We start from the raw sequence: 72,089 nt of genomic DNA, 5'->3' as shown, positions 1-72,089 counted from the left end.
GGGAAAGAATCCACCTGCCAACACAGGAGACACGCGTTCAACCCCTGGGTCAGAAAGATCCCACATGTCTCGGAGCAACTAAGCCCGTGCACCTCAACTATTGAGGCTGTGCTCTAGAGCCCTTGCTCTGCAACAAAAGAAGTCACCACAAAGAGAAGCTCGTATACTCTGATGAAGAGTAGCCCCTATTCGCTGCAACTACAGAAAAGCCCAGGCAGAAATGAAGACCCAGCATGGCCAAAAATAAATTACTAAAAATAAGAAAAACGATATAATGAATTTACAGTAGGTCCTTGTTGGTTATCCATTTAAAATATAACAGTGTGTACATGACAATCCCAAATTCCCTAACTATCCCTCCCCTCGCCCTTAGTTCAGTTTAGTTCAGTCGCTCAGTCGTGTCCGACTCTCTGCAACCCCATAAACCGCAACACGCCAGGCCTCCCTGTCCATCACCAGCTCCCGAAGTTCACTCAGACTCACGTCCATTGAGTCGGTGATGCCATCCAGCCATCTCATCCTCTGTCGTCCCCTTCTCCTCCTGCCCCCAATCCCTTCCAGCATCAGAGTCTTTTCCAATGAGTCAACTCTTCACATGAGGAGGCCAAAGTACTGGAGTTTCAGCTTTAGCATCATTCTTTCCAAAGAAATCCCAGGGCTGATCTCCTTCAGAATGGACTGGTTGGATTTCCTTGCAGTCCAAGGGACTCTCAAGAGTCTTCTCCAACACCACAGTTCAAAAGCATCAATTCTTTGGTGCTCAGCCTTCTCATCTGAGTTAAATTCACCCATTCCAGTCCATTTTAGTTGGCTGATTCCTAGAATGTCGACGTTCACTCTTGCCATCTCCTGTTTGACCACTTCCAATTTGCCTTGATTCAAGGACCTGACATTCCAGGTTCCTATGCAATATTGCTCTTTACAGCATCAGACCTTGTTTCTATCACCAGTCACATCCACAGCATAAATTTGTTTTCTAAGTATTTGAACCTCTTTCTGTTTTGTAAGTTAAGTTCATTTGTATCATTTCTTTTTAGATTTCACACCTAAGGGATGTCATAATATATTTCTCCTTCTCTCACTGTAAACTCTTTTTTTTTTTAGAAAGAAAATGATGGGGGAAATGTCACAGAGGCAAATGTTAACAGGTTTGACTATTTAAGCCTTTTAAAACATCCGTCAGAGGGATTTCGTGGGGAAGAGGCAGCTGTGACTGAAACAGGACATGTCTGTGATGGGAGGGAAAGAGGCCACTCAATCTTGACGCTTCCTTCTTCCTCAAACTCACCTGCCTCTGAGCATCACCAAGGCGTTTAGATTCGGCCTCGGTCTGTGGCCTCATCTCCCTCCCCGAAGCCTCATCTTACTCCCGCCACCATTATCTCTCACCTGAGCTGCCGCCTCCACCTCCTAACTGGTCTCCCCACTTCCACTCTGCACCCCACAATTCTTTCTTCTCACAGCAGTGAGACTGAGACTTTTAGTGTAAGTGAAGTCTCGCCCTTCTTAATACTCCTTATGTACAATCCAAACTCCTGGATGTGGCCTGGCCGCTGCCCACCTCCCGCCTCATCCTCAGGCGCTCCCCATTCTCCTCCCTGCACACTCCCCTCTCAACCCTGGCCTGTCCTCGGTTCCATCTGAACTCAGTATTCTTCCCTGTACTCCCTTCTCCCCTGGTTTCTCATCCCCCGTTCCTCAGCCTGGGTCACCTGCACCCAAACCCAAGCAGCTCCCTCTCTCACAGTGTGTTTTTCCCCCGAATGTATAAATATTTGCTATTTGTTTTCTCCTTTCTTTACTGCTCAACTCCCCTGAATAGTCTAAGCTCCTTGAGAGCAGGGACCACTCAGTCTTCTTGTCTACAGCAGCTTTGATACGCAGCACAGTGTCCAGCCTGTAGTAAATGGTCAATAAACAGTCACTGAGTGTAATGCATGCTAAGACAAGAGCAAGAGGGGCTCCAACTTTGGGCCTGCACTTTAGAGGCCCCTGCTGCGGCCCTCCCATGCTCTGCCCCTTCCTATAGGAAGCAGAGAATATGTGTCCACCAGGCTTCTCCCCTCAAGTCCATGTACCTGGGATCCTAGAGTTCCTTTTGCAATGCCCCTCACCCTCTTCCATAGCCTTCAAGGGCCTCTTTCCTGGGCCCATCATCCCAAGGACAGGTTGGCTCACCTATGTGTGCATCCCTAGGCCTGAAGTTTGGGTGTGTAGGGGAACCTAGATGCGCTTGCTGAGGCAGTCACAAGCATGCCCCCGAGACCCTGTGCGGGACGGGGTGGAGGTGCGGGGTTAGAAGAGGGGGAGGCCAGCCCTGCCTCCACTTCCGCATTCTGGAGAGAAGCTCTAAGGAGTCCAGGAATTCTAAATTAGAGCCAGGACCTCCTGGTTGTTCTGAAGGTCTACTTCTCAAGGTAGGAGGATAGTCTATATGTATGTACATAGATATTTAAATGTATTTTATTGAAGGATAGTTCATTTACAATGTTGTTTCTGCTATATAGCAAAGTGATCCACACATACACACACAGATATAAATATATATATATATACTTTCATTTATTTATTATTTATTTATAATCGAAGGATAATTGCTCTACAGTATTGTGTTGGTTTCTGCCAAACATCAGCATGAATCAGCCATAGGTATGTGTATTCTTTTTCACATGCTTTTCCATTCTGGTTTATCACGGGAGATTGAATATAGTTCCCTGTGCTATACACTAGGACCTTGTTGTTTATTCATTCTATATATAACAGTTTGCATCTGCTAACCTCAGGCTCCCAAACCGCCACTCCCCATGCCCCATCCCTTGGCAATCACGTTTATTCTCTTTGTCTGAGAGTCTGTTGCTGTTTCATAGATAAGTTCAACTTTGTCATATTTTAGATTCTACATGTAAGTGATACCATATGTTATTTGTCTTCCTCTTTCTGACTTTCTTCACTTAGTGTGACAATCTCTAGGCACAGAGGATAGACTATATTTTATCTAATAAGTCTCTTAGCTTGACTTATGACTTCTACTTATTTAATTTTCTTTTCAAATGATAATTTTACTTTTTAATTGAAGTATAGTTAATTTACAATGTTTTATTAGTTTCAAGTATACAGAAAAGTGATCCAGTTTTATATATATATGCATTCAGTTTTATATATATATTCAGTTTTATATATATAACTGAATCACTTTTCTGTACACTTGAAACTAATAAAATATTGGAAATTAACTATACTTCAATTAAAAATAAAAATAAAAATATAATTATCATAGGAATAATTTGAAATGAAAATTAAATTAATAAATAAAAGTGTATATATGTGTATATATATATATATATATATAACTGAAAAGTGAAAAGTGTTAGTCACTCAGTTGTGTCTGACTCTTTGCTACCCCATGGACTGTAGCCTGCCAGGCTCCTTTGTCCATGAGATTCTCCAGGAAAGTATACTGGAGTGTGTAGCCATTCCCTTCTCCAGGGCATCTTCCCAACCCAAGGGTCAAACCCAGGTCTCCCACATTGCAGGCAGATTCTTTGCTGTCTGAGCCACCAGGAAAGCCCCATATATAAAACTATATCTATATATATATATATAACCATACATATATAACTATATACATAAAAATATATGTTAAAAAAGAATATGTATTATTCTTTTTCAGATTCTTTTCCATTATAGGTTAATACACAATATTGAATACAGTTCATTTCCCTGTATTGACTGGTAATTCAGTTCCCTATATTGACTTATAACTTTTAAATGTTAGGTATATGGTCTATGGACGTCCATTTGCACTCCTGCCCTGGGCCTGGCTGGGTCAGGCACAGGCATGGCTGAATGAATGGACACTGGCTTCTTGGGGCTGAGCTCTCCTTCTGTGGTTAGGGAGTGGAGACACACACAGACTCAGAGTTGGAGCTCCATTGAAACTTGACTCTCAAATCTCTGATGCCTTGATAGGAGGGGAGGAAATGAAAAACTGTCTTTTCAAAGCTGACGTTAATCCATTTTCACTCTAGGGAAACTGCTTAAGGGGACTTTTAGTTATGCAAATACAGAGCAGAACTACCCCTCTGAAAGGGAGATGCCTCTGGCCCAGTGGCCCAGTGGTCTAATGGCCCAGGAGCACCACTTCTGGTCAGATAACATTGATGGTCTTTGTTGTAGGCAGAAAGGCATCTCTTCAGATTCTATTTCCAAAAAAAAAAATTTTTTTTTGATACAAAGTGTAATGTGTACAATAATATTAAATGAACAATCATGTGTCAGATATTATGATAAGCACTTTACATGAATTATCTCATTCATTTTTCATGATACCCAATATTATCATCTTCATTCTATAAATAGGGAAGCTGAGGTTCATAGAGTTTGAGTAATTAGTGCAGAGGTCATGTAATTAGCAAGTGCAAAGCTGGGATTTGAACCTTCATCTGACTCCAGAGACAGAACCACCTCTATCAACCTCTGGAATTGTTAATAATCCTCTACTGTGGAATGCCCAGACTAGAAGGGTGTCCTCAAGACTGACTCAGACAAGCAGAGCAAGAGAAGCCATCATTTTCTATGAGGTGAGTGCTAAATGGAGTCATCCTTCTCACTTCTAAACTTGTTTCTTGACCCGAGACGGAGAAGGTGGAACCACTTTACAAGGGCATAAAGATGCAACAGGCAGGAAGGACCCAAGGCCCTTTCCCACTCTGGGGCAGGCCAGGAAGAGCTGAGCCCCACCCAGGTGATCAAGCCAAGTTCAGAAGGGTGATGTTGAGGACAGCTTCAAGGTGATGCTGATAGATCTAGAGTGTCTCCCAGAAGCAGAGGGCCCACTGGACAGAGGGCAAGTGGCCAGAGTGACTGCTGGGGTCATCCATTTCAGCAAATCGAAGGAAATCTGAAAGCACCTCCCACAAGCAGCCTGAAGCCACCTCCTGGACAGAGCTGCCCTCTTGATGCAGACTGGGGCTGGGCACTGTATTGGAGACCTGCAGGTCCAAAATAGAGGGATGGATGTCCTTATCCTTTGGGTATGGAGGCCTGTAGGACTCAAGAGAACTTTTGTTTGTAGATTTGGCATTTTTTGCTTTAAGCTTTTCAAACCACACTGTTAGCGGAGCACAAATGCCGCCTGCTTCCTATCCACTCAATTTGCACTTTTGGGGAATCCAGGTTGGAGGTTGAGCAAAGAAACTGTAATAACTCCATCCTCTCCCACCCCTCCTCCAAGAAAAGAACCCTGCCTGTTTGTTGCAGCTCAATGGTTGCACTTTTATCGATACCGCTTAACATTATGTTGTAAGCTGTTGGTTCATATTTAGCTTGTGGTTGACCTAAACCACCAGATCTTTTTCATACAAACTGCTGTGAGGCCAGTGTTTCCCAGCCTAAGCTTCTAGTACATGTGCAACTGATCAAAAATAAAGTAAAATGTAAATGCAGGGCATTTCACTTTTTAATTTTATTTGATTCTGGTCTGCTGAACTACTGTAAATATTTTACTCTGTCACCTTTTATAATAATCCCTTTGCAGCTTTGTATCATCTGCAAAACTGGTGAGCATCAATCACTTTGTAGTTCAGTTCAGAAAATTAATTATAAAATATCATTAATAATTAATAAAAATGATAAATAGGGCAAAACAGAGCCTTGTGGCATAGCATGACATTGGGGGTTCTCATAGTGTGGTCCACAAATCCTGGAGTTCCCTGGGATCCTTTCAGAGGATCTGTGAGATCAAAACTATTTTCATAATGATGCTTAAATCTCTTTATCCCTCTCATCATGGACAAACCTTGAATTTTCCAGAGGTTCCATGATATATGATATTGCTCTAGACTACGCAGAAGTAGTTATGAGAATCCAGCTGTCTTTCATGATCCAGATGTTAAAGAGATTTGCAAAACTGTAGAACAAAACCACTCTTTTTTCACTATATTTTTTTCTTTTTGGAAGATGCAACCATTTTAAATTAAAAGTTTATATAATATAAAGTATAAAAACAAGGACCTACTGCATAGCACAGGGAACTATATTCAATATTTTGTAATAACCTGTAATGGAAAAGAATCTGAAAAATAATATGTATATATATATGTAAATATGTATAAAAAATAATATGTACTGTGGTTCATGGGGTCACAAAGAGTCCAACACGACTGAGTGACTGAACTGAAATGAACTGATGTGTATATATATGTTTGTGTTTATATGTGTGTGTATATATATATGTATATATATAAAACTGAGTCACTTTGCTGTACATCTGAAACTAACACAACATTGTAAATCAACTATGCTGCTAAGTTGCTTCAGTCGTGTCTGACTCTGTGCGACCCCAGAGACGACAGCCCACCAGGCTCCCCCATTCCTGGGATTCTCCAGGCAAGAACACTGGAGTGGGTTGCCATTTCCTTCTCCAATGCATGAAGTGAAAAGTGTAAGTGAAGTCACTCAGTAGTGTCCGACTCCTAGCAACCCCATGGACTGCAGCCTACCGGGCTTCTCTGTCCATGGGATTTTCCAGGCAAGAGTACTGGAGTGGGTTGCCATTACCTTCTCCGTAAATCAACTATACTTCAATAAAAAAAAAATCAAGTCTTGTAGAGCCTGTCCTCTGCAACGAGGGAAGCCACCACAAATGAGAAGCCCGCACACCACAACTAGAGAAAGTCTGTGTATAGCAATGAAGACCCAGCACAGCCAAAAAAAGTCTAAAAAAATTGTTTAAAGGTTACGTAACATACAATAGATTTATTATTTTTTAAAGCAATTAATAAAACATTTAATGTATTTTATTCATTTTAATTTCCAGTACAATAATTTTCTATTAAGAGATATAATCCACAAAATGAAAGTTCTGAGAGTCCTCAAAAATTTTAAGTGTCAAGGGATCCTAAGACTACAAAGCTCAAGAATCACAATGTTGGAGATATCCTTCCAGGCTGACAGCAAGCCCCTACTCTATGAGTTGTCATAAATAACGTGAAGATTTGCAGAATTTCCCTAGCACTTTTCTTCTAAGGCAGAGGCAGTGTAGTCAGGCAGACACTGAAGATTAAAGAGACTGGAGCTCTAATTCTGGCTGTGTCACTAACCAGCTGTGTGTTTCTGGGTGCTGTGCTTAGTCACTCAGTCATTTCCAACTCTTTGGAACCCCATGGACTGTAGCCCACCAGGTTTCTCTGCCCATGAGGAGTCTCTAGGCAAGAATACTGGAGTGGGTTGCCCTCCCCCAGGGGATCTTGGATCTTCCCAACCCAAGGATCAAACTCAGGTCTCCTGCATTGCAGGCGGATTCTTTACCATCTGAGCCACCAGGGAAGCCCATGATCCTGGGTAAATCTCCTCATTACTCTAGAGAACTGTTTCCACATTTGTAAAATGAGGAGCTTTATGGGATTGACCTTTAGGGTCAATTTTTCAAAAACTAAAGCGCTTCAGCGGGAAGGAGGAAGGGAAAGGTATTTATTCTTCATTTTACCAATAAGGAAGTTAAGGTCAAAGATGTTAATGAGAAAGAAATGCTCAAGGACATGTCTTGAGCTGGTATCAGATTCAGGATTGAAGTTGGCGTCCTTGTCTTCTGGGCTAAGACTTGATGCATTCAATTGGTAATATTAATAATAATAGTATTTGCATGTATATAGCATTAAAAATAAATTCATATTCTGAAACAACTCCAAATTTCTAAAAGTTGGACAGACAGAAAGAACTTTATAATTTTCGTGACTATGGGAGCCAGCCTCTAAGGTGGCCTGCAATAATCCTTTTGTCTGGTATTTGTGGGCTTGGGAGTCTCCACCCACATTCAATAGTGCTGACCCATGTAACCAACAGAATATTGGCCAGTAAACTGAAGCAATAGGGTGTGTCATAAAAGACATTACAGCTTCTATCTTGCTCTTTCTTAGATTGCTGTAGGGGTACCTAAGATTGCTCTAGGGAAAGCCAACCCCAGTGTTTTGAGGACACATAAGCATCCCTGTGGAGAGTCACATGTGATGAAGAACTGAGTCATCCTGCCAACAAGCAGCACCAACTTGCATTCAGGTGGTACTCAAAGGAGATCAGAGGTCTTTGCAGACTAGAAAATGACAAAGGCCGAGCCCTAGGATAGAGCAATGATGGTATACTGCTGGGCCTGCCAGCTAAAAGAAAATTGCGTTGGATGGTCTCTTCTAAAAGGTATGGAGTAAAAAGCACTAGTCAAATCAATAGCAAACTAAGTACCATGGGATATGTTGATTTGCTTTAGTGGAGAAATCATACCTAGAACAGCAGTTGTGATTGAGTCATCAAGTTTGGATAATCCATTGTCATTCTCTAAGTTCCATCAGTCTTCGGAGAGACAAATAGGTGATCTAAATGGTGCATATGGTAGGAATAACTACCTCTGTATCTGTCAAGACCTTGTTGGTGACACTGATCTCTTCACTCCTTCCAGGAATACAATACTGTTTTTGGTATCCTGTTTTAGGAAGTGGACACAGTTCTAGCGACTCCACTAAGCCTTTTCTTTTCTTTCTAAAAAATATGTATTTATTTGGCTGAGCTAGGTCTCAGTTGTGGCACATGGGATCTTTAGGTGCAGCATGTAGGATCTAGTTCCCTGACCAGGGATGGAACCTGGGCCCCTTGAATTGCAAGCAGGGAGTCTTAGCCACTGGACTACCAGGGAACCCCAGTTGACTTTTTCTGTCATGATAGCTTTTACTTCCTGGGTCAGGGGAATGTCTACCAGTTGCTGGTTTTATCTTCTCAGATACCTGCTGAGTATATCTAAGCTGCAGTATATATCCATCTATGTATTCTGGAACTGAGGAAAAATAATGGGATGGTTTCTGGGAACCACTGGGCTTGTTGTGATATGAAGCTAAGCCAAAACTCAAGATCATCTGACTTTCCTAAGCCCGTACATTGACAATGAATCACAGTGGCATTTTGAGTCTCCAGGGATTAGTATCAGTTCAGAGCCAATGTTCAGTAATCCCCTAAAAATCTGGTTATCTCCCCTTCCTAATGCACAGTTGCCATGGTAAATGGCTGCAGGTTCCTTCAGGAGAAAGGGTTGGTAGAAGATTTACAGTGTGACTTTTTGGCAATAGAGCAGGGTCCTTCCTCAAGTGGTCTCAGTCTTCCCTTCATTCCAAGAAGTTGGAACTGGCTGCAATCTAAGAACTGGTTGAAGGGCTCTTGCTCTATTGTTAGAAGTCAGATTTCTGATCATAACTAGAGTATTTCACTCACAGTAACCGAGTAAAACTTCTGCCCCAGGGACACTCTGATCAGTTAGCTGCTGCTAAAGCTCTGTAGGCCAAACCACTTTGATGCCTCTTTGGGCTCTCCTGCCCATTAAAATAACTACACTAACTTGTCTAGGTTACTAAATGCCTCCACTTTGCTTCTGACACCTGATAGCCTGTCATTCCCATTGAGTTAATTCAGGAAGTGCGTTCTGATGACTGTGTTCCCCACCACCATGCCTGCCTTTAGAGAAAAACCACTGTAGCCCTCTTCAAGGATGCTGGTGTTCTAACCAATGTCTGTCTCAAAACCCTGGTGAAGGGAGTATCTTCTGGATCCTACCCAGGAAGACTGCACATTGGTTTTATGTTATCAACCTACTCTAGCGTTCAGAATACTTTCCTCCTCAATACTGGAATTTCTGACATCTCAGCTTCCTTCAAGGAAAGCCCTTTTTGGATTTAATCAAACTATTAGAGCTATTCCCAGCCAGCATGAGCAAATACATTAAATCCAGAATCTCTGTTTAGTGTACTCCTGTAAACACATTCAGCCCAATCCACAATAAATATTCCTTCCATCCTGACCCGACACCTTTAGGGTCCATCCTTACATATTTTCTCTGGCTTTCTGTCCATATACATTGGCATCAGAGGGGGTCTGGATGAAAGGTAAAGCGTATCGTTTGTACTATTCTTGTAATTTTCAGTAAGGGTGAAATTCTGTCAAAACAAAAAGCGAAACAGTATATGAACTGACAGACTTTCGATATTCTTTTAGCGTGTTTGGTGCTCTCTCATGGGTCATGCTGGGGCCTGCTGGCACTTGAACCAGGTCACAGATCTAGTAGAGGTGGTGGGTTTAGGTTTCTAGGAGGATGAGTTGCCTGCGAGCAATGACTTCTGGGGAGATCATTACAGGTTCTTCAGGTAAATGAAGAGCACCTTCATTTTTACTGCCCAGGGAGGGTCAGCAGAACTTAGAGGTTAAGGACTTTTTAGTTTCATCAGAATCTGCCCCTGTGTCCCCATCCTAAGATTCAGGATCTCATTCCTTCCCAGTCAATGTCTTATTTTACATGAGATCCTGCTTGGTTATGAATTCAATTTGTATGGAAATTCAGTTCCCTGCCAAGTGAAAACTGAGGGTTTCGTTATCAGAAATCTTGACCCTGAGGCTACAAGAGATAAAAGTTTCCTCCATGGCAGTTAGAGAAAGTTTTTGGTCCCTTTCCCAGATTTTGGGCTGGGAATTTAAAGGCCTAGGTTCATTATTTTCTTTCTCTGAACTCTCCAGCACACTTAGAAGCAACCAGCAAAGCTCACCGTTTGTACTAAAATGTTCTAGGACTGCAAATATTTGGTTACTCTAAGGTTTGCCTTCCATAGTCATTTATCACAGTGAGCTTTATCTACAAGTGGGAATTAAGTGACTGCTTTGTCACTGAATGCCTTGGAACACTGATGGCCCCTTTCCCACTGGCAATAATCATTAATGTGTTTAAATTTCTTTAGAAAACCAATTCCAGACCCCCATCCTTAAGAATCTATTTCCCTGAGACCACAGTCAGAGCCAGTAATGTATCAGTCAGGAAAGCTTAACCACTGTGAATTATGAAGAAGTTTACTATGGGAGGGACTTCCCTGTTGAGTCAGTGGCTAAGATTCTGTGCTCCCAATACACGGGGTCCTGGGTTTGATCCCTGGTTGGAAACTAGATCCCACATGTTGCAACCACCTGAGTGCCACAAGTCAGAACCTGCATGCTGCAACAAAGGTCATAGATTCCATGTGCTGCAACTAAGACCCGGCATGGCCAAATATTAAATATTAAATAAACAAAAGGCACCTCAGCCAATCACAGCGCAAGACCGTTAATAAAAGTGTACTTTTCTATGGGAATTAGAGCTTACACAGTTTTGGAAAGAGCTGGAGAAGTGAAGGGCCAACAGAGAAGTCAGAGGATCAGGAAGGGAGTCACAAATATGGGAACCCCAGCACATCCGGCAGACACGGGACACTGATGGGGAAGCTCATGAAAACTGCCACCTCTGCTGGGCTACCAGCAAGTGTCTGGAGGTGGGCCCAGGGCCACTGTTGGTCAGGAGGGTCAACAATTGGGAAGCATTTCAGGACTCTAAGAAGTGCAGAAGGGGACAACAGAGGATGAGATGGTTGGATGGCATTACTGACTCAATGGACATGAGTTTGAGTGAACTCCAGGAGACGGTGAATGACGGGTAAGCCTGGCGTGCTGCCATCCATGGGGTTGCAAAGCATCAGAAGTGATGTAGCAATTGAACAACAACAAAGGAGAGCAAAGCAAGAACAGGCTTGAGCTCATTTTTAACACTTGTTTCTAACAGTCACCACATCTAACCACAATGACCTTCAGAGAATCATACTTGCTGCTTCATTTCTGCCCTCTGAATCTCGTGCCCATCCCTCATTTGACTAATTCTAACCTGAAACCATCCAGGGAACAGGATTCTGGCAAACACAGCTCCAGCTGAACCAAGTTCTCACAGTACAAATCACTGCGGTACTGCGCAACGTGTGAGCCTGGATTGGATCCTGGACTGGGGAAAAACAACCCATAACAGACATTTTGGGGGACTCCCCTGGTGGCCCAGTGGTAAGGATCCTCTTGCCAATGCAGGGGACATGGACTGGATCCCTGGTCCAAATCCAGGAAGATTCCACATGCCTTGGGGGAACTGAGTCTGCTCGCTACAACTACTGAAGCCTGCACAGGCTAGAGCCCATGCCCTGAAACAGAAGCTGCCGCAATGGGAAGCCCAGTCACTGCAACTAGAGAGAAGACCCTGCTCGCTGCAACTAGGGAAAGTCCAAGTGTAGCAGCAAAGACCCAGAGCAGCCAAAACTAAAATAAAAAAGACATTTTGGGGATATTGGAATGGTTTCTATATAGACTAGCTATTAGATGATTAAAAGGGACTAATGGATGTTTTTCTGGCCCTGATGTGCGGCTTGTGGGGATTTTAGTTTCCCGACCAGGAATTGAACCTGGAGTTGTGGCAGTGAAAGTCCAGAATTCTAACCACTAGACCACGAGGGAACTCCTATAAAAGAGATTATGTTAATTTTTATGCTTGATCATGGTACTGTGGTTATGTAAGAGAATGTTATTATTAGGACTAGCTGCTTAAATATTTAGGGGTAAAGTTTTCAATGGTTTAGCATTTATTTATTTTTATTACTTACACCTCAGATAGATGACACCACCCTTATGGCAGAAAGTGAAGAGGAACTAAAAAGCCTCTTGATGAAAGTGAAAGAGGAGAGTGAAAAAGTTGGCTTAAAGGTCAACATTCAGAAAATGAAGATCATGGCATCCGGTCCCATCACTTCATGGGAAACAGATGGGGAAACAGTGGAAACAGTGTCAAACTATATTTTGGGGGGCTCCAAAATCACTGCAGATGATGACTGCAGCCATGAAATTAAAAGACGCTTACTCCTTGGAAGAAAAGTTATGACCAACCTAGGTAGCACATTCAAAAGCAGAGATATTACTTTGCCAACTAAGGTCTGTCTAGTCAAGGCTATGGTTTCTCAGTAGTCATGTATGGATGTGAGAGTTGGACTGTAAAGAAGGCTGAGTGCTGAAGAATTGATCCATTTTAACTGTGGTGTTGGAGAAGACTCTTGAGAGTCCCTTGGACTGCAAGGAGATCCACCAGTCCATTCTGAAGGAGATCAGCCCTGGGATTTCTTTGGAAGGAATGATGCTAAAGTTGAAACTCCAGTGCTTTGGCCACCTCATGGGAAGAGCTGACTCATTGGAAAAGACTGATGCTAGGAAGGATTGGGGGCAGGAGGAGAAGGGGACGACAGAGGATGAGATGGCTGGATGGCATCACGGACTTGATGGACACGAGTCTGAGCGAACTCCAGGAGTTAGTGATGGACAGGGAGGCCTGGCGTGCTGTGGTTCATGGGGCTGCAAAGAGTCGGACACCACTGAGTGACTGAACTGAACTGAACTGAAGTGACTGTGGTAGATTGTTAATCATTGCTGAATCTAGATGGTGGATCTGCAGATGTTTCAACTTTTCTGTGTGTTTGAAATTTGTAATAATTAAAATATTAAGGAAAAGAAAAGACTGCTGTGGTCATTACTTCCTCTGGAAAACTTTCCTGCCCATCTCCCCTCTTCTTCTCCAAGGTGGTTATATTGTTTCTTTTACTCTGCAAGTACCCCAGATGTAGCATCCAAGCATTTATCACGTTGTACTTTAATTTCTTGTTTTCTCATCTCTCTCCCCCTCTAAACTTTGAAGTCTTTAAAAGACACAGGTGGGACTTCCCCAGTGGCCCAGTGGCTAAGACTCCACGCTCCCAGTGCAGGGGTCCCGGGTTCCATCCCTGGTCAGGGAACTAGATCCTCCATGCTGCAGCTAAAGATCCGACATGCCACAACTAAGACCTGGTGCAGCCAAATAAATAAATATTTTTAAAAGGAAAGGACACAGCTGTCTCTGGTCTTTAACTCTTCTAATGTTTCTTCCTGTTTCTGACACAGAGTAGGTACTCCCTTAATCTTTATTCACTCAAGAACAGAAGAAAGTCTAATTGAGGAATTCCTTCAGAGATACCATCAAATTAAGGTTCAAGTGAATCTAAGGAAAGCAAGGTTTTGAGTTTAAGATTTTTTGTTTTCAAATTACAAAAGTAATACATGCAAGTAAAAATAATAGAGTAGTAAAGTGAAAATGAAATTATTTCATTCCTGTTTTATACATATACTCCAACCCAGGAGTCAAGAGTTTAAAACGTATCCTTCCAGAACCATTTCTATGCAATTATAAACACCCACCCACCCCCACCCCGCAAAATGTTGCTTGGTAACTTAGTTTTTTCCTTAACTTGATGATCCACATCCTTGTATAGATAGATCTACATCATTCTCTACACAGGCTACATTGTATTTCGTTGTATTCATATGCACTTACTTATATAACAACCACATTTAAATAAGCATGTAGACAGAGGGACAGTTTCTGCACGAAACCAGTACAGTTGACCAGGGGTCCCCAAACTCCAGGATCTAGTGCCTGATGATCGGAGGTGGAGCTGAGGTAATCCAATGCACAATAAATGTTATGCCCTTGAATCATCCCGAAACCATCCCCCCTCTCCCTGGTTCCTGGAAAAATTGTCTTCCATGAATCTGGTTCCTAGTGCCAAAAAGTTTGGGGATGGCTGCCCTACAAAAAGGGATTTCGTAACTCCAGTAATCAAAGGAGTAGGAATAGCTCTACGTTGAACTATGGGTTCAGAGACAGGGTAAACTGGCTAAGAAGGGACTTTACCAGAGTCTCAGCTTACAGAAAGACTTGGCCTTTTCAAGGAATAAAAGAGAGCAAGATGATAATGATCAGAGTGTGAAACTGAACTGAGCCAACTGACAAATGTGCGGCCATGTAAGCCCCTAATCTGCATCCCTTGACACCTTCCCAGTAAATTAACGAAGTCCTTCGCAGACTCAGCACAGCCACCAGGGAACAAGTAAAAGTGGCCAGTGTATGGGCCTGGTTCATCTTGGAGGAGAAAGTCCCCCAGGTTTCCCAGTGACAACAGAAAGTTACTCAAACAAGTGTTGACGAAATCCTACCAGACGTTTGTTTCGTGGGCCTTTCTGATCTCATCAATTGGGCCCCTCCACTGCTTTCGCTTTCCCTACTTGTTCCTCATGCACAAAAACAAGCTGGTTTTGTCCTGCAGTTCGCCCTCCTCTTTAAGCTTCCTCATGCTAACTATCCAATCTTATCTCCCTGTAAATTTCTAATGCCCACCTTTTGTTCCACTTAGACTGTTACAGTGTCAACAAAAAGATGCTGGAATGCATTGAGGCTGTTACAATGTGTTGTACCACCTTAGTGGTGTTGACTTAAACCAAAGCACAGCATGATCCCATTCACATCAATTTACCTTCACTGCCATCTCAAAAGTGAGTGTTTGGGGTTCTTTCTGCTGCTAACGGCAGGTATTCACATTCTCTCCAGCAAGAATGCTGACTTTCATTCAATAAAAAAAAATTTGTTTTAATGTTTATTTGTTTCGCTGAGCGGGGTCTTAGTTGCGGCACTCAGGATCTTTGATCTTCATTGTGACATTCAGGATCTTTTCTTTTTTCAGTTGTGGCATGTGGGATCAGTTCCCTGACCAGGGATCAAATCTGGGCCCTTCCATTGGGAGCTCAGAGTGTTAGCCCTTGGACCATCAGGGAAGTCCCAAGAATGCTGACTTTTAAATACTAAATATTGGTAGCATTACCTCTCAATTTTTAAGATGATTTTTTTTGGCATTTATTTTGTGTTAACTTTTTAGAGTGTTTCCCATTATCAAATGTCTGTATCTGATAGAGATCATGTTAACATGTTATTGAAGTACATAATCTTGTCACAATATGTTGGTTCATAATAATAATAATAAATGTACATTTATTATTACATTGCTTTTTTGTAGCAAGCCTCTGAAATGTTTAGTATAACTTCAATACAGAGAACTGATTATTATTAAGATCACTCACTGTTATTTAAAACATGTAAATAAAGTGTTATGAAAAATACAGAACAGTTTATAACATCAAGAATTCCTGGGCATTTTTATTTCTTATTCCCAAATCCAGAAGGTTGTAAGCTGATAATTTTTGAAGCTGTTCATATCGTGAAGGGCTTCATAATACCACTATATGTTGTCATATGTGTTTAAATTTTCCTATAATAAAAAGTAAAACAAAATTGGATCATGCTACATTCCTGCCTAAACTTCAAGGGCTTTCTAGCCCCTTTAAGACAAAAGCCAAAAGCTTTTAAAGCTTGCATAAATCTGACCCTTTCAGCTCTCTGGCCCCAACTCATCTCATTCTCCCACTACTTTCCAGCAACGGTAGCCTTCTTTCAGTTCCTCAAACTTACCAAATATTTTCCTGACTCAAGATCTTTGTCCATTCTGTTCACTCGGCGTAGAACACTCTTCCTGGCCCTATTTCCCTGGTTAACTCCTACTTATCTTTAAATATGAGCTCCTGGGCTTCCCTGGTGGCTCAGTGGTAAAGAATCTGCCTGTCAATGCAGGAGACATGATTCATGGTTCATGCCACAGAGCAGTTGAGCCCCTGCACCACAACGGCTGAGCCCGTGCTCTAGAGCTACTGAGGCCCAACGCCCTGGAGCCCGTGCTCTGCCACAAGGGAAGCCACCGTAGTGAGAAGCCCAGGCACCACAACTAGAGAGTGGCCCCTGCTTGCCACAACTAGAGAAAAGCCTGCACAGCCACGAAGACACAGCACAACCAAAAGAAAATAATAAATAAGTGAATAAATAAAATCTCTTGGGGGCTTTGCTTGGAGCAACCTCCCCTACCTTGCACCACCAAGTCTGAATGAGGTCACCCTGTGATAATCTTACACAATTTCTTCATAGCACTCAACACACTTTGTGTTGAATATGTCTGTTCATTACTTATTGTTTAAATGGCGATCTGCCTCAGTACACAGTAAGAAGAGACAGTATGTCTGTTTTTCTCACCCCTGTTTTGTCTGCACCTAGCATAATGCTTGGTACAAAACAGGCCTACAGAAAATATGAGTTTAAACAATCCCAACTGTGCAAGGGAGGTAGACATATAACATTTAGAAAATAAAGTAAAATTGTTCTTAATGAATATACAACAGCTCTCAGTGATCACCAAGTTTTTTGTATTGCTCACAAACATGTTCTAGAATCTCACCCAAGATCAACAATGAGCTTGCTTTTTGTTGTTTCTGGAGTCTGCCTTTCTTCCCAACAGCTTCAATTAAGCCTAAAACAGATCCTTCAAGGTTGACTGAGAAAAGAAAATAAGCATAGGAGGCCTAAGAGACACAGCAACCAACGGTAATGTGTGGACCTTGTTTGCCTACAATTTGAAGTCTGACTCTTGTCCCAAGATTTAGTTTAGGGCGCAAGTAAAAAAGATGATTTTACTATAGATCTTATAGATTTTTAAAAGACAGCAATGGAAATACGAAAAACCTTATTCCAACAAAAATTTGGCAACTTAGATGAGATGGAGACAAATTATAACAACTGACTCAGGAAGAAACCAAGTACTTGAATTGTCCTATATCAATCAAATAATTGAATTTGGAGTGAAAAAAAAATATCTTCCCTTAGGCCCAGATAGCTTCTTTGTTAACAGAATATCAGTAAATGGAATTCAGCAAGTAAAGAGGATAACACAGCATTCCCAAGTTTGGTTTGAAATCAATTAACGTAACTTACCGTGTTAATAGAACAAAGGAGAAAAGCCATATGGCTATCTCAATAGAGGCAGAAAAAAGCATTTGAACAAATTCAAAATTAATTTGTAACAATAGCTACAAATCACTCACCAAGTTTTGTTTTGTTTGCTTGTTTTGTCCAAGATTTACTGTGTATGTAGACTAACTTTCATGTGATTTCACTGTGCACTGAGTCTTCCTCTACAGCCAATCCTGAGGGAGTCAACACACAACCCTGAACAAATATTTGTGAGACAGGAGAGAAACAGACAGGGTGCGACTTTTAAAAGAATGACATAGCCATTGAGGATACAATATAAACTGGTTAGAACCAATGAGGCCCAAGATGGCGGAAGACTCGACTTTCAGTTGCCTTGAGCCTCATTATACATTCATTGTAATATATTACCATATGCTAAAATGCACACCCATAGTTGCTGTGACAGTTCCAAGGCTGAACATAAAAAGCCAAAAAGTGGGCAGTGGCCCAGTTCCTGGAAATTCCCAATCATTCCCCCAAATAGTTAAAATAATCTTTCCACTTTTTAGCCTATGAAATGACCCAGCCCAGAAAAACTAACCACTCTGGCACCCGGAGGCCTCATGCCTTCTGAGTCTGCTGACATTCTGTCTGTGGAGTGTGTGTATCCTTTAATAAACTTGCTTTCATGTTGGTATGGCTTGCTCTTGAATTCTTTCCTGTGTGAAGCTGAGGACCCTTACTTGGCGGCCTGCCCCAGGAACTCACCCAAGACCTGGGACATGACCACCATCCTCTTGTGCCCCATTCTCTTGCAACATTTGAGTGCCTATAACAGGTTAGTTATGTTCTAGGAGCAGAGGATACAGATGTGAACCAACAGAAGAAGTCCCTACCTTAAAGAGTTTGGAAATAGGTTTGATTTTATTAAAGGTTCTAGGAGAATTCTCTTTCCTTTCATCCTACCCAAACCACTTCTGAAAAATCAGATCTGTGCCTGTCTGCAAAATGTCTCATTCCATGGGACTGCCCCCGTGGCCCCGTGGCCACACTCCTTGCTCCAATGCAGGGGGTGCAGTTTCCAACCCTGGTCAGAGAACTAAAATCCCACACATTGTGTGGCCAAAACATGAAACAAAACAGAAAGAACCCCCTGAAAGAGCCCCATGATAACATAAATAAAAACCATATTAAAAAAAAAAAAAAACTTCTCTTCCTTCCCCAATTCTCCAGAATTTCTCTTAGATTATGGGGTAAATGGGCTTTCCAGGTGGCACTAGTGGTAAAGAGCCCACCTGTCAATGCAAGAGACGTAAGAGACTTGGGTTTGATCCCTTGGTTGGGAAGATCCCCAGAGAAAGGCATGGCAAACCACTGCAGTGTTCTTGCCTGGAGAATCCCATGGACAGAGGAGCCTGGTGAGTTAGTCCATGGGGTCGCAAAGAGTTGGACGCGACTGAAGCGGCTTAGCACACGCACACATACATGGGCTAAATAGTGACTAGTCCTACAATTTCTTTCAGTGCCCTAGGAGTAATTTACTGGGGTTTGGAGTCTTCAAAACGCAAAGAGGTTCACTGATTATCTTTCCCGTATCTTGGACTTCAATTCACATTTAACTCCGTTGTCTTTAGTGGAGCTCTACATAGGAGATGCATGTTTTTCTGTCTGCCACTTGCACATCTGGAACTTTATGCCTGAGCACTAGTTAGTGATCCTCTTGTTCGAAATACTTTTAAAAAACAGCTTTATTGAAATATGATTCATATACAATTCAAAGCGTTTTTCTATTTAAAGTATATAACTCAGTATTTCTTAGTATATTCACAGTGATCTAATTTTAGAATGTTTTCCTCTCCCCTTAAAGAAATCCCATACCTACTAGTAATCAGCCCTAAGCACTTTTAAAGTGGCTTTATGACTAATCTTAGCTGGTTTTCTCAGGCCTCATCCTAGGGGTGGTCTTCCTCCCTGGCTTCAGTGTCTCTAGGACTGCACTCGTAACTGATGCACACATTCTCTCATATGCATATTTGAACTTGCCCTTCTTCTATTTTCTTCCCTTAGGATCATAGTGGATGTTTTCTTCACAATATCCAGCCCACCTCCCGCCTTATGCAGCAGCAAAAATATGTTGGAGTTCCCGCTCCTGGTGAAAAGAGATTCTGACTAACCTGCACTTAAAATCTTTACTTCCTCTGTACTTTTCAGTTACATGAGTCAGTAAATTTCCCTTATTAAGTCAGTTTGAGTGGGCTTTTTAAATAAAACTGATTATGGGATCCTACTTACCTTATTCACATTAATTTTTAACAGCTTTATTGAGATAGAATTTTTTAAGATACAATTTATGTACATACGACCCATCCATTTAATGTGCGTACACAGATGGATGGTTTTTAGTATAACCACAGAGGTGTGTGACCATGACTAGAATAAATATTAGAATACTTCCATAGCTTTTAACAGAAACCCTGTACGCAGTACCAGCCACTCTCCATTTCTACCTGTGGTGGGCTTCTGACTTCCACAGCTATAAGATAATAAATGGCAGTGATAGAAAATGAATAAGCAAATTAGAAAGAATGACATTTGTAATTCTTCTCCAGAGAAATGTCTATTCAAGTCTTTGCTCATTTTTCAACTGGATTATTTATCTTTTTATTGTTGAGTTATAAGAGTTCCTGGCTTCCCTGGTGGCTCAGATGATAAAGAGTCTGCCTGCAATGTGGGAGACCTAGGTTCAATCCCTGGGTCAGGAAGATACCCTGGAGAAGGAAATGGCAACCCACTCCAGTAGTCTTGCTGGGAAATCCCATGGACAGTGGTGCCTGGTGGGCTACATTCCATGGGGTCGCAAAGAGTCAGACACGACTGAGCGACTAACATTTTATAAGAGTTCTTTATATATTCTGGGTACAAATCCCTTATCAAATAAATCATCTGTAAATATTTTCTCACATTCTGTAAGTTGTCTTTTCACATTCTTGGTCATGTTCTCATCTGCAAAATATTTAATCTTGATAAAATCCAATTTATCTATTTTTCTTTTACTGTCTGTGCTTTTCGTGTCATATTTAAGAATATTTTGTCTAACGGAAAGTCACGAAGATTTACTTCTATGTTTTCTCTTAAGATTGTATAGTTTAGCTCTTACATTTAGATCTATGATCCAGTTAATCTTTATGTGTGGTGTAAAAAAGGGGTCCAACTGCATTCTTTTGCATGTGGATATCCAGTTATCCCAGCACTGTTCATTGAAAAGACTATTCTTTCCCCCACTGTGTTGTCTTAGCACCTTGTTGAAAGCTGATTGGCCATAATAGGAAGAGTCTATTTCTGGACTCCCAAGTCTGTTCCTTTGGCTCTTATATGGCTCTCCTTATATCAGCATTACCCAGTCTTCTAAAATTTTTTTAAACTAATTAATTTGGCTGTGTCAGATCTCAGATGCTGCATGCAGGATCTTCAATGTGTTATGTGGGATCGTTTGTTGGGCTCCAGAGCAGGTAGACTCAATAGTTGTGGCACTTGGGCTTAGTTGCCCCATGGCATGTGAGATCTTAGTTTCTCAACCAGACTGGAGCCAATCAAAAAAGATATTCAACATCCAAAGATATAAAGAAGAAGTCACAACAAGATGGTAGGAGAGGCATACTTGTGATGTAATAAAACCCATATTCCCACGGTGGGCAACCCATAAACTCATGGTGGTCTAGTCGCTTCAGTTGTGTCCAACTGTTGCAACCCCATGGACTGTAGCCCACCAGGCTCCTCTGTCCACGGGATTCTCCAGGCAAGAATACTGGAGTGGGTTGCCATTTCCTTCTCCAGGGGATTCTCCTGACCCAGGGATTGAACCCAGGTCTCTAGTATTGCAGGCAGATCTTTTACTGACTGAGCTACAAGGGAAGCCCAACTGGAAATCAATTATATTGCAGAACTTCTCCCATGGAAATTAGAGTTGTGAGCCCCATGTTAGGCTTCCTAGCCTAGGGGTCTGGCATTAGGAGGAAGAGTGCCCAGGGCATTTGGCTTTGAAGGCCAGCAGGGCTTGATTGCAGGAGATCCTCAGGCCTAGGGGAAACAGAAATTCCACTCTTGGAGGGTGCACATAGAGTCTTGCCTGCACAGAAACCCAGGGCAAAAGCACTGACCTCATAGGAGCCTAGGCCAGGCTGGTCTCAGAGGGTCTCCTGGGGAGGACCTAATTAAACCTGAAAACTTTTTGCACAGCAAAGGAAATTAAAAACAAAATGAAAAACAACCTACAAAATGGGAGAAAATATTTGCAAATGATACTACTGACAAGAGATTAATTTTCAAATATATGGTTTTTACAGTTCAATATAAAAAAACCTCAAACAACACAATCAGAAAACGGGTAGAAGATCTAAATAGGCAGTTCTCCAAAGCAGATATGCAGATGGCCAACAGGAACCTGAAAAGATGCTCCATTTTGCTAATTATTAAAGAAATGCTAACCAAAACTACAATGAGGTATTACCTTTCTCCTGTCAGAATGTCCATCATCAGAAAGTCTACAAACGGGGGGTTCCCTGGATGCCTCGTGGTTGGGATTCCAGGCTTTCACTGCCATGGTCTGAGTTCAATCCCTGGTCGGAGGAACTGAAATCCCTCAAGATGCACAGCCCAGTCTGAAAAAAAAAATGCATTCAATCTTTCTCTACACAAAAAGAAAAGTCTACAAATAATTAATGCTGGGGTAATAAATGTGGAGAGGGTGTGGAGAAAAAGGAACCCTCCTACACTGTTAGTGGGAATGTAAATTGGTGCAGCCACTATGGAGAACAGTATGGAGTTTCCTTAAAAAACTAAAAATACAGCTACCATATGATCCAGGGATCCCACTCTTGGGATATCCAGAGAAAACTATAATCCAAAAAAGATACATGTATTCCTATTTTCAGAGAAGCACTATGGCAATGGCACCCCACTCCAGTACTCTTGCCTGGAAAATCCCATGGACGGAGGAGCCTGGTGGGTCGCAGTCCATGGGGTCGAGAAGAGTCGGACGCGACTGAGAGACTTCACTTTCACTTTTCACTTTCATGCATTGGAGAAGGAAATGGCAACCCACTCCAGTGTTTTTGCCTGGAGAATCCCAGGGACGGGGGAGCCTGGTGGGCTGCCATCTGTGGGGTCGCACAGAGTCGGACACGACTGAAGCGACTTAGTAGCAGCATACACTATAGCCAAGACTTGGAAACAAGCTAAATGTCCGTCAACAGAAGAATGTATAAAGAAAATGTGGTGTGTGTGTGTGTGTGTGTGTGTGTGTGTGTGTGTGTACGTGTGCCTATATATATATATGTATATATATATAATAAAATATTATGCAGCCATAAAAGAATGAAATACTGTCATTTATAGCAACATGGACCTATAGATTATCATACTAAGTGAAGTAAACCAGATAGGAAAACACAAATATCATATGATATCACTTAATGTGGAATTCAAAAAAAAAAAAAAGATACACATGAACTTATTTACAAAACAGAAATAGACCCACAGACATAGAAAACAAACTTATGGTTATCAAAGGGGAAGGGGGAGGGGATTAGTTAGGAGGATAGGATTAACAGATACACACTACTATATATAAAATAGATAGCCAACAAGGACCTACTGCACAACACGGGGAACAACACTCAGTATTTTGTAATAACCTATAAGGAAAAAGAAACTGAAAAAGAATCTCTATCTACCTGTCTGTCTGAATCATTGTGCTGTACACTTGAAACTAATACATTATAAATCAAAATACTTCAATTGAAAAATTTTCAAAAAAATCAAAAATTAAAAAAAGAAATCAAAGCATTTCCCCAATTTACTAGAAACTATGCAAAGCATCTTTTCTAATGATTGCATTAATGTTCTACTGTGGGAATAAACTGAAATGTATTAAACCAGTTTCATTTTTTGGTACCTAAGATGTTTCTATTTTTTTCAGCCTCATATATAACACTGAATATTTGTAAATAACTCTTTGTATATATTCTGGATAATTTTTTAGGATAATTTAACAGGAAAATACTTGATATGCATCACCAGATTATTTCTCTAAAAGCAGTATCAATTTGCCTTCCCATCAGCAGGACATAAGAATAGCCTTTGCATTGCATGCTTGCCAGCACTGGATAGTCTTTTTTTTTCTTTTCTTTTTTTAACTTTTGCAAGTTTTGATAGATAAAAAATGGTACCTGGTTTCAAAAATTTGCATCTCTTTTGTTATTAGTGAAGTTGTGCATTTTCCCACGTGTCTTTCAGCCATGCATGTTTCCTCTTTTGTGAACTGTTCACGTTCATTTACTTTTCAGGTGGGGTCCTTGACCAATTCTGACCAATTACTTTGGATCCTAGCTTTCCTGTTCCTAACCACCCTCTTAACACACCTGGGTCATTTGCTCAGAATATACAGAAAGTGACTTTCTAAATAAAGAGGATATTAAAAACATAGATATCTAGAAATGGGCTTTTCTTTGTGAAGTGGAGAGATTGAAAAAGTGGGGTCAGAGTACAAATATCCATTTCTGAAAGGGCTATTTCTGACCAGATTCAACAGCCTGAAAAATTGACAAATGTAGCCTTGGGCAAAACACCACGGTCTTGAGAATTTCCATTCTTAAAAATCTCCAAATTTAAGTTCCCATTATCTTACATACAACTTTAAATTTAAGTGCCTTAAGACTGTGGTAAGGATCTAAATGTGCTTCCCTGGTAGCTCAGACAAAGAATCTGCCTGCAGTGCACGAGACCCAGGTTTGATCCCTGGGTCAGGAAGATCTCTTGGAGAAGGAAATGGCAACCCACTCCACTATTCTTGCCTGGAAAATTCCATGGACAGAAGAGCCTGGTTGCAAAGGGCTGAGTGACTAACACACACAGTAAGATCTAAATGGTCTTGTATTTGGAAAAGATTTGGTATGAGGTGCCCTGCAAAAGTGATGCAAAGTCATTTTCTATTTATGCCCAAGGCAGGAAAAGAAAAACTAAACACAAACTGTCTTAGGACAGGTATGGTTTAAATATCAATAAGGATGAGCCAGTTGTCAGCTGAGTGAGTTTCCGGCTCAGATCATTGAGAAAATCTGGTTATTTTGTAGGAAGAAATTGAGAATTTCTTGATAACTTTTTGGATATAATAAGCATGTCCTATGGGAGACAGGGATGGGTTAATTAATCTGGATTTCAGCTGGCCTGTGGAAGGCAAAAGAGTATGATCTCAGAGAGCCATGACCTCATCACGTCATCCACCCATGTCTAAATTAGACCAGTCTATTAACATGCAGGAATTCTGGGCCTGAGTGGGAATCCCACAGAAGTCACACTACAACGTGAAGGTTAAGGGGGAATGCCAGACCGGAACCTGACATTTCATTCTGCTTCCCTGGCAGGACCTTTTCAAAGAAACAAGAACTGAAATGTAGCTTGAGCTGGCATGCAAAGCAGGCCGCTATTTCAGTCTGAATCATGAGTAGGGGCCTCAGCGGGCCTTGTGAAACTGAGGGGCAAAAGAAAGCCGAACACCAAGGCAGGAGCTGCACGTGATTAAAAAAATTGAAACGGTCTGGGTGACCGGACAGTTCCAAGCATTAGCACCCTGGGATCCAGGCCAGGAAGCAGAATTTCATAGCATTTCCTTTCTGGCTAGAATCGTGCACCAGTGGTATTCTCTCTCTCTTCTCTTTCCCAGGATTCCTGCAGTTACACCCCTGATCTGCCGCAGGACTGCAGGACGGCAGGTCTCAGAACTGTTTGGCCATGTACTGCAGTGTTGCCACGTCACCTGGTGCTCTGCCCCTCCCCCCGCCCAGCCCAGAGTCACAGCAGCCTGTGGGGTTGCCAAGGAGCTGGCATCACCCAGCTCCAGAGGGCAGACCAGTGGCCGAGGTGGCCAGCCACGTCATCTGCAACCCAGAGTGTTTATGTTCCCTGCAGTCCAGTGACGCAAGAATCTGTCAACAGCCCTCACATTTATTCTGCTTTCTTGAGCCTTCAAGAAGTGAAGAGCTGTCATGAAAACAAAGCAAAGAAAGCTCTGATGGGGAAAAGGTTCAGGCTGCCTTCTCGAATTACCTTTCCTGCCTTTTTCTGCTAAGTTGTTTTCTTCCCTTCCTCCTGCGTGTCTCCTCTGATGGAAAGCCTTCCTTAACTGTGGCTAAGACCTGCTCACTCAGGTTCCTGTTCATCTCTCCTCTGACCATCAAAAAGGAGTTTTCATTCAAGGTCAAGTTGCCTCCTAACCACCTGAAAGAGTGTTTAGAGAAAATAAATGGATTTTGCTATTAGCTTAAGTTAACACATATGTCTTCAGTATATAGTAAGCTGGGAAAGACTGAAGGCAAAAGGAGAAGGTTTGGGGGGGAGGTGCAGAGGATGAGATGGGGGGCAGAGGATGAGAGGATGAGATGGTTGGATTCAATGGACATGAATTTGAGCAAACTCCAGGACATAGTGGAGGACAGAGGAGCCTGGTGTGCTGCTGTCCACAGAGTTGCAAAAAGTATGACACGACTTAGCAGCTGAAAAACAACACATAGTAAGCACCAAATGTGTTTAATTTAATTGATAATATCATAAGGCTTCCCAGGTGGTGCTAGTGGTAAAGAACCCACCTGCCAATACAGGAGACACAAGAGAGTCAGGTTCAATCCCTGGGTCAGGAAGATCCCCTGGAGGAGGGCATGGCAATCCACTCCAGTGTTCTTGCCTGGAGAATCCATGGACAGAGGAGCCTACAGTCCATAGGGTCCACAGGCAGGTTACAGTCCACAGGAGAGCTACAGTCCATAGGGTCACAAAGAGTCAGACATGACTGAGGTGACTTAGCATACACATGTACTTGAGAGCCAAGGCAATTTTAATTTTTGTATTATCTATGCACACATCATTATTGAAATCCCAGGATCTTTATTTAGACTGACCTAAGTTTAACTCTAGGCTTTACCACTTAGCGCAGTTGTGTCCTGGGCTTCCAGGTAGCTCAGATGGTAAAGAGTCCACCTGCAATGCAGGAGACCTGGGTTTGATCCCTGGGTCAGGAAGATCCCCTGGAGAAGGTGATGGCAACCCACTCCAGTATTCTTGCTTGGAGAATTCCATGGACAGAACATGTGACCCTGTACAATTCATTTCACTTCTCTGAACCACTTATCACATGAAATGAAGATCCTAATATGCCTCATAAGGCTTTTCAGAAGATTATGTACAAGAGCCTCTTGTTCACACTTGTGAACAGTTAAGCAGCAGCTCCTTTACTATGTGTACATGTTATTTCATACCTTCTCTCTGAACACCTCTGCTTCGTGACCATGATCTCTATGAGGGTGGTGCCAGGCTCTACCACCTGAGTTGGTGGTTGTCCAGCTGATTGAATCTACATGCATCATGCCAAGAAAGCTGAGATGCAGTCTCATGGTACTTGGGGTACCTTCCCAGGTGGCGCTAATGGTAAAAAAAAATCTGTCTGCAATGCAGGAGATGCCAGAGACACAGGTTTGATCCATGGGTCGGGAGGATCCCCTGGAGGAGGAAATGGCAACCCACTCCGGTATTCTTGCCTGGGAAATCCTATGGACAGAGGAGCCTGATGAGCTATAGTCCGTGGAGTTGCAAAGTGTTGGACACAACTGAGCACATACACAGGAGAAGGGCCTGGACCACTGATTTTGAGACACAGGGTTAACATCTGCATAGTGAACCAATCATGCTACGCCAGGCCATGAGACATAGTCGTGAAGTTTTAGGAAACTCAATTGTTTAATTATTTGATTATTCACCCACATATTTACTGAACATCTGTTATGTCGGAAAACATACAAGTTCTCTTTCCACCTAAGCTCAGAGTTTCATTATTTAACCTAAAGAAATAATGGGGCAATTTAACTAATTTTCATCGGCAAGCATTTCAACTATGTAAGGGAACATTGTGGTTTATTAAAATAAACCAGAACCCTTGAAGCTTAGCTCTTGAGAGAAAATATCTAGATAGAATAACTGGCTGACCAGGGTCTTGACTCTGTCCCAGGTTCCCCCTCCTTCAAGTTTCCTTTGTCTTCTTTCTTTGTAATTGAACTATAGTTGATTCACAATGTCGTGTTCGTTTCTGTGCTATCCATAGGACCTTGTTGTCTATCAGTTTTCCTGCGTCTTTGCTGTTTCCTCTCTAACCCTCTGGCCCAAGCATAGATTATAAATCTTTTGAGTATTGATGAAATCAGCCGGAGTACTCAACAAAATACTCTATTTAAAAAAGGTATGGGAGGGCCTTCCTGATGGCTCAGTGGTTAAGAATCCACCTACCAATACAGGAAACACGGGTTCAATCCGCAGCCCGGGAAGAACCCACGTGCTGTGAAGCAAATGAGCGCATGCGCCACAGCTATTGCGCCTGTGCTCTAGAGCCAGGGATTTGTAGCTACTGCAGCCTGCCGGCCCTAGAACCCCTGCTCCACAAGAGAAGCTACTGCAATGAGAAGCCACACATTGAAACTAGCTCCTGCTTACCACAACGACAGAAAGCCGGCACACAGCAATGAAGAGCGAGTGCTGCCAAAAATAAATAAATGGATTGAAAAAGATAAAGAACAAAAGGACATTCTTGAAAACAATATGAATCATCGTCATGACTTCGGACAATTGGTGGTATTTACTAAAGCCGATCACAACCATATACATGCAAAGACTCAGCAGGTTCATTCCTAGGAATGTACCCAATGTGCATTTTTTGTGTATATTTGTTCACTAAAACCATGTACTAGGACGATAACAGCAGTATTATGTGTAATAGCCAAATATTGGAAACAACCTGAATGTTCATGAGAAGTAGAATAGATAATTAGGGTATCTTCACGCAATGGAATACTACACAGCACAACAAACAAACTACACCTCGAGGTAAAAAATGCGTGGATCTCACCAACACAGTGTTGAGAGTTAAAGCAGGCACAAAAGAGGATCTGCTGTGCGGTTCTGTTTATCTACATTTCCCAAACAGAGAAATCTGGGGTGTTTGCAATCAATCATTGTCACTGGAACTAGTGACGACAAAGGGCACAGGTAACTAGCCCTGGAGGGCTAGTAATGCTCTCTCTCACTGATTTAGGTTCTGGTTACAGGGGTGGAAATTCACTGAGGTGAATTCATTCACTCACTTATTACTTCTGCACTTTTCTATGTATACAGTATATCTCAATAAAATGATGTTTAGAAAATAGTATAGAAGAGTCTGATTTCCTGACCCTTTTCTAGCTAACTCATGAGCCTGGTCTGAATGATCTGTAACCTACTCAGACTGGGCAAATACCCAAGCACTTTGCATATGTTCCTGTTTCCTCTGTCCCCTGAACACTCACTGGGAGCAGGTGTGCTTTTATTTCCCACCACACAAGAGCTAATGTCTAGACAGTTGTGTCACCTTGGTGGCTTAGCTTACTATCCCCCTGGGTCCTCTAGTCAGTTTCTGTTTCCCAAATGAGGGATTTTCCCGACCCCAGAAAATTGGTAGGACTACGATGAATGATTCAACGAACGTGTGTGTGTGTTCAGTCGCTTTAGGACTGCAGTCCACCAGGCTTCTCTTCCATGGGATTTTTCAGGCAAGAATACTGGAGTGGTTGCCATTGCCTTCTCCAGGGGATTGTCCCCACCCAGAACTGAACCTGCATCTCCTGTGTCTCCTGCATTGCAGATGGATTCTTTACCCGTTGAGCCATCAGGGAAGCCTGATTCAATGAATAGGCGTATCTTTGGGGAGAGATCCCAGCCCCTGTATCTAAGCATGGCTATGCCCCTAATATGGGCTTCCCTAGTGGCTCAGTTGGTAAAGAATCTGCCTGCAATGCAGGAGAGTCGGGTTCAGTCCCTGGGTTGGGAAGATCCCCCGGAGAAGGAAATGGCAACCCACTCCAATACTCTTGCCTGAAGAATTCCATGGACAGAGGAGCAGGGCAGGGATCGAAAACAGTCAGAAATGACTATGTGACTAACTTTCACTTTTTCATGCCCCTACTATAGACACAATAATAAAGTAATCCTGTAATAAAATAATTATTGCATTCATGCCATGGTTTCTCCCCTTCCTTAGGAAAGAAGCTTTATGAGGCCAGGAATTTTGTTATATTCACTGCCTTATTTTATTATACTCATGGCTGCTATAGCCCTAGCACACAGAACAGTCCCTGGCACATAATAAGCACTCAATTAAACTGTTTTGGGATTTCCTTGGTGATCCAGTGCCTAAGACTCCCAGTACTGGGGGCCTGGGTTCAGTCCTTCCTCAGAGAACTAGATCCCACATGCTGAAACTAAGACTTTACTTGCTACAACTAAAAAGATCCTGCATGCTGCAACTAAGACCTGGCACAGCCAGATAAATAAATAAAAAGAAATATTTTTAAAATGTTTTGAATGAAATAATTACTTTCAAAGAAAAGAAATACACACAGAGGATGAGTGTGTGTTCTAGAATTAGACTGCTTAGGTTCAAATCCTAGTTCCACCACTTGCCAGCTATGAGATATTGGACAAACTATTTTTTCTATTCATGCTTCATTTTTCTCATCTGTCAAATGGAGGAAGTACTAGTATATCGTTTTCTTAGAGTTTCTATGAAGTTTAAAGAACACATGTAAATATCATGTATAGAAACAGCTTGGTGACCACTATGCCAAAAGTGGGCTTGTCCTATCTCTTAAAAATGCAAGAAAATCGAAATATTCTGACCATCTGTGTGGCATACAATAGAATAAGTAATGAATAGAAATTTAAGAAAAACAAAATAAATGAAGAAAACACTTAAAAATGTTAAAATTCGAGATCCAAGCAAGATTTATTTTGTAGGTACAGACAAGTTTAACCTAAAATTTATATAGAGTCCTAGAGCTAAAGCTGAAGTTGCTCAGTTGTGTCTGACTCTGCAACTTCATGAACTGTAGCCCACCAGGCTCCTCTGTCCATGGAATTCCCCAGGCAAGAATAGTGGAGTGGACTGCCATTTCCTTCTCCAGGGAATCTTCCTGACCCAGGGATTGACCACAGGTCTCCCGCGTTGCGGGCAGATGCTTTATTATCTGAGCCACCAAGGAAGCCAGAGTTAAAGCCGAGAGACTGAGAAAGTGCAGACCACCAGGGCACTACTTATTCCTCCTGCTCTGATCCGCTCTTGTACCAGGTCTAACGAGTCCTGTGTCTGACTTTTTCCTGAGGAGGCCAGAAGTCCCATTTGAACAGCCTTCCTACAACAGTGTCCCAATCCAGGTGGCCAAGCGGAAGTTGGCTAGACGAGACGTTGACACAGCGGCCAAGTTTACTGGTGGTGTGGCTGCCATAACTGGTGCGGCTGGTTCAGGGGCTGGCTTTGGAACAGTGTTTGGCAGCTTGAGCATTGGCTATGCCAGAAACCTGTTTCTGAAGCAGCAGCTCTTCTGTTATGCCATTCTGGGCTTTGCCCTGACTGAGGTTATGGGGTTTTACTGTTTGAAAAACCCTCCTCATTCTCTTTGACACGTGAGGCTCCATGGAGATTACCTATCCACCCTTGCTTCTACAACTCCACGCCCGGTGCTGGAGACGGCTAAATTTCAACACTAAATACAATATTTCTCTAAAACAAATAAATAAATAAAATAAAATTTATATGAGGAGGCCAAGAAGCTAGAACAGTTAAAACAATTTTGAAAGAGTCAAGTGGGAGGAATCACCATCTTATGTTAAGGCTTATGGACACATAGATAAATGGAACAGACCAAAAGACCCAGGAATAGACCCACACAACTATGCCCAACTGAATTTTCACAAAGGGACAAAACAATTCAATAGAGAAAGAATGTCCTTTTCAATAAGTGGTGCTGGGGAAATTGACTATCTATAGGCAAAAGAAAGAAAAAGAAGAACCTTGACCTAAATCTCAAATCTTACACAAAAGTTAATTCAAAATTGATCATGAATTTAAATGTAAATATGATATCTGGAAAAGAAAAAAAACCCTAGTTAGAAAAGATACATGGGGACTTCCCTGATGGCCCAGCAGCTAAGACTCTGCACTCCCAGTGCAGGGGACGTGGGACGGATCCCTGGCTAGGGAACTAGATCCCATATACCACAACTAAGTTCACATGCTGCAACTAGAGCCAGCAGCAGCTGAAAGAGAAAAAAGATACAAGTACCCCAATGTTCATAGCAGCACAGTTTACAGTAGCCAAGACATGCAAGTAACCTAAGTGTCCATCAACAAACAAGTGGATAAAGAAGATGTGAAATATACATGTGTGTGCTACTCAGCCATAAAAAAGAATGAAATAATGCCATTTGCAGCAACATGGATGGACCTGGAGATTACGATGCTAAGTCAGACAAAGACAAATATATGATATCACTTACATACGGAATCTAAAAAAATGGATAGAAATGAACTTATTTACAAACAGAAACCGATTCAAAGACTTAGCAAGTGAACTTATATTTACCAAAGGGGAAAGTGGAGGAGAGGAGGGAAAAATTAGGAGTTTGGGATTAACAGATACATATTAGCATATATGGGCTTCCTAGGTGGCTCAGTGGAAAAGAATCTGCCTGTCAATGCACGAGATGCAGGTTTGACTCCTGAGTCAGGAAGATCCCCTGGAGAAGCATATGGCAACCTACTCCAGTATTCTTGCCTGGAAAATTCCATGGACAGAGGAGCCTGATGGGCTACAGTCCATGGGGTCACAAAGAGTCAGACCCGATTCATTGACTGAGCAGAGTACTACAATGTATAAAATGGATACCAACAAGGACCTACTGTATGGCACAGGGAATTAGAGGTTATGCTTGTAATAGCTTATAATGGAAAATAATTTGAAAAGGAATCTATCTATAGCCATAGGACCCAGCAATCCCATTGCTGGGCATACACACTGAGGAAACCAGAATTGAAAGAGGCACATGTACCCCAATGTTCATTGCAGCACTGTTTACAACAGCTAGGACATGGAAGCAACCTAGATGTCCACCAGCAGACAAATGGATAAGGAAGTTGTGGTACATATACACAATGGAATATTACTCAGGTATAAAAAAGAACACATTTGAGTCAGTTCTAATGAGATGGATGAAACTGGAGCCTATTATACAGAGTGAAGTGAGTCAGAAAGAGAAACACTAATACAGTATATTAACACATATATATAGAATTTAGAAAGATGGTAACAACAACCCTATACACAAGGCAGCAAAAGAGACACAGATGTAAAGAACAGACTTTTGGACTATGTGGGAGAAGGCGAGGGTGGGAGGATTATAGAGAAGAGTATTGAAACATGTATATCACCATATGTAAAATAGACAACCAGTGCCAAGTTCGATGCATGAAGCAGGGCACTCAAAGCTGGTGTTCTGGGACAACCCAGAGGGAGAGGGTGGGGAGGGAGGCGGGAGGGGTGTTCAGGATGGGGGGACACAATGCGCACCTGTGGCTGATGCATGTCAATGTATGGCAAAAACCACCACAATACTGTAAAGTAATTATCCTCCAATTAAATTAATTTAAAAAGTTAGGTTAAAAAAGGAAATCTATCTACCCATCTGAATCATTTTGCTGTACACCCGAAGCTAACACAGCATTGCAAATCAACTATATTTCATTAAAAAATTAAAAAACATAAAATACGAAAAAAAGTCAATCACTATACGATTCCATTGATAATGACATTCTTGAAATGATGAAACTGTAGAGAGCGAGAGCTGGTTGATGGCTGTTGGGTCAGGGATGGTGTGTGTGTTGCTCACAAGTATGAAGTAAGAGCGCATCTGTTGTGGTGGTAGAACGGTTCTTTATCTTGACTGCGGTGGTGGTTCCATGAATCTACGTGGTTTAAAAATTGCATAGAACTACAAACATGTGAAAGGATGCATACTAAAAAATGGCAAAAGCTGAATAAAATCCAGTTTAAAATATTGTTCCAGGTCAATTGCCTGGTTTTCATATTGTGCTACAATTCTATGAGATATTACCATAGGGGAAGCTGAATGAAGAGCAAATAGTAATCTATATTCTACCGCTTCAGCTTTCTGTGAGTCTATAATTAGTTCAAAATAAAAAGTATAAAACTTCTCACAGCACATGATACAATGGTAAGCGCTCGGTGAACATTAACCATTATTCTCTTCTTAATTATTGCCATTATTATTATAAAAGGAGAATTACTCATTCACACTCTTTGGCACAGATTAGGTGATCAGTAAATATTTGTTGATTAAATGAATGAATGATAGGTAAGGAGGAATGATGGAAGAATGATATTAACAGATTTTAAAATTGTGGGCTTCCCTGGTAATCCAGTGGTGAAGAACCTGCCTGCCAATCCAGGGAACACAGGTTCGATCCCTACTCTAGGAAGATCCCACATATCTCAGGGCAACTAGATCCGTGGGCCACAACTACTGAAACTACATGCCCTAGGGCTTGTGCTCCACAAAAGAGAAGCTACTGCAATGAGAAGCCCACGCATCTCATCGAAGAGTAGCCCCACCTTGCCACAATTAAAGAAAGCTCAAATGCAGCAACGAAGACCCAGTGCAACCAAAAATAAATAAATAAGAATTTATTCTTTTAAAAAAGATTGGAAGCAGCCTTCAGGGAACTGCTATGCTAAAGGAAGAAACAGACATGAAAATAACTAAACATTTATTTTTAGTTGTGGTTTAGTTGCTAAGTCCTGTCTGACTCTTGTGACCCCATGGACTGTAGCCTGTCAGGCTCCTCTGTCCACGGGATTCTCCAGGCAAGAATACTGAAGTGGGTTGCCATTTCTTTCTCCAGGGAATCTTCCCAACCCAGGAATCAAACCCGGGTCTCCTGCATTGCAAGAGGATTTTTACCAATTGAACTATGAGGGAAACCCCTTCATGGAGGTGGTGGCTTTGAACTGAGACTTGGAAAATAAGTTGATGGAGAAGAACGATGAAGAATATAATCAGAGATGAGAATATCAAGGAGATTGAGGAGGGTTTGGAATGCATTTAAAGAGTTTAGTCCTATATTCTGCAGGCAAAGGAAGGCCATTAAGCAGTATATGTAAGATAATTCCAGTGTCAATGTGAAGGACTGATGAGCATGGAAAGAGTGTAGGCCACCTGTAAATATATAGTCCCTTACTAGGAGATCGGGGTTCCCAGGTGGCACAGCGGTAAAAAAATCCATCTCCTGCCAGTGCAGGAGATGCAGTTTCGATCCCTGGGTCAGGAAGATCCCCTGGAGAAGGAAATGGCAACCCACTCCAGCATTCTTGCCTGGAAAATTCCATGGACAGAGGAGCCTGTTGGTCTATACATTCCAGGGAGTTTCAAAGAGTTGGACATGACTGAGCTACTGAGCACAGCACTAGGAGATTACAGTTTAACTCTGAGTTGACAAGATATATTTATGCTAACATGTCAGCAGTCACATGTCCATGACCAAATTCTCTCTGGTCTGGATAGACTCTTTAGAAGACTTTTCCTGACCTGTTACAAGAAGGAAGTTAAAAATATGAAGAAGAGTGTTCCAGTCATCTCCATTTTGAATAATATTTATTTTTTTTAAATTCCAGGACTGAATGGAAATGAAATCAGTATACAAGCCCCTTTCTTCAGAGGTAGTTCTTAACTTCCCCCAAACAAATAGGTATCTTGCAGGAAAAAAATTAAATATGAAATCTAAAAACAAGTGATCTCTGTAAAGCTAACACAAAGAAAATCTGCAACCAATTAAGGATGTTGTGATTTGGGGATTTGCACTTCTCTTTATTTCTCCACCTGGCCTATTTCCTGTTTCTAAGGTACCTTGGTTGCCGTGGAAACATAAACAAACATAACTATTTTCCCCTAGTTGGACTGCTGAATTCCACCCTGAGCTCTATCCCTCTGCTTTCTCCCTCATGGCCACTTCCCATAACTCTGCAATTAACTATCACCTTTTTCTGCCAACCCACCTATCCCCTTTCTCTTTGCCCCCTTAAATTTCTCTCCTAATCTCCCTTTCCTGGTGTGATAGCACTCTTGAGTGTGTGATAACTATTTGCCTCCCAAGTTATACATTCTTTGTGGAAACTAACCTCTCACCAATGGGATTGCCTCCTGCAAAGACTTACTTTTTTTTGTGTGGCGCTAAATAGATTAGAATGATGAATACTTTGGGTATTGACACTTTGCTTTCTATTAAAACTGTGTAAGTAAATAGTAATCCATTTTTATAAGAAGATGAACAGCACAGAGGTTCAAGGAATTAGTGATATGTATACAAATTGGTGGGCTTCCCAGTGGTAAAGACTCTACCTGCCAATGCAGGAGATGCCGGTTTGATCCCTGGGTTGGGAAGATCCACTGGAGTAGGAAATGGCAACCCACTCCATTATTCTTGCCTGGAAACTTCCATAGGCAGAAGAGCCTGGTGGCTATAGTTCACAGGGTTGCAAAGAGTAGGACACGCCTGAGCTACTGAGCATGGCGAGGCGCATACAAATTGGTACAAAATAGTGATCCAAAACAATGAATGACCTAGATAAAATTAAGAATTAGAGGAAATGGGGGTGGGTGAGAGGGATGCATTGGCAGATTGGGATTGGCATATATACACTACAATAGAGGAGAGTGAAAAAGTTGGCTTAAAGCTCAACATTCAGAAAACGAAGATTGTGGCACCTGGTCCCATCACTTCATGGGAAATAGATGGGGAAACAGTGGAAACAGTGTCAGACTATTTTTGGGGGCTCCAAAATCACTGCAGATGGTGACTGCAGCCATGAAATTAAAAGACGCTTGCTCCTTGGAAGGAAAGTTATGACCCACCTAGACAGCATATTGAAAAGCAGAGACATTACTTTGCCAACAAAGGTCTGTCTAGTTAAGGCTATGGTTTTTCCAGTGGTCATGTATGGATGTGAGAGTTGGACTGTGAAGAAAGCTGAGCGCCAAAGAATTGATGCTTTTGAACTGTGGTGCTGGAGAAGACTCTTGAGAGTCCCTTGGACTGCAAGGAGGTCCAACCAGTCCATCCTAAAGGAGACCAGTCCTGGGTGTTCATTGGAAAGACTGATGCTAAAGCTGGAACTCCAGTACTTTGGCCACGTCATGCGAAGAGCTGACTCATTGGAAAAGACCCTGATGCTGGGAAAGATTGAGGGCAGGAGAAGAAGGGGAAGACAGAGGATGAGATGGCTGGACGGCATCACCAACTCAATGGACATGAGTTTGTGTAAACTCCAGGAGTTAGTAATGGACAAGGAGGCCTGGCATGCTGCAGTTCATGGGGTCGCAAAGAGTCAGACACGACTGAGCGACTGAACTGAACTGATGTATAAAATAGGTAACTAATGAGAACAGACTATACAGCATAGGGAACTCTACTCATTGCTCTGTGTTGACCTAAATGGGAAGGAAATCCAAGGAAGAGGGGATATATGTATCCATGTGGCTGATTCGTTTTGCTGTGCAGCAGAAACCAACACAACATTGTAAAGCAATGATACTCCAATTAAAAAAAAAAGGATTAGAGGAAATGGATTGAGGGGAGTGATGAAAATCTGAAAAGTTCATAAATGAACTATGTATCAACCATTCTTTCTCCTTCTCATTCTCCTTCTTCTTCTTCCTAATGAAGTCATAACTTGGGACAAGCTGTGATCACAGACATTACATGATATATACTGACATTCCTAATGGGTTGACATATAGATCAGCTGGGGAGGAGATCTGACTGAACAGAAGCTCCTAGAATGTCCTGTAGCAATAGGTGAATCTAATGTCAGAGCTGTGTGTTATATGGGAGAAAGGGTGAAACATGTCATCTTCTGTGATAAGCACTGTTGATATGAAAATCCAAGAAAAACCTTGTGCTTTGTGCTGCCAGGGGGCAGGTCCCACCAACTACACTCTGCTAAAAAGGAAACTGCAAAAGAGAACTCAAAAGATTAAACCCAGATCTCCAGAGAGAGATGTATTTACATACTATACGTAGGTAAAGTAGGTATATTTTTAGCTCAATAGATCTGGCCAAGCAAGCTTAACGTGAAAACATGAGTATTGTCTTATTTCAATAGACCCACCCAATTCAATATTCTGTCTTTGAGAGTGGAAGTGAAAACTTCATTTTTGTGTAGAATGTATTGTGTAAAAGACTGATTTAGTTCTCATTCTGCACTGCCATGTAATAAATCTACACAATCTTCCCAATGAGATTAACTTTTCTCTAGGAGAGAGTCCCTGTTAAATCACCAGCTATCTGAAAAGTTCAAGAAAAGTCATTGTAGATGGACAAGTTAAACACATAGGCAAGCACTAATTTTTCAACATACATAAAAATTTGCTAAATTGATAACAATAGGGTAAAGATTATAAAGCAATTTATACACCAAATGTCTCAGAATACTGCACGTCTAAAGTTTTTATGTAGGATTTTAATCGTTTTTCTTATCAGTTTCCCTACTATTGGCTCCCACTTCTCTTTGCTCTTAGGGTAGAGCTTATTTATGACAGACTGTCTTCCCTTCTAATACAGTTTCTAATCTATTATCAGCAGATGATAAATGCTACTTACATTTGCACTACACTTTAGCAGTTGCAAAATGCTTATGGGACCTTTGCAGTTGACATCATTGTCTATCAATAGCGCTAGGGTCGGGCCTGATCAATCAGAATATTCCATCTCCCTCGCCAAAGACTGGTTCAAAGATGGACACATGACCCAAACTGGGCCTATCAAATCTGTCCTCGGATTTTTGTCAGATTGGTCAAGAAAACAGTACTTCTGAAGATTATCTTAATGCTATAAAATCGGCTAAACCTGGAGCTGCCCATCTATCTTACTGTCAAGATCCTAACATACAGAAAAATAGCTGGGAGATGGAGGGACATAGACCTACAACAATATCGTCTGAACATCTGAATCCTAGACTTCTGAGCTTGCATGAGCTCACTCCACCATACATACCCATTTTTCATTTATCTTTGTTGTGTTTAAACTGGTTTGAGTTGGGCTTCTGAGTTTCTGTCATTTGTAACCAAAAGAGTTCTGACAAACACAAACTTCCCATCAACACTTTGAGATAATAGGAATATTATTATTGGTTTTACAGATTGAGAAACTAATGATTTAGCTCACAAATTAATACACGTCATTGTAACTAGAAAGAGAATTTCAACCCAGGTCTCGCATTTCTTAATCTAGTGTTCTTTTTTTTTTTTTTTTTCGGTTATATTAAATTCCTAGTAACCAAATGTGTTAAAATTGTATATAAAACAAGGGAAAGTATGCTCTGAGAAAGGGCCCTCAAGTAAGATATCATGGGATCTAAACATTCAGTGCTTCTGGACAGATTTGCTGCAGCCTGACTTCATCCTCTGCAACTCACAGCTCAGAGACTTCCACCATTCAGTGAAAGAATCCAGTCAGTAGGAGCTCCAGGACTGCCTGGGGGACAGATTTTCAAAAGCAAAGACTCTCAAGGACTTCCCTCAGGGACTTCCCTGACTGTCCAGTGGTTAAGAATCTGCTCCTCAATACAGGGGACACAGGCTCAACCCCTGGTCTGGGAAGATCCTACATGCTGAGGGGCAATTAAGTCTATGGGCCACAACTAGAGAGTGGCCCCCACCCCTCTCAACTAAAGAAAGGCTGAGAGCAGCAACACAGACCCTAATATAATTATATCATAGTTTTGGTTATTTAGACTTATTAAGATTATGAAGTCATTGTCATTGCTGTTTAGTCACTAAGTTGTGTGACCCCATGGATTGTAGCCTGCCAGGCTCCTCTGTCCATGGAATTTTCCAGGCAAGAATACTGAAATGTGTTGCCCGATTTCCTTCTTCAGGCGATCTTCCCAACACAGGGATCGAACTCACCTCTCCAGCGTTGCAGGCGGATTCTTTACCACTGAGCCACCTGGGAAGCCTTATTAAGTCATTAAAGCTTTGTAAATACTGCTCATAAATTAGTCATATAATGTCATATTAGTGTTCCTTTCTTGCAAAACTTTTTGCTTCCTGGAAATTAATAATTATCTTTTCGGTTTATTTGTTTGAATGCTTAGTTTTCTAGGTACATATTAATTCAGCCCCAAACATCCCCCCCAATTATGAAATCCTCGCTCAATACATTAAGCGCTTTGGATGTTCTAGTGCTTTCGTTTTGGCAACACCTCTCCGGGAGTCACTGGACCCACTCCAATCTGGACTGGTTGTTGCGGCCCCAAGTGCGCTGTGTCTGCCCAGGACTTCTTTTCACCATCATCCTCAGATTCCCTTCACTTTTTTCTGAGCTGTGTCTTTTCAACCCATGTTTTCCGCCTTGGTTTATTTCTTCATTTTGGTGAAGTATATCCCTCAATAGCTTCCTAAATACAGCCACCATTTCCTGTAGTTGGGAAATTAATTTTTGAAGACTTTGCATGCTTGAAAATGTCTTTGCTTTCCTACATCATGGATAGCTGGGCTATACTGCGGGGTTCTAGGCTGTAAGTAACTTTTCCCCAGAATCTTAAAGATATCTCTTCACTGCCTTCGAGTTCTGTGTGGCTGCTAATAGGTCTCAGATCATTTGGATTCCTAAGTCTTTCTCTATGTTTAATTAGTTTTGTTTCCTTTCTCGTATCTGTTCTTCTCTTTATCCCAGATTTTCTGGTATACCTTGAGGAAGTAATGTTTCTCGTTGTGGGTCTGTTTTCACTCACTGTGCTGGCTCTAGGTGGGACATTTCAATGTGGAAAGTAACATCTTTCAATTCTTTAACTGTTCATCTGATAACTTCCTCCTCTCTGATTTCTCTGTTCTCTTTCTTGAGTACCTATTATTCAGATGTTGTACCCCCTGGTCTAACCCAATTATTATGGGGCTTGTTTTGTTTTTGCTTTTTAACCCCTTTATTACCTATCTTTATAATTTTTTCTGTAAGATTTCCTCAAATTTGTCTTGCAAGCTTTCTGTTATGTATTTTTTTTTGAATTTCTGTTATCAGACAAAGACAAACACTGTATGATTTTACTTATATGTGGAATCTGAAAAGCAAAACAAATGAACAAGCATAACAAACTAGAAACAGTCACAGAATAAACAGGTAGTTGCCAGAGTTGAAGAGGGTGGGGGGAGGGAAGAAATAGCTGAGGGAGATTAGAAGGTACAAACTTCCAGTTGTAAAATAAATGAGTCACAGCCATGAAATGTGCAGTGTGGGGAATGTAGTCAATAAATGTGCAATATCTTACTATCGTGACAGTTCGTAAGTAGACAAAAAACTTCTGCTATCATATTTTTTTTTGGTTGGCATAAATTTCCTTTAATAATTTCTAAATTTCCAATAGCATTTAATTTTGAGATTTAACGTATGAGGCCAGTATTATGCTTTACAATTTTAGTAATTCTGGATTCCAGGTCATTTAAGATGAAAATAGAAATGCAAAGTTTACTTAAGAAATTTAATTTTCATCTTCTATAACATCTAAATCTTCATCCTCTTCATCATCATCTTCTGTTTGTTGACCCTGTCTTAGTAGAGAGGTCAATACCTGTCCTGTTCCAGATACACACTTAGATGACAGTGATCTCCGAAGAGGTAACTTTGAATTTGCTCTTACAATATCTAAATGGGATGAATAATCTTGTGGATATAGAGAATGTCAGAAAACCTCTAACCTTCTTCAACAATCTTTTGTATATTTTGGTAGGCAACAGTGTAGACCTCTAAAGCTTTTCTGTGAAGTAACATTTCGATAGTGATAAATTCTGAAAATACAGTCCTTATATCCTTTATTTTCTGCTTTTCAAAATTGTCAGTAATTTCCTCCAGATGACGAGTTGTTCCTGACATCCATTGTCAGTTCAGTTCAGTTCAGTCACTCAGTCGTGTCTGACTCTTTGCGACCCCATGAATCACAGCACGCCAGGCCTCCCTGTCCATCACCATCTCCTGGAGTTCACTCAAACTCATGTCCATCGAGTTGGTGATGCCATCCAGCCATCTCATTCTCTGTCGTCCCCTTCTCCTCCTGCCCCCAACCTTCCCAGCCTCAGAGTCTTTTCCAATGAGTCAACTCTTCGCATGACGTGGCCAGAGTATTGGAGTTTCAGCTTTAGCATCATTCCTTCCAATGAACACCCAGGACTGATCTCCTCTAGAATGGACTGGTTGGACCTCCTTGCAGTCCAAGGGACTCTCAAGAGTCTTCTCCAACACCACAGTTCAAAAACATCAATTCTTCAGCGCCAGCTTTCTTCACAGTCCAACTCTCACATCCATACATGACCACAGGAAAAACCATAGCCTTAACTAAATGGACCTTTGTTGGCAAAGTAATGTCTCTGCTTTTCAATATGCTATCTAGGTTGGTCATAACTTTTCCTTCCAAGGAGTTAACGCCTTTTAATTTCATGGCTGCAGTCACCATCTGCAGTGATTTTGGAGCCCAGAAAATAAAGTCTGATACTGTTTCCACTGTTTCCCCATCTATTTCCCATGAAGTAATGGGACCAGATGCCATGATCTTCGTTTTCTGAATGTTGAGCTTTAAGCCAACTTTTTCACTCTCCTCTTTCTCTTTCACGAAGAGGCTTTTTAGTTCCTCTTTACTTTCTGCCATAAGGGTGGTGTCATCCGCATATCTGAGGTTATTGATATTTCTCCCGGCAATCTTGATTCCAGCTTGTGTTTCTTCCAGCCCAGCATTCCTCATGATGTACTCTGCATATAAGTTAAATAAGCAGGGTGACAATAACCACTAGACCATTCAGGTATGACCTAAATAAAACCCCTTATGATTATAGAGTGGAAGTGAGAAATAGATTTAAGGGCCTGGATCTGATAGATAGAGTGCCTGATGAACTATGAACTGAGGTTCATGACATTGTACAGGAGACAGGGATCAAGACCATCCCCATGGAAAAGAAATGCAAAAAAGCAAAATGGCTGTCTGCGGAGGCCTTACAAATAGCTGTGAAAGAAGAGAAGTGAAAAGCAAAGGGGAAGAGGAACGATATAAGCATCTGAATGCAGAGTTCCAAGAATAGCAAGGAGAAATAAGAAAGCCTTCCTCAGCGATCAGTGCAAAGAATAGAGGAAAACAACAGAATGGGAAAGACTAGAGATCTCTTTAAGAAAATTAGAGATACCAAGGGAATATTTCATGCAAAGATGGGCTCAATAAAGGACAGAAATGGTATGGACCTAACAGAAGCAGAAGATATTAAGAAGAGGTGGCAAGAAAACACAGAAGAACTGTACAAAAAAGATCTTCACAACCAAGATAACCACGATGGTATGATCACTCACCTAGAGCCAGACATCCTGGAATGTGAAGTCAAGTGGGCCTTAGGAAGCATCACTACGAACAAAGCTAGTGGAGGTGATGGAATTCCAGTTGAGCAGTTTCAAATCCTGAAAGATGATGCTGTGAAAGTGCTGCACTCAATATGCCAGCAAGTTTGGAAAACTCAGCAGTGGCCACAGGACTGGAAAAGGTCAGTTTTCATTCCAATCCCAAAGAAAGGCAATACTAAAGAATGCTCAAATTACCGCACAATTGCACTCATCTCACATGCTAGTAAAGCAATGCTCAAAATTCCCCAAGCCAGGCTTCAGCAATATGTAAACCGTGAACTTCCAGATGTTCAAGCTGGTTTTAGAAAAGGCAGAGGAACCAGAGATCAAATTGCCAACATCTGCTGGATCATCAAAAAAGCAAGAGAATTCCAGAAAAACATCTATTTCTGCTTTATTGACTATGCCAAAGCCTTTGACTGTGTGGATCACAGTAAACTGTGGGAAATTCTTCAAGAGATGGGAATACCAGACCACCTGACCTGCCCCTTGAGAAATCTGTATGCAGATCAGGAAGCAACAGTTAGAACATCCATTGTAGCTCTTCGTAATTCAATTTCTGCCTGCGAAATAACATGTCGATCAGATGGGTTTCTCTGATGTGTTCTTTCCAACTGAGTAAATTGTTTAACTTCTCGATTCCTTGCTGTTAATGTTGCTTTGAGATCATCTCACTTCATTTTTACAATGGTTCCATAAGCTTTCAAAGGTTCAATTACTTCGGCTTCAAGTCTTTCAACCTCAGCTTGTCAATAATCCTGACGTTTGGCAAGGTTGTCAGCAAAGTTTTTCAGGCCCTGCTTTAAATGCAGGGTCTCAGTAGAGGCATATACGTTGATTTCATTCACCAGGAGGTCAGCTTTGTCTCGCAGTCTGGCTGTTTTCTGCACATAAGCAGCAAAGATTTGGCACAGCTCTCCAAAATGTTTCTCCACATTTGTAACAGCATCTTGCAGTTGTCTGCTTTGAGTGTCCTGGTTTTCCAACCTGCATCTCAACATGCTGCCTCACTCACAACTAGAAACCCCGGGCTGGACCCAATGACAGAGTCTGGGGGGCTGGAAGTGTGCCAGGGCACCCATATTTTTAATTTGCAAGAGTTCTGTTTTGTTTGAGCATTTCTTTTCATAGTGTCTGTTCTTGTTTCATTAATTTGATAGCTACTTATTTCTCTGAGGATATTAGTGATATATTTTTAATTTAATTTCTCTTTTTATTGTAAGAAAAGTCTAAATTTTCAAAAAAAAGACAAGAACGGGTTGTTTGGTTTTGCTTTTTGGTTGTGTCATGCAGCATGTGGAATCTTAGTTCCCCAACCAGGAATCAAACCCATGACCCCTAAGTGGAAGCCAGGAGTCCTAACAACTAGACCACCAGGGGAGTCCCCTCAAGAATGGTTTAAAGAAAATTTTTCTTAAATCATTTGAGAGTAAATTGCCAACATGGGTAAATTGCCGATGATGGGTGTCATACCCATCATTCCCAGTACTTGAGTATTTCCTCAAACAAGATCTACCTAACAATATCATTAGAATCAACACATTAATACTGATACATGACTGCCATCTAATCCACAGCCCCCAGTTAAATTTCTCCAGTCGTCCCAACGCTGCCTATTATAACAAAGGATCCATCCAGGACCATACACTGCATTTATTGTCATATCTCTCTAGTTTCTTTCCATCTAAAACAGGCATTCCACTGTTTCTTTGGCTTTCGTGATCTCGACAAATTTTTTACAGGTCACTTACTTTGTAGAATGTCCCGCTGCAGGAGTTTCCTCATGACTGAATTCAGGTTATGCTTTTTGGGAGCAAGAACATCATGAACGGATGATGTGTCCTTATTGCCTCTTATCAGGTAACACTGGAGGCCTGCACCTGCACGCTCAGTCATGTCCAATCTTTGCGACCTCATGGACTGCAGCCTGCCAGGCTCCTCTGTCCTTGGGATTTTTCCAGGCTAGGATACTGGAGTGGGTTGCCATTCCCTTCTCCAGGGGATCTTCCTGACCCAGGGATAGAACCCATGTCTCTTGCATCTCCTGCAGGCAGGTTCTTTACCAGTGGTGCCACCAGTACTGGAGGAAGAAATGGCAACCCTGTCCAGTATTCTTGCTGGGAAAAATCCCGTGGACAGAGGAGCCTGGCAGGCTGCAGGCCATGAGGTCACAAAGAGTGGACACAACTAACCACACACACATACACACACACACATCAGTTAATACCCAGGTAATAACCAGTTTCAATGTGTCCCATTATTGAGATTGTTTTGATCACCTGATTAAAGTGGTATCTGCTAGGTTTCTCCATGTGAAGTTACTCTTCTGCCCCATGTAATTTAGTAAACATTTTGTGCAGAGGTACTTTGAGACTGTGCATATATACTGTTCCTCTTCAAACTTTTGCTCATTAGTTTCTTTGGCTTAATGAATCTTTACTATGATGGTTGCCAAATGGTGATTTTTCACTTTATTATTCCTTTTAATTTATTAGTTGTCATTCTAAAAGTAAGGAAAATTTTTCTCTTCTACCCATTCACTTATTTATTCATTTTTATGTCAGTATGGACATATAGATTCCTATTTTATTCAATTTGATTGTCATTATTTATTTGATGCTCAGATTTTGTTAATGAGAGTCCCCATCAAGCCCCCTTTATGTTCTTTTGCTTTGTCTGCATTATTCTTTAAGAATCTCTTTATTTCTGACACAGAAAGATGGTCCAGGTTTATCTTGTACTTTCCCTATCTCAACTCTGGAATCAATCATTTCCTCAGGGGTCCCAGGTTTCTTTTAGTTGAGGATGGTATTTAGACACCGGGATTTGGGCAGTAGAGGTGTTAATTGCCGTTGGAGTATTGTTGTTTCCGGGCTTCCTGGGTGGTGTTAGTGGTAAAGAACCTGCCTGCCAATGCTGCGGACATAAGAAACACAGGTTTGATCCCTGGGTCAGGAAGATCCCCTGGAGGAGGGCACGGCAACCCACTCCAGTATTCTTGCCTGGAAAATCTCATGGACAGAGGTCCATAGGGTTGCCAGCCAAAGAGTCGGACACTACTGAAGTGACTGAGCACACACGCATGCATACATTGTTGTTTCCAAGCTCTCTCTCAGCGGATAAAGCTAGAAAATATGTGTATCCAGAACTCCACTTGCAGACACTTGCCTTTCCCGGATCACAGTCATTCTTATTCTACTTAGATACCCATAACCTGTTTGGGGCCACTGTCATATCCAGCCCCCATCCCATTCACATGCTGTCTTCCCTCCCTTTTGGCTCTAACATATCACACTGGCTATGGACATAACTCCTGACTCTGCTCAAACTCTGATCTCCCAAACTGTATGGCTGCCCCTGCCTCTCCTGGACAAATACTCTCCTTGCCCTGCCCAGGCTCTGGCACCAAGCTTGGGCCTATTGTCACCTACCCCTTAATGCTTTGGGTTTCCCAAGTGGTGCAGTTGGTAAAGAATCTGCCTGCCAGTACAGGAGATGCAAGAGACTTAGGTTTGATCCCTGGGTTGGAAAGATCCCCTGGAGGAGGAAATGGCAACCCACTCCAGTATTCTTCCCTAGGAAATCCCATGGATGGAGGAAGAACCTGGCAGGCTGCAGTCTATGGGGTCTCAGACAGTTGGACATGACTTAGCAGCAGCAGCAACAGCAGCCTCAATGCTTGATGGCCTGTCTGACTCATCTGACCTCTAAAACCCTGGCAGGCAGCTGCTGCTGCCACTCCCACTCCCTCTGCAAATATTCTCTTTACCCTACTTGGGCTCAATACCTCTGTGGAGTCCTTGTCACTCTACTTAGACTTCACCAGCCTGTACCTGGCTGCCAGTGTCATGACCACTGTCTCCACCCCACAGAAGTCCTGCTCACCCTGCTTTAAAATCACCTCTCCAAACCCCTCATAGATATCTATCTGCTCATTCCCATGGTGTTGGAACTAAATTAGTGAAGGGGAATAGAAGAGAGGAAGACAGGAGGCAGGTTTCTACCTAGTCTGTTTTCTGTAAGTAGTTTTTCTCTATTTGTTCTGGTCTCATCTTCATATAAGAGAGCATTCTCAGATATCTAGTGATTCTTGGTTGTCTAAGTGGGGGTGGGTGGGTGGAGGGGAGTGTTTTGCTTATCATCTGGGTACTTTACTGATCTTGCAGGTCTATTTCTTCGAGGAACAGCTAAAGGCTGTATCTTTAGGGTTGTGTCTCTTTTACCTGCTCCAGAAACTAGATCTCCAGCTTTCTGTTGGAATGAGGGAAGAGAAGAGAGGTTGCCCAGCCATTTGGGATCAGTGAGCGATTCTGGATGTCTAACAGCATTTTAACCAGACTCTCAATCCATCCTGTTCATAGTCCCTCCTCTCCACAACTTCGAGAGGTACCGATGTCATCTGTTCCTGAGCCTTTGCAAGTTGTGGCGTGGAAATCCAAGTTGCTTCTTGGCTTTCTCTGTCAGTATAGGAAGCCACTTCCCTGGTTCTGCTAATTCGGTCAACATTCCTCTCCTCTCTTGTTCTCTTTGTTCTTAAGCAATGTTTTGTTTTATTTTTTCAGTCTCTTTTCTGTCATTTTAGTAGAGTTTTGAAAGGAAGTGGAATTAAATGCATGTTTAATCTGGCGTTGCTTACTGGAACTCCAGTTTGAACTTTCAGGCTTTTAATTTGCCTTCATGACTCAGTATCAAGGTCAAAAGCCCAAATACAATTTTTTAAAAATTGCATCTTCTTTTAACCCCTCGTCTTTTTAGTTCTTTGTGTTTCTTTCCATTTGGCTGTTCTTACCATTGACCTATTAGCCATCTCTTTCACTGTCCTATAGAATCCTCATTGCAATAGCAACAATAACAGTAATAAATCTTGATTTCTCCCTGTTGATGAATAATTATTTGAGCCAAAGTATAACTTGGGAACAGCTTCTCAGAAAGTGCTTAGGACAGTTCAGCCCATTAAAGGTCAAAATACAGTTATATCAGTTTTTGAGACAGAGGGCTCTATTATATTAAGTGATGTATTATTGGCAGCGTACACAATCCAGATTATGGGTTGTTGTGGCTATAATATTTAAGTAAGAAGGAAGGATATCTCCTGAGGAGTTGTGACCCTTGATGAGATCAAGAAAGATGTTATCTCCTAAGGAGATCTAGTTAATGTAGATACACAATACATACCAAAGGGAAAGGAGGAAGCTCAAATGGGCAAAGAAAAATTTTGTTTAAATTTTTCTTGTCATGACATAAAATATAAAATTATAAAATTCATCATCCCTTAGCCACAGATCAAATTTATCCTAAGGCCTGGTGATTCTTCTTCCTAAATATCTCTAGAACCTACCACTTCTCTCCCTCCACACTTGATTCCCACTCAAACCTTCATTTCTCACTTGGACTGCCTTCTGGTCTTCCTGCCTCTTGCTTAGCTTCATTCCATGCGTCTAATTTCTTTTTCTTAAAGACAAATGCGGGGACTTCCCTGGTGGTCCAGTGGCTAAGACCCCGCCCTCCCAATGCAGGGGGCCCGGATTCTATTCCTGGTCAGGGAACTAGGTTTCACATGTCACAACTAAGAGCCCATATATTGCAATTACAGATCCCACATGCTGCAACTAAAACTTGTCACAGCTAAATAAATAATTAAAAAAGAAAAAAAGTGTGATTGTGGCTCTTGCCCAGGTCACAGTTTTAAAATTCAAAGTTGGGTGCTTTCAGGGGAGTGTGCACTCTGAGAGTCTTTGTGGGCCCCATTGCTTCCTCTAGGACATTGATTTAGGCCACCTGCCTTCCCCTGAAGGCATTTGAGCTTCTGATTCCCTGCTTAAATGATTTCTCCATTGCCCTCAGGTAAACTACAAACTCTATCTGACCTATAAGACCTGCATGATCTGGCCCTGCCCACCTCTCTCCAGCCTCATCTTTCCCCATAGCTCTGTTCTCTTGCCAATGGGAACTATTTTTATTTCAAATGTGCCAAACTGTGTCTTGCCTCCAGGCTTTGTGTGTGCACTTCTCATTCTCCCCTCCCCATTCATCTGGCTAATTCTGACTCATATCTCTGTCTCAGTTTAGACTTAATTTCTTTTGGAAAACCCTGCCAGTTATGTGCCCCCTCCTGCTGACTCTTGCAGGGAACTCTGTCTACTTCCTCTATAATAACACTTATCACACATAATTATAATTACCTGTTTATTGTTTTATTGTTCTATCCCCAGAAGTGTCTCAGTATTTCCACATAGGCTGTTCTGTGCTTAGTCACTCAATCAGGTCCAACTCTTTGGGACTCCATGGACTGTAGTCTGCCAGGCTCCTCTGTCCTTAGGGATTCTCCATGCAAGAATACTGGAGTGGGTTGCCCTCCTCCAGGGGATCTTCCCAACCCAGGGATCGAACCCAGGTCTCCTGCATTGCAGGTGGATTCTTTACCACCTGAGCCACCAGAGAAGCCCAAGTTATAAACAATATTTCTGAAATAAAGTTGATCAATTTAATTTAGACCTCTAGGTTTCCGTCTTAGATGAATGACGATACCATTAACCAAGGTATACAATACAAGAAGGCCAGGGAGGTTGCAGGGGTTAGACACAGGATGAAAGGCTAGTGAGGCAGCCAGGATAGATATATCTAGTCACTAGATGGGACACAGGCCTGGGGGTTATACAATTGGTGGTTAACAACACACTAAATGCCTGGTGATCTCATGATGGGTGAGATCATCTGCGAAGGAAAAAAAAGAGAATCAGGAAAAGTGGAGTCCTTGGGAGTCAGGTGAGGAAGATATGGAGAAACAGTGATTATTCAACAAAATGTAACACTGGAGAGTAACATGTTCCCATGTGCTTTTTATAAATTCCCCCAGGATGTTTGCTGGTATTCTACTGGGAGTGTGAGAGAACAAAGAGAGCTATGGGCAACTGAGTTTGGAAAATCCTGATCTAAATAAATTTGAACAAATTTCTTCTGTGTAGGATTTTACATTTAATATATTCACATTGTGATTTCCCCTGAGGGCAACATATTCATTCGTTCATTCAATTCAACAATCTTTTACATGCTAGAATATGGGTCTATTCAGTAAAAATCAGATAAGGGTCCCTGCCCTTAAGAACATGCATTTCTCAGAAAAGTCAGATATTAACTAATTAAACAAATTAACTGCAAGTGAGCTAAATGCTACAGAGTTGAAGCATAGGATGCTATAAAGGTGTTTAATAGGAGGAACAGGAACACACTTTTTCATTAGACCCACTCAAGGGAACAGTGTTCTGTGGAACCAAATTGAGGAAGTGTGGCTGTAGAAAGGTTAAGTAGGCTGAGAAGTGGAGCGTATGTCTGTGGATTTAAAAACAAAGAGGTCATTCATGGTACTAGTGAGAGCTGTTTCACAGAGTGGGAGTGGATGAGGTCTAGACAGACAATCCACTCTTTGGTCAAGTAAGCAAGGAAGCAACAGGGCTGCAGCTGCAAGGGGAAGAGAAAGTCAAGGGTAAATCTTTAGCCTTTAGTCTGAGGAGTCTTATACCTATTTGCAAGTTAAAAGAAAAGCTAGACAGTTTCCACTTAAAATAGTGAGGGCACTCATTCATGTATTCACTTGTACATGTTTGGTATATTCTTTGCTCCAGGGACTGTACTAAGCACTTGGGATACAGTGGGGAATAAAATATACGTTGTGTTCCAAGCTCACCTATATTCTAATAGGGAAGACAAACAGTAAACAAGTAATCATGGTGGACTTCCCTGGCGGTCCACTGGTTAAGACTTCGTGTTTCCACTGCTGGGGGCAAGGGTTCCATCCACGGTCAGGAAACTAAGATCTTACATGCCATGCAGACAGAGACAAACAAACAAACACCTCCCCAAACCAAGTCATCATGATGAAATATAATACTTAGAACTCTGATAAGAATTATGAAGAAAATAAACAAGATCTTGTGATAGAGGACAGGATGGTATGTGTGTTCAGGAGGATCTTTGAGGAATGACATTTGCTTGAAGAACAACAAGAAGCCAGCTGTGTAAGGAGAGAGGAGAAGTGCTTCTGTTAGAGAAAACAGTAGGTCTTGAGGTGGGAAAGAGTTTGCTGATGTTAAGAACTTCCAAGGGCCACTGTGGCTGGAGTAGAATGAGCAACAAGGAAGAGTTGCAGGAGCTGAAATAGGAAGGATAGGTAGGACTTGGATAATATAGGCCTTTGCAGACCAGGGAAGGGGAATGGGAGTGTATTCTCAGCATGTTGGGAAGCTATTGACAATGCAAGGTGCTGATGCTGTCATTTACATGAAAAATATCACTGAGGATGTGTGGACAATAGATTGGGATAAGACTAGAAGGGGCAAGTAGGGAGCCCAGCTTAGGACACAACAGCAGGAAACAGGCCAGTGGGAAACAGTTTTGTCTGGTTGACATTGGAGGCAACGGGGTAATAAGGAACAGACAGATTCAGGAAATATTTTAGAGATTGAACCCATGGGACTTGGCGATGTATTGGATATAAGACATCAGGAAAAGATCTAGGACGAGGAAGTAGAAATTGAGATACTATGTAATTCCTTTGGAAGGATTCTTTTTGAAAAGGAGACTAAAGGGAACGTACAGTTTAGTTTGCTCAAGAGCCCATTCAGTGAACATTTACGGAGCACCTATCAAATGTCAGGCCTTATGTCAGGTGTTGGACAGAGAAAGAATGAGGCATAGATAGACCCAGTACTTGTGAATCTACAACCAAGTTATCTCTGATACCAAGAGATGTGCACAGTAATAGAAATTTGTACAATGGTGGCACCAAAGTGGGAGTGCTTCACTCTGCCTGGAGCATTAGAAGGAAGGGATGTCAGGGGAGATGTAAGGCTAGATTCTGTGGAAGATGAGTCTAGAGGTAGAGAAGGGAAACTGAGGACTGACCTCTGCAACCTTGAGTTTTTGCACAAAGTAGCACGAAGTCAGGCTGCCCCAGTGGCCCAGCAGTAAAGAATCCACCTGCAATGCAGAAAATCCAAGTTTGAAACCTGGGTTGGGAAGATCTTCTGGAGAAAGGCATGGCAACCCACTCCCGTATTCTTGCCTGGAGAATCCTATGGACAGAGGAGCCTTGTACGTTATACTCCATAGGGTCGCAAAGGACAAAACTGAAGCGATTGAGCAGGCACACACATAGGAAGCAGTCATCTGCTGCCAGTCAGTAACAGGTTAGAAGACTTGAAGGAATGTTACATATTTTGTGTTCCCTGTAGGTGAAGTCACTGGTTTTGCACTTTCAGCAACCAGCACCCTGACCTTAGTCACAGGACATGTTATGGTCATCCAGAGATAACATTGAGAGCATATCTCCCAAAATGTCATCATCTCCTCATGTTTATTATTATCTCCTCCTACTTATTACTCTGTTATTTATTCAACATTTTTTGTTGTCGTTGTTCAGTTACTCAGTCGTGTCCAACTCTTTGTGACCCCACGGACTGCAACATGCCAGGATTCCCTGTCCTTCCTTATCTCCCAGAGCTAGCTCAAACTCATATCAATTGAGTCAGTGATGCCATCCAACCATCTCATCCTCTGCCATTCCCTTCTCCTCCTAGTCAGCACCCTGGTAGCTCAGACAGTAAAGCATCTGCATGCAGTGCAGGAGACCCGGGTTTAAGGAAGATCCCCTGGAGAAGGAAATGGCAACCCACTCCAGTACTCTTGCATGGAAAATTCCATGGATAGAGGAGTCTGGTGGTCTACAGTCCACGGGGTCGCAAAGAGTTGGACTCGAGTGAGCGACTTCACTTTCACTTTCTCCTCCTACCTTCAATCTTTCCCAGCATCCGAGTCTTTTCTAATGAGTCAGCTCTTCACATCAGGTGGCCAAAATACTAGAGCTTCAGCTTCATCATCAGTCCTTCCAATAAATATTCAGGGTTGATTTCCTTTAGGATTAACTGGTTTGATCTCCTTGCAGTCCAAGGGACTCTCCAGAGTCTTCTCCAGCACCACAGTTTGAAAGCATCAATTCTTCAGTGCTCAACCTTCTTTATGGTCCAACTCTCACATCCAGACACGACTACAGGAAAAACCATAGCTTTGACTATACAGAATTTCGTCAGCAAAATTAAACTGCTTTAATTAAGTTTTAAACTGTATTAAACTGCTTTTTAATACACTGTCTAGGTTTGTCATAGCTTTTCTTCCAAGGAGCAAGTGTCTTTTAATTTCAAGACTGCAGTTACCATCTGCAGTGATTTTGGAGGCCAAGAAAATAAAGACTCTCACTGTTTCCACTGTTTCCCAATCTATTTGCCATGAAGTGACGGGACCAGATGCCATGATCTTAGTTTTCTGAATGTTGAGTTTTAAGCCAGCTTTTTCACTCTCCTCTTTCACTTTCATCAAGAGGCTCTTTAGTTCCTCTTTGCTTACTACCATAAGGGTGGTGTCATTGCATATCTGAGGTTGTTGATATTTCTCCTGGCAATCTTGATTCCAGTCTGTGCTTGATCCAGCCTGGGATTTCACATGATGTACTCTGCGTATAAGTTAAATAAGCAGAGTGACAATATATAGCCTTGACATACTTCTTTCCTAATTTTGAACCAATTCGTTGTTCAACGTCCAGTTCTGACTGTTGCTCCTTGACCTACATACAGATTTCTCAAGAAGAAGGTAAGCTGATCTGGTATTCCCATCTCTTTAAGAATTTTCCACAGTTTGTTGGGATCCATACAGTCAAAGGCTTTAGCCTAGTCAATGAAGCAGATGTTTCTCTGGAATTCTTTTTCTATGATCCAACAGATGTTAGCAATTTGATCTCTGGTTCTTCTGCCTTTGCTAAATCCAGCTTGAACATCTAGAAGTTCTTGGTTCATGTACAGTTGAAACCTAGCTTGAAGAATTTTGAGCATGACCTTGCTAAGCATGTTAGTTCAGTTCAGTCGCTCTGTTGTGTCCGACTCTTTGCAACCCCATGAATTGCAGCACGCCAGGCCTCCCTGTCCATCACCACCTCCCGGAGTTCACTCAGACTCACATGCATCGAGTCCGTGATGCCATCTAGCCATCTCATCCTCTGTCGTCCCCTTCTCCTCCTGCCCCCAATCCCTTCCAGCATCAGAGTCTTTTCCAATGAGTCAACTCTTCGCATGAGGAGGCCAAAGTGCTGGAGTTTCAGCTTTAGCATCATTCCTTCCAAAGAAATCCCAGGGCTGATCTCCTCTAGAATGGACTGGTTGGATTTCCTTGCAGTCCAAGGGACTGTCAAGAGTCTTCTCCAACACCACAGTTCAAAAGCATCAATTCTTCGGTGCTCAGCCTTCTTCACAGTCCAACTCTCACATCCATACATGACCACAGGAAAAACCATAGCCTTGACTAGACGGACCTTAGTCGGCAAAGTAATGTCTCTGCTTTTGAACAAACTATCTAGGTTGGTCATAACTTTTCTTCCCAGGAGTAAGCGTCTTTTAATTTCATGGCTGCAATCACCATCTGCAGTGATTTTGGAGCCCAAAAAAATAAAGTCTGACACTAGATGAATACAATTGTGTGGTAGTTGGAACATTCTTTGGAATTGCCTTTCTTTGGAATTGGAATGAAATCTGACCTTTCTCAGTCTTCTGGCCACTGCTGAGTTTTCCAAATTTGCTGGCGTATAGAGTACAGCACTTTAACAGCATCATCTTTTAGGATTTGAAATAGCTTTTAGGATTTGAACTAGCTTTGTTCATAGTGATGCTTCCCTAAGGCCCACTTGACTTCCCACTCCAGGATATCTGGCTCTAGGTGAGTGATTACACCATCGTGGTTATCTGGGTCATTAAGAACTCTTCTGTATGGTTCTGTGTATTCTTGCCATCTCTTCTTAATATCTTCTTCTTCTGTTAGGTCTGTACCGTTTCTGTCCTTTATTGGATATTTCATCTTTGCATGAAATGTTCCCTTGGTATCTCTAATTTTCTTGAAGAGATCTCTAGTCTTTTCCATTCTGTTATTTTCCTCTATTTTTTTTTTTTTGGATTGTTTGATTAATACGGCTTACTTATCTTTCCTTGCTATTCTTTAGAACTCTGTCTGTAGATGGGTGTATCTTTCCATTTCTCCTTTGTTGTTAGCTTCTCTTCTTTTCTCAGCTATTTGCAAGGCAACAAATAAGTCAACATTTTTAGTTGTAACTGAATTTTTTTCCTTCCAGCTTTAATTATTTATAATTGACATCCAGCACTGAATAAGTTTAAGGAATACAGAATAATGATTTGACTTACATACATCATTGCATACAGATATAAAATAAAATAAATAGAAATAAAATTTTTTCTTGTGATGAGAACACTTAGGATTTTCTCTCTTAATCATTTTCTTGTACACTATACAGCTGTGTTGATTATATTCATCATATTGTACACTACATTCCTAGTAATTATTTATGTTATGCATGGAAGTCTATATCTTTTGATTGCCTTCATCCAATTCCTCCTGCCCCAACTTGCCTCTCTGGTAACCACCAATCTGATCTTTTTTCACTATGGGTTTATTTGTTTGTTTTTTATTCGACTATAGTTGCTTTACACCACTGTGTCAATTTCTGGTGGACAGCAAAGTGAATCAGCTAATGTATACATAGATCCCCTCTTTTTCGGAGTTCTTTCCCATTGAGGTCACTACAAAGTACCAAGTAAAGTTGTTTGTGCTACATAAAAGGTTCTCATTAGTTATCTGTTTTATAGATAGTGGTGTACATATGTCAACCCTAATTGTTTGTCTGTTTTTGAAGTATAATTGATCTACAAGACTATGTTCATTCTATTACACAGCATAGTTATTTGGTATTTCTACACATTTCAAAATGATCACAATAAGTTTAGTTACCATGTGTCACCTTACAAAGAACATAGTTATCGATTATATTCCCCGCACTGAACGTTTCACACCCACAACTCTTTTATTTTGTAACTGGAAGGTTGTACCTCTTAATCTTCCTCACCTATTTCTTTCTTCTGCTGCTAAGTCACTTCAGTCGTGTCCGACTCTGTGCGACCCCATAGACAGCAGCCCACCAAGCTCCTCTGTCCCCGGGATTCTCCAGGCAAGAATACTGGAGTGGGTTGCCATTTCCTTCTCCAATGCATGAAAGTGAAAAGTGAAAGGGAAGTCACTCAGTCGTGCCCGACTCTTAGCGACCCCATGGACTGCAGCCTACCAGGCTCCTCTGTCCATGGGATTTTCCAGGCAAGAGTACTGGAGTGGGGTGCCATTGCCTTCTCTGATTTCTTTCTTCGTATCACCCTATTCAACAATATTTAATAAACATTTATTGTGGATCTGGCATGAAAGAAAGTGAAGTTGCTCAGTCGTGTCCGACTCTTTGTGACCCCATGGACTGTAGCCCACCAGGCTCCTCCATCCAAGGAATTTTCTAGGCAAGAGTACTGGAGTGGATTGCCATTTCCTTCTCCAGGGGATCTTCCAGACCAGGGGATCAAACCTGGGTCTCCTGCATTGTGGACAGACACTTTACTGTCTGAGCCACCAGGGAATCCTGGTATCTGGCATAGAAAAAACGAATGAACAGTGAATAAATGAACAAAAGAATAAATGGTTGAATGAATAAACAGGTAAAGAATTACAGCTGTCACTGACACTAGAAACAAGATTCAACTAAAAATTCGATAGCAATTATATTTTTAGCTACCCCACCTTTAGCATCGAAACCTTTAGCTACCTAGATCACCCGCTATAAAAATAGCTATTGTTTACTGAGGCTTGCAATAAGTTAGGCCCTCTGCTAAGCATTTAATGTGATATTTCTCATGTACTCTTCTCACAACCACCCCAGAGGCAGAGGTATTATCCTGATTTTCCAGATGAGAAAACAGGTTTAGGGAGGTTAAATAGCTGAGGAACTCCATCCCAGCTGGTACTCAACACTATGCATAGTTTTCATTCTTCCCCTACTTTCAAAAGACAACCATGCTTTTGCATAGCTACTACCTGCTCTTTTGAACCCATACTCGGAAAATGTCACTGAAATCCTTAGGAATAGGATTTCCTACTCCTCCTACATTTGTTGGCTGGAAGAACACAAGAGGCATCATCTACAAAGAGGGAAGGTGGTCTTCAACCCTGTTGCCTCTGATTGTTGGGACCTAAACTGATACCTTCTACCATGGTCATCATTCCACACTTTCCTACAAATTACCAGCCAATGAGTGTGGAGAATCTCAGTGATCAACAAGTTTATAAACATGAACTAGTTTTGCTACGTGGAATAGAGAATTATAAGACAATGATGCTTGCCTTCAAAGAGTTTCCAATCTAGTAGAAGAAATACGACCACACACACACACAAAAACTCAATAAAAGCAAACTAGCTAGTGTGTAATTGGATACTAAATTATGTGGCACAGCCTGTCCACAAAGAGCTTGGGAGACATGGGGCAAAGGAAAGCAACATATATTGATCTTTTTTGTTTTAACCTAACACACTTAGAATGTGTTAGCTATTTTGCTAGACTCTTCACATACATGATATTTTAATGTATCAGCCAGTCTTATTTAACAAGCACTTTCTGAACTTTCTACTGCTGCTAAGTCGCTTCAGTCGTGTCTGACTCTGTGAGACCCCATAGACAGCAGCCCACCAAGCTCCTCTGTCCCTGGGATTCTCCAGACAAGAATACTGGAGTGGGTTGCCATTTCCTTCTCCAATGCATGAAAGTGAAAAGTGAAAAGGAAGTCACTCAGTCGTGCCTGACTCTTAGCAACCCCATGGACTGCAGCCCACCAGGCTCCTCCATCCATGGGATTTTCCGGGCAAGAGTACTGGAGTGGGGTGCCACTTTCTACTATATTTATACAAAATACTTTACTATGTGTTATTGATGAAAGACACGGGAACGTGACTTGCTTCCTGTACTCAGTGAGGTTAGAAATAAGACATATGTACAAATGGCTATGAAGACTTTCCCCGTGGCTCAGCTGTAAAGAATCCACCTGCAATGCAGGAGCTACAGGCTCTATTCCTGGGTCGGGAAGATCCCCTGGAGGGCATGGCAACCTACTCCAATATTCTAGCCTGGAGAATCCCATGGACTGAGGAGCCTGGTGGGCTACAGTCCATAGCATCACAAAGAGTCGAACACAACTGATGCGACAGCACACACGCACAAAAGGCTATGGCACAAGGCTATAAGTAACAGTGGTTGTATAATTTATTGTCCAAATTGGAATATTGCCGAGAAAAAACAGAAACACTATTAATAATTACTGTGGAGCAATGCAGGCATTAAACACAGACTACTCTGAACAATCCAGGTTGCATTATCTCAGCAGGGAAAGAGCTTGAAGTGGTGGCCAGCACAAAAGAGCAATTGGGATGAATCAGTGAAACCAGAAATGGGCTGAGTTGGGCTTGCTGCTTGGGAGGGCACAGGCAATAAACAGGCAAACAAAATAATTTTAGGCAGCTTAATGTGGTAAAGAGTGAGGGAGGAGCTTGTTGCTTAGTCACTGAGTCATGCTTGACTCTTTTGTGACCCCATGGACTGTAGCCCACCAAGCTCCTCTGTCCTTGGGATTTCCCAGGCAAGAATCCTGGAATGGGTCGCCATTTCCTTCTCCAGGGCATCTTCTTGGCCCAGGGATTGAACCCGTGTCTCTTGCATTGGCAGGTGGATTCTTTACCATTGAGCCACCAGGAAAGCCAGGGTGGGGAAGCAGACTATTTATAAAGGCACGGTCAGTGGAATTCCCTGTCGTTCCAGTGATTAGGGCTCTGTGCTTGCATTGCCAAGGGCCTGGGTTCCAACCCTGGTCTCGGGAAACTAAAACCCTCTAAGCCTCATGGCACAGACCAAAAAAAAAAAAGTCATGTTCATCTCAGAGGCAATAACATTTAAGCTGAAATTTGAATGATGAGAAGAATCGAGAAATTGAAAGACCAAAAAAAAAAAAAAAAAAATCTCAAGTAGAGTCTAACCTCAGCAGTGATCTGCAAGTCAGTAGGACTAGCCTCATATTCATGAGGTTTAGAGTGAGGAGGTTCTAGAGGCTCCCTACTTAGTGTGAAAAGAAAGGAGGGGATTTAAATTTTATTCTGTAGGTAATAGAGAATCACTAAAGAGGCTTGAATAGAACACTGATATAACTGGAAAAATTACCCTGGTGCTAGTGTATAAGGTGGGTTAGCAAGGGAAAGAGGTTAAAGCAAGAAATCCGGGTAGCTATTGAAATAATCCAACCAAGAGAAAAAACTCCTAGATTGGGACAGTGGCAGTAATAATGGAAGAGGAGAGATGGAAGTGATACCCAAGAGCAAGAACAGGTAGGATTTCATAACTGGATGATGTCAGCCCCGAGGTAAATGCTAGCTTTTCCCTCCTCTCACTGAAGTAATGGAAGTGAGGAAGACTATTTTTGTTTGTTGTTTAGAATCAAGAAAAACCTGGACAGGAATTCAGGTTCAAGTTAAGAGGAAGAACCATGGTCCAGTGCTTAAAATTGTGCTCCCAAAGCAGGGGGTCTGGGTTTGATCCCTGATCAGGGAACTAGATCCCACATGCTGCAACTAAGACCCAGTGCAGCCAAATAAATAATTTTTTTTAAAATGAAGGCAGTTGCCATTTGGTATATTTTATTTTAAAAGGGATAGATGTGAAGGGGGGGTTTCCTTGGTGGCTTAGTGGTCGAGAATTCACCTAACAATGCAAGAGAGGGAGGTTGAATCTCTGGATTGGGAAGATTCCCTAGAGAAGGACATGGCAACCCACCCCAGTATTCTTGCCTGGGGAATCCCATGCACAGAGGAGCCTGGCGGGCTACAGTCCCTGGGGTCCCAAGAGTAGGATGCAGCTGAGCAACTAAATAGCAAAAACAACAAAGATGTGACAGTTAAGAGAGTCTAGAGATAGGAAATGTGATACTTTATCCTCCAAGACAGAATCAACAGAAGTCTGTTGTGGGAGGTGGAAAGTTAATGAAACGTCTATAGAACGTCTTTGATTTTAAGGTGGGCTTATGCATAGAAGAAAAAGTTTGGAATGCTGCTGTGGGAGAAAATTTGCCAAACAGTGATTCTCATCCTTGACTGTACATTATACTCTTCCTGGGAACTTTCAAGCAAAAAATTATACTGCTCCAAGGGTTCTGATTCAATTCCTCTGAGTGGGACCCAGACACCCATGTTTACAAAAGTGCTTGTGTTGACACTAATGATTAGCCCTGATTGCGAACTACCAGAGAGAGTTTTTAGGGCCTCAGAAAGGGCTCAGCTGATGTGTGGAAGCAAGAATTTGTTGTTGAGCCAATTAGCTTGGTTTCAGGGCTCTCTCTAGCACCAACACTCCCCGAGCAGAAGCTGTGAAACCAGAGCATGGCTCTTGTTTACTGAGGTTGGTAAGGCACCAAACTGATGGAGAATAGAGGCCGGGGGAAAAGAACTGATGGGCCCACTACAGATTGCCTAATATAACAGAAAAAGCTGAGGTTCAGATGAAAGTCGATAAACCAATAATAGCAACACCACATAATTGGTTTTTGAGTGCTATCTACCAACTACAAAAATAAAGCAACTTTTACAAGTTCTTTGGAAAAGGAAGTGGCAATCCACTCCAGCATGCTTGCCTGGAAAATCCCACGGTCAGAGGAGCCTGGTGGACTACAGTCCGTGGGGTCGCAGAGTGGGACACTGCTAAGCACAGCACAGCACATGCAAATCCTCATTTAGTCTCACATAGCTCTAGGTCCCAGGACTTCCCAGTTGGCTCAGTGGTAAAGAATCCACCTGCCAAAGCAGGAGATGCAAGAGACACGGTTTCAGTCCCTGTGTCAGGAAGATCCTCTGGAGGAGAAAATGGCAACCCATTCCATTATTCTTGCCTGGGAAATCCCATGGACTGAGGAGCCTGGTAGGCTACAGTCTATGGGGGTCACAAAGAGCCAGACTTGACTGAGCACTCACAGCAGCTTTAAGTCCTATTTTCCCCATTTTATAATTGGGGATACTGAAGCTCTGATGTTAAGAAAGTTTCCCAAGTTTATGGAGTTAACAAGTGGCAGAATCGGAATTTGAACCCAGATCTGACTGACTCTAGAACCCAAGCTCTGATTGGGCAGGAAGTAGAAAGGAGGGAAGATAGGAGCCTGTGGGAATCTACTGGTTTGAATGGGCTTGAGATCGGCTGTGAGGAAAAGAGATGAGGGGGTTTCTGAGGGAAACAATGGAAGGTGAGGGAATGGGTCCTGAGGAGACCAGAGCAATAGAGGCAATTGGAGAGAGAGTGGGAAATCAGACTGGAGAGGCACACTGACAGGCCTAATCTTTTGAGAGAATGTAGACGCCATGTGGTGAAAAGGTACTGGGAGATAGTAAGGGATTATTCACCAGGCTTCCGCGGCAGCTCAGTGGTAAAGAATCCACCTGCAATACAGGAGTTGCAGGTTTGATCCCTGGGTCAGGAAGACCCCCTGGAAGAGGGCATGGCAACCCACTTCAGTGTTCTTGCCTGGAGAGCTCCGTGGACAGAGGAGCCTGGTGGGCTACAGTCTATAGGGTCGCAAAGAGTCGGACACTACGGAAGCAACTGGGCATGAACACATGCATGCAAGGGGTTATTCAGGAGGCAGCTGACATGATAAAGAATAACTTCAAAATTCATCGAGCAGGTAAAGAGCTAGGAAGTTCACTGAGGAAACCTCTGCACAGAAATACTTTTTATTCCTTTTGTCCTGGAAGCCACTGACGTGACTTTACCTACCCATGGTATTCAGGGCTGCAGACTGCCTAGCTCTCAGCCCTAAGCTATCTTCCCAGGACTCATACCTAAGATCATAGTTCTATTTTCAAGGATCAATAGAAGGCTCTGCAAAGTGACTAGAGGCAGGAAATCAGGCCCAGGCACTTTGTCATGATTGTAACTACTGCGGCAGAGAAGGTTATTCAGAAATATAATGTTGTTACAAGGTCCTGGGTACAAAGGAGGCACCACGCACATAGCAACAATTCCATGGGATTGCCAGGGTCCCCATCAACATCACCGGTTAACAACTGCTCCAAGCTAACTCAGAAAGTACCTGAGAATACCAAGGCATCACAGATGGGGACAGTGTCAGTTCTTTCTTGATCTGAGTAAACCAAATTAAATTTATACCTAAATAATCAGTTTCCAGATTTCAGAATCTTTCCAGCCACACATTATTCTCAAATTAATGAAAGTTAAAGTTGCTGGTGTAAGTAAAGAAAACTGAAGAGGCAAAATTTACAGCTAGAGTTCTCTTAGTGATGACCAGAACATAAATAATCCTGGGACCTGAGGAGGTCAGAAGACACAGGTGAGTTGAGATAGCTGGTTGTGGTACCCAGGGAAGGGGGAGATGTTATCTGTCAAAAGGAATAAAATTCTGCAGATCAAATGTGGTAGTTTGGGGGAAACGTATTTAAGGCACTCACTTTCCTCCTTGTTTGCAATACTGCTTTCCTACTTTTCAACTTGAGTTTACTCTGGAAGTGGAACATTTATTCCAACAAAGTGTGTCCGGTGTGCTCTCTCAGTGATTAACGATGTCCACTTTATAGGCATTAACTTCAGTGTAGTACTTGCACCAGGGCTTACCTGGTGGCTCAGTGGTAAAGAATCCACCTGCCAAAGCAGGAGACATGGTTCGATCCCTAGATTGGGAAGATCTCCTGGAGGAGGAAATGGCAAGCCACTCCAGTGTTCTTGCCTGGAAAGTCCCATGGACTGAGGAGCCTGGCCGGCTATAGTCCATGGGGTTGCAGAGTCAGACATGAATAAGTACCCATGGCACGCAACTTGCACTTCTCTGAGGCTATCTTTGCTAAGCTCTCGGTAGGCTGACGCTACTTCATTTTCTTCTGGTGTATAAATCAAAGAGGCAAATTTTACCATTTCTAAAGTCCAAAGAAAATGGTACTTGGCTCTTTGGGTTCATTAGCCTTGGTTCACTAGTCTTGGTTAGTAATTATTAGATGTTGCTCAAGCAAAATTGGAAAAGAACTTTTTTGAACTTTCTTTTGGAAAATCAGAACATTTTAATTCAAATAGTGAAGGAAGGAAAATGCTGTACTAGAAAGCTTAGCCAGGTGTGATATAGTCATTTTCTTTAGGCTGTGATGTGGGTGAACCTTTTTTCTTCTAGATAATGAATACATTTGCTTATAGTTTGAGTTTTTTAAAAAAACCATCATGCTTCCTTAAAAAAATCTTACAGAAAGCAAAAATATGAAACCCATTTTAGCCTGTTGAAAGCATTTGGGTTTTTAGGATAGTATCATAGATGTATATATTCCAGGTTTAGATTACTTAGAATTCTAGGTTCTAAATATTATAAATTACAGTTGAAATTTTTTGTTATTTTTCAGTAAATAGTCAAGGACAGGATGTGAAGCTGGCAAACAGTATTCGCTGGGAGGGCCCATTACTATGATTGAATTCCAGGTAGTATTTTTCAGTTGCATCTCATTCTTATACACACACACACACACACACACACACACACACACACACACACACCCTGTTGTTTCAAACGGAGATACTGAAAACCTCAATTCTATTTGTGGATCTTTTTCTTTTTTTAAGATATCATTCCTACAGACAGATTCTCCAGGAGCCAGCCAACAATCCAGGCCTAACACTTCAGCTTACAGCTTCATAGTTGAAAAAAAGTAGGGGGAAGTGAGAGTGACTACAAACAAAATAAAAATGACCAATACATTTTGGGAAACATTTTATTAGGTGACCTCACTGGGGATAGCACACCCTCAGTAAACCATATTTACCACAGATCCCCCAATATATTATACTCCATATATACTCAAAGGGTTGGACTTATATATTTTTTAAATATAAATTTCATAATGTGTGTGAGGTGTCATATTTTCTATCATTCTTGTTAATCTGTTTGAATTAGAGAGAAAAAAGGTACTGAGCTACTTGAATTGGATCCCTCAATCAGTAAACTGAACAGAGAAAAGATCTAAGGTTTCATAATTTAATTCTATACCATCCATACTTCTCACAGAGAACTGAAAAGGGCTGACATAAATAACTCAGATGGAAGGAGATCTTATAAAAACATCATGCAGAATCTTTAAAGGTGTTAGCCCTGGCAGGATTCCTAGGTGAGAACAGGCAGCTATTTCATGTTCTACTCTTGGTTGCCTTCTCCCTTTTGGTTTTCATCATGACCTGAGCCAGGCCCCCTTTGAAGGTAAGAAATTTATTTGTGAATACAAACCCCTTTCCTTTGGCTGGTCTCATTTTTTGAGAGGTCTAGAGAAAGAGACCGGAGTAGGCTGTGGCCTGTTTTAAATCCCTAGGCTCCTCTCCCGCCTACTCACTTCTTGTCCTCCTCCACTTCACATTCCTGCTACATGGCAAGACAGTGGGGCCTCAGACCTCAACATTTTATTAAACAACCACTCAGCCATTCTCTCTCCGGTGTGGACACAAGATGCTGGTTATTTCCTTTAGATGAGTGGGTTTTTTGAAAGCTGGGTGGGCGACCACATGCTACAAATTTAGAATTAAAAAAAAAAAAAAACTGTTAAAGGACCGTTAAAAAAAAAAATCTCAAGAACAGCCTTTTCACATTTCTTTAACACCTCTTTTTCGGCTGTGTGGAAATAAAAATGACCACCAATGAGAACAAGTTATTTACTCAAAGCTTGCTACAGTGAGAGCCAGCCACCTTCACTTAGCTGGAGACTCACACGCCGACAGTTAAAAATAAAGGGGCGGATGGGGATGGGTGAAGGCTTCAGGGTTTGCTCTGATTGGAGGTTAACTCGGGGAAAGCTGGAGGCGGGCTAACTAGAAGCGGGGAGTCTAACGTGATTGGTTTAGGGGAACATATTTGGCTTTCTCTAATTGGTCCAGAGGTGGAAACACAGGCAAAAATTAGGGAAGCTGGCAGTCAATGACCGAGTCTGGCTCATTCTGAGCTGATCACTGCAGAGGTTGTGGTTTGGCTTCGCGTGTTGGTTGCAGCAGAGGTTGTGGGTCGGAGTTCTGTTGTCAACCTATGGTCTGGTCATTGCCTGGTATATTGTCTCTCAGTTGAGAGTGAGACCCAGGTTTTTATTTTTCCTTTAACCTAGCCAACTTGCTAGCTTCCGTTTTTTGTTTTACCTGGAACAAGATTGCATTCCTGTTATTTCTGTTAAGGATAAACGGACACATTAGAATATGAAAAGTAATTATGGGAACAAATACATAAATATCTTTCTGATGAGGGTCAGGCTGGGGAAAGAATTACGCTTGGTCTTCTAGTTCATTTCCGTACAGAACTCCTATTCCCATCATAACTGACTCTAGCAGCGTTTCCTTCCTTCTGGGGAGGCTCGGCCTCCCTGGTTCCGTCTCTTTGAGGATTGCCCTTTAGTGCTGAGAAAGCGGGGATCGCTGCTCTAGTCTCCCACTTCCCTCTCCGAGGCTCGCTTTCTGGGTTCCTGCCCCGGTCGCACCCCAGCTACCCAGCACCCCACCCTCGCCCAACTTTCCCACAGCCTTCTCCACCCCTGCCCACGCCCGCCCGCGCACAGCGCCCCCTGGCCCCCGCCCCGCGCTCTCCCCGGGGTTCTCCCTGCTGCACCCGTCCCGGCAGGTCCCCTTTCCTGTCCCCACACCCGGGTGCGTGCCGGCGCCTCCGGTCCACTGGTTCCGCGCGTTCCTGGATGGAGGCGCGCCCCGCAGGGGCTCGGACGCGGCCCCCTTGGACCCGCAGCAGCCTCCCTGGCCCGCGAGAGATGTCAGGTCAGCTGTCTCGTCCTCGAATCGCTACCGGGTCCTTGGTCAGGAATAAGCAGATCCTCCTCGGGTCCCAAGCCCTCGACTTCCACTTTGGTGGGGGGTACTCTTCCCACCCACCATTCCCGGATCATTTCTCCTTAGCTGTGGAAAAGGCAGTTCTCCTTTCTCTTTGAGGGGATCCATATCTCCCTTTCAACTTCCCCCCCATTTCAGCCCCCGCAGGCTCCCCGTCGGTGGAAAAACACTGCCCTCCATTTTCTCCTGAGGAAGGCTCCTCGGCCCGGATTTCTCCTGACGCGAAGCAACGGAGGCCGAGGAGCCGCGACGGGTGCAGCAGCGGCAGCTGGGCGCTCGCCATCTTGCGCGGAGGAGGAGCCGCGGCGGCCGCCATGCGGAGAACGGGTGGGGGGGCCGTCGGCGACGGAGGGGGCGGGGGAGCTGAGTTAGCTCAGTCCGGGCGGCGGCTTCGGCGGCGCCTTGAGAGCGGGCAGCGGCGGAGGTAGGGCTGGCCGGCCCGGGAAGCGAGCGGGCGGGCGAAGGCAGGCCGGCCTGAGCGGCCCCCCGAGCGGGGGCGGGGCGGGGGCGGGAGGAGGCCGAAGCGAGGGGCCGGGTGGGGGCGGGCGGAGGTTTCCGAGGAGGAAGGAGCCGCCGCCATTTTGGGAGCTTCGAGTCAACAATAAAGGACCGGGGGTGCCGAGCGGGAGTGGCCTCGGTGGTAGGACTCGGGCCTGAGCCGCGGGGAGTGGGGTGAGGTGGAGGGGTGGCGGTCTGCCGTGTCGCAGGGGCTGCAGGAAGCCCCCAGGCTGGCGTGGGGGGCGCTCTGAGGCGGAGGCCTGAGGCCTGGCCGGGCCTTGGGGAGGAAGGCGGGCGGCGGGCGCCAGCTGTGGGGTGGGGACGCCGGGAGGAGTAGCATAGAGCAGTGTTGTGCCCGGCGGGGTCCGGAGGAAGAGCGGGAGAATTCCTCAGAGGAGCTTTGTGGGTGACGAGGGAGGGTGGGACCGTAGGGGGCGGCAAGGACTTAGGGAGATGGTGGAGGTTATAGGGTACGAGGCGGCCCTATAGGGGGCGGCAGGGATATGCTGTAGCGGAGGGCTCAGTTTGGAAGAGGACCGACTGCTTGACGGAGTAAGGCCTTGCATGTCGATAACGGGGTGATTATGGAGCCTCCGAATGTCGGAGGAAAGAAGGGGCTGTCGGACTTAAAGGTTTCTCTTTTGGGGGAGTCCCTATTGTTTCCTAGCTGTGGAGCTGGTTCTCTGCTCTGGTTGCGCAGATGCGATTGCAGGGCCCCAACCCTTTTGTGTTTATGGGCCCAGGGAGCTGACTTGAAGTGTGTAGGGGTTTTGGAGGGGGATATGAAGGGGAGGGAAACAAGAAATTATTTGCTTGCAAATCAAAATCATTAGCTTCTTTCCTTTATCACTCACTCCCCTTTCTCTTTCTCAGTCCCCGTTGCCCCTTCAAAATAGAACAGTCACTCCAACTTGCAGACTGAGCTTAGAGAAACTGCGCTGCATTTGCAAACAAAAGGTCTTTTTGGAGATGACGAGACTGTTTTGGGTGTGAAACTGTCAATCGCTAACTACGGTCTGGGAAGTGCTGTAATTAACTCCGCTAGGGTTCCCTCCCAACTAGTCTCTGTTTCGTTCGTATTTTTGAAAATGTAGAAATACAACTTGGAAATCTAAATTGGGAATGGGTAGGAGGAATATTTCTTTTCCTGAGACGTAAAGCTGCAGTGCAGCTTAATTAAGAGAGGAGCAGTTCTCACATAGTCACATTTTGGCTTTAGGGAGATACGAGGTCTTATGTGCATGATGGACAGTAATATTACCATTTAATCTTTATAAGTTGCCTTCTTCATCCTCTTAGTGCTTTGCAAATAAGTAATCTTCAGGTGTGAAATAGGTGATATCGCTGATCATATATAAACCTGTCAATACAGGAAACCACCTACTACCTTGAACTGAAATTAGGTGGCTGTTAACTACGCTGGTTAAGAGGTCAGTCAGTTTCTGCATGACTTCAAAATACACAGCTTTGTGTATGTGATAATAAGGATTTGCTTTTGAGCAACTTTATTTTCAATTAAAAAAAAGAATTTAAAATTTGTATTGTTTGAGAAGCTTTGGTGTATGGCAGAAGGAACAGTAATTAATTAGCTACTGTATTTTCGGTAAGAAATATAAAGGTGTTAACACACCAGAGTAGGCCTTTATTCCCTCCCACCCGCGGTTGTGAAATTAAGGTCTTACTTTTTAAAAAACAATTTTATTTGAGGAATAATTTTTTAAAATAACTTAATCAGTACTTTGGGTGTCCTAGAAAGTTTGATTAAAGTTAGTAATGTCTTTATTCTTTCACAGATTTGTGTGTGTTTTTTTAAAGCACAGGTAATTTCCTCATTGGAAAAGACCCTAATGCTGGGAAAGATTGAGGGCAGGAGGAGGGGGGGCGACAGAGGGTGAGATGGTTGGATAGCGTCACCGATTCAATGGACATGAGTTTGTGCAAACTCTGGGAGATAGTCAAGGACAGGGAAGCCTGGCATGCTGCAGTCCATGGGGTCCTGAGTGAGACTTTGTGACTGAATAACAATTTCCTTTTTGTGGGGTGTTGGGTTTTTGTTTTGTTTTTTTGAATTAAACTGCTACTTCAAGTTGAGACATACTTTTGAAAGAGTTATGTTTTAAAATGTAACATTTCTGTAGTAGTCAGATTTAAGTAAGATAGCTAAAGGTTTTCTTGGCTGTTTTTTGAACAGAAGATTTTGACGTGTAGACGTATTTATGTCCCTTGACTGCTTTAGTTATTGTTTTTAAAGGGCAAAAACTTAGGGGGAAAAAGAAAATGTAGTTTCTTCAGGTTTTTCTTTGGTTGAAATTCATAAGGGCGTACTTAATGCTTTTCTGAAAGCACAAAGTGAAATCAAAAGCTCAACTCTTAAAGGATTCTCAGTTGTCAGAAACAGAAAAAAAAAATGAATGAATGGTTTTGCCTTGTTCCTTTGTAGATTTACATTAATTAAGCTGTGCCATTCTTCATTGAGTTGTAATGCAATTGAATGTAATGAATCATTGACTTTTAGAGGTGGCAGGGACTTTGGAGAATTCTTCCTGGAGGAAACTGAAGGGAAGAGATTATCATCTGACAGCTAATGCTAATTTAATCACAGTATTGTTCTACCTGATATTTTCTGGGTTGGTTTGAACTGACAGTTTAAATGAGATCTGTCTCAGTGCAGGTTTGGTTTTTGAAGCAATTCATTTTTTTCCCCCCTCTTTCCTATCCTGGATAGTGATTTGATCTACATGCAGCTGTATCCTTAATTCTTTAAAAGAAGAGAGTGCTTATAAAGGAGTTCTTCAAATGGAAACAACAAAGGGGTGTTTTTTTTCTTCAAAATTTACTGTGTTTGCTGATTTAACTTTTTTTCTTTGTTTCAGATTGAAGTGAGATTCAGATACATAACTCAACCTTGTTAGAGGGCTTTTTAAAAAATAAAGAGTTGATTCCTGCATGAGAGCAAGTTATTGCTGCTTACCGTTCAGAGACTTACAGGTGCTTGCCTGCATTGCAATAAAGGACTCATATATTGAGCAAGACTTATATTTATCTCTTCGTTTTGGAGAGCCTAATAAACTGTTATTACAGTTTCTCTACTGACTTTCAAAAGTTTTGAAGTTTGAAAGAGACATCTTTAAAATTAATACAGCATGAGCACGGCCAGAACAGAGAACCCTGTTATAATGGGTCTGTCCAGTCAAAATGGTCAGCTGAGGGGTCCTGTTAAGCCCAGTGGTGGCCCTGGAGGAGGGGGCACGCAGACTCAGCAACAGATGAACCAGCTGAAAAACACCAACGCAATCAATAATGGCACTCAGCAGCAAGCACAGAGTATGACCACCACTATTAAGTAAGTGTTAGAATAAATAATAAACACTTGGGGGACCAAGGAGATATATTTCGCTACTTTGTTGTTGACTACTTTATGTATACCATTTTAGTTTAACCATTTTGATTTGAATAGAGGACAGTTGACTGTTTATGGTCAGTAGGTATTTGTGATAGAAGAATGTCTCTCTGTCGAAATTAATTCAGGTTTGTTAAGTAACAATCATAGGCACGGGTAATATATATTAATTTTTTTCATAATCAGCTCAGATTCATCTTGTTTTTGCCAGTATGGCTTTTTTTCTAGTGTGATAACTTGACTTTATCCTAGTTTGAATGGCAGTTAAAGCCAATCTTAAAGACCTGTCCAGCTTTCTGAGCTTCAGAAGTACTCAGAAAATTTATCCATAACTTTTTTTTTTTAGTCTATGACACTTTGCTTTTCTGTCCTATTTTATTTATTTTTGAAATACGCTTTCTCCTTTTACACATACACAAAATAATTAGCAGTTTATATCATAGGGAACTCAGGACTTCAAACAGTTTGGAACACATCTCTGAATAGTCCCAAACCTCTTTGAAGACTTTTAAAAACTAAGAGCCTTATTTTACTACGGAATATTTTTCTTTTAAATTTGAAAGCATTTAGGCTGTCATCTCAACTGATCGATTTCACTTTGACTTTTCACTTTCATGCATTGGAGAAGGAAATGGCAACCCACTCCAGTATTCTTGCCTAGAGAATCCCAGGGATGGGAGAGCCTGGTGGGCTGCCATCTATGGGGTCGCACAGGGTTGGACAGACTGAAGCGACTTAGCAGCAGCAGCAGGCTCTTCTCTTTAAGTGTATACTTTAAAGTATGTGAATGGTGACTATGATTCCAAAGAATCAGTTTAATAGAAAATTAAGAATCTTGACCCATTTGGTATTTGTGTTTGTTAAGAATCTAGCTGTGTAAGTTGATTTAACCTTTAGAAATGTGATGAAACTCAAAAAGTGTGTGTTTTATTACAATCAAAGTCTTTTCCATGCTTAAAAGAAGCATTTACTAAAGAAAAATAGCCCAAATTTTCAACAGAATTCATTTGGTCACTGGGAGAATTGACATTAATGCATATTATTATTTTTGAGGTGAATAATTAGAAATAAAAAATGTTTTCTAAATTGCAGTTTGTCTTGACAAAATATGAATAGACTAGCAACAGTTAGTCTACTTTTAATTTGAAACATAAAGCTGCATTATTCCATTTTGAGAGCCTTTACTGCTTAAACTCTGATTTGAGACTGCAGTGGATTTTGCGTTTGTTGTTTTTTGTGTGTGTGTTTCTTAGATAAATAGCTTTTTTCCAATTCTGTGACTCTTTAAATTTCAGTTGAAATACCATCTCTTCTGTGAAGACTCCTAGATCCCATTTCTCAGAGATAGTTAATACCTGTTAGTTAATCTCTCATTAAAAAAATTTTTAACTTTCTAAGATGATGAATTTTTTTGTGGGAAGATTTTGCGTTGTATCGGCTGCATCTTTATCCACTGTTTAGTGAATTTGACAATGTGACAAGCTGTCCTACTAGGATGTTCAACTGAAAATGCTCAGAGACTTTGGTGTGGTATTATAGACTGGGGTGAAAGGCTTTAGAACTCTTGGATTTGGTGGCAAATAGTTTCCTGTGATAGAGTATCTTGGATTATGTGGGATGAAGCTTTAAGTAAAATACGTCCTTATCTTCCTGAATGAATACTCGAGATGTTGGGGGGGGGGTTTAATTATGAGCTGTTATCATTAAATCAGTGAAAATTTAAAAGACAATTAAAAGCATTGTCTGCTTTCTTGACAGTCTTTTTTTCTGTTAGAAGCTTTGGATATTATATTACTTGAAGTTTTTACATGACCAAGAAGAAAAATTTTTATGTTTTGTTATTTTCTTTCATGGTTTCAAGCATCCCCATTAAAGAAGATTGAGAGATGTTTTTTATTAACAGCTAATTTTTCCAGGCACTGTGCTGCATGCTTTATAGAAGCTATTTTATATAATTTTTATCTCTTTATATATGAAAGAATGGAGATTTAGAAAAGTAACTGTTGCAGGGTCACAGAACTGATACATAGAAGAGTCAAGGCTTGAACTGAAGTCTGAAACTTTATAGATTCTTTGGTTTTAACTAGTCACCAGGAGCTACAAAATCAGATGCCTATAGGGGACTGCCAGAGAAGGCAATGGCAACCCACTCCAGTACTTTTGCCTGGAAAATCCCATGGACAGAGGAGTCTGGTAGGCTGCAGTCCATGGGGGTTGCTAAGAGTCGGACACAGCTGTGCGACTTCACTTTGCTTTTTACTTTCATGCATTGGAGAAGGAAATGGCAACCCACTCCATTGTTCTTGCCTGGAGAATCCCAGGGACCGTGGAGCCTGGTGAGCTGCTGTCTGTGGGGTCGCACAGAGTCAGACACGACTGAAGCAACTTAGCAGCAGCAGCAGCAGCATAGGGGATTGCCAGATGAGAGGGGACTTGACCTATTTAAAGGCATCAGGTGCTTGATTTTAAACTCCAGTTACTAATGCCTATCAAACTGTTGCTATG

The 72,089-nt window shown here is 42.2% G+C and overlaps 1 protein-coding gene and 1 pseudogene across 1 annotated transcript in view; one reads left to right on the top strand and one right to left on the bottom strand.

The window, feature by feature from the left end:
• Window positions 1–40,974: 40,974 nt before the first annotated feature.
• On the bottom strand, window positions 40,975–43,873 carry LOC138093287 (CBY1-interacting BAR domain-containing protein 1-like; annotated as a pseudogene).
• Window positions 43,874–69,324: 25,451 nt separating this feature from the next.
• DDX6 (DEAD-box helicase 6) overlaps window positions 69,325–72,089 on the top strand; it is a 24,367-nt gene continuing 21,602 nt past the window's right edge. The window contains exon 1 of the mRNA XM_068988357.1: window positions 69,325–69,527. Within this exon, the coding sequence (XP_068844458.1) occupies window positions 69,328–69,527 (200 nt within the window). The 5' untranslated portion in view covers window positions 69,325–69,327. The remainder of the gene's footprint in view (window positions 69,528–72,089) is intronic.

This window comes from Capricornis sumatraensis, chromosome 16 (genome assembly GCF_032405125.1).
Source record: "Capricornis sumatraensis isolate serow.1 chromosome 16, serow.2, whole genome shotgun sequence".
Lineage (NCBI taxonomy): Eukaryota > Metazoa > Chordata > Mammalia > Artiodactyla > Bovidae > Capricornis > Capricornis sumatraensis.
This window is presented reverse-complemented; position numbering and strand designations above follow the sequence as displayed.